At 42.7% G+C, this 60,948-nt stretch overlaps 2 protein-coding genes across 2 annotated transcripts in view; one reads left to right on the top strand and one right to left on the bottom strand.

The window, feature by feature from the left end:
- Positions 1-604: 604 nt before the first annotated feature.
- On the bottom strand, positions 605-43,151 carry pigk (phosphatidylinositol glycan anchor biosynthesis, class K). Its single transcript, XM_034105123.2, has 11 exons — positions 43,044-43,151; positions 42,803-42,856; positions 42,584-42,675; positions 41,462-41,597; positions 40,472-40,583; positions 38,256-38,352; positions 34,019-34,136; positions 31,434-31,544; positions 27,922-28,094; positions 17,206-17,281; positions 605-1,963 (listed from the first exon to the last, which is right to left on the bottom strand). Exons 1-11 carry the CDS (start codon positions 43,107-43,109, stop codon positions 1,847-1,849), a joined length of 1,152 nt encoding a protein of 383 aa, XP_033961014.1. The 5' UTR covers positions 43,110-43,151; the 3' UTR covers positions 605-1,846.
- Positions 43,152-45,880: 2,729 nt separating this feature from the next.
- Positions 45,881-60,948, top strand: part of ak5 (adenylate kinase 5) — a 76,177-nt gene continuing 61,109 nt past the window's right edge. The window contains exons 1-5 of the mRNA XM_034104883.2: positions 45,881-46,251; positions 47,471-47,657; positions 49,630-49,797; positions 53,089-53,261; positions 60,377-60,490. Of these exons, the coding sequence (XP_033960774.2) occupies positions 46,192-46,251; positions 47,471-47,657; positions 49,630-49,797; positions 53,089-53,261; positions 60,377-60,490 (702 nt within the window). The 5' untranslated portion in view covers positions 45,881-46,191. The remainder of the gene's footprint in view (positions 46,252-47,470; positions 47,658-49,629; positions 49,798-53,088; positions 53,262-60,376; positions 60,491-60,948) is intronic.

The following is a 60,948-nucleotide window of genomic DNA, read 5'->3' as shown; positions in this document are numbered from 1 at the left end:
CAGAGTGTAGCTAGTGTTTTCTATGGTTGCATTCAGTCATCAGTTTCTATAGACTATCTGGATTTAGTTATTGCGTAATAATTATTGTGTTCCCACGAATTACTAATGCGTGGGAACATAATAACTAATTCGTGGCCACGCATTATTAATACGTGGCCACGTATTAATATTTTTCTCACCAATGTCACCAGGGGGGCTCCGTAGACACCAGCTCGAGTGCGCTAGAATTTGAAAATACACAGCCGGAAAAAAATCTGCCACTTCCTTACTGAGCCCCTCCTCCAACACACACGAACGCGCACATGACCAATGAGGGCACGAGATAAGTTTGTGCACAGATGGGAGGCTGACAGGCAGGTAGGCCTTCCAGTTACTTTAGCCGGGCCGGCTCAGATGATTGGTCGTGCTTTTTACAGCGCCACGGCTTCCACAGATGAATTTTTTTTATGGATTTCTTGTCAAAGCACTTCAGATATTCATTGCTATCGGGATGTTAAGAGCATTCCATGGAATATAACAAAAAGTGTATCTCGAGCCGGTTTCTCAAAAGGGTAGTTATCTATAAAGATTAATAATGGAAGGAAAACAACAACAAAAGCATTCATTTAATTTAGTGTTTCATCTTTAATCAGGGTATGAAAATTATCTTGCTCTCTAGGAGAGGGGACCAGGCAGAATGAGATTACAGGAAATTATACGCGGAGAGGAAGAAGAAATAAGCATTGCATACATAATGCATAAGAAAGGTATTTGGTGGCTGATGCAGCAGCTGCCCTCCGATACATATGGTTTCATTTCCAATCCCATCTATTTTCTGCTTCAGCTGCAGAGCACAGTTGATCCTCGCACCGAGGAGCAAAGACAAACTACCGCAGGTTCGATCCGTATGCTTTGAGAATCAGTCACTCCCTCCAACAATGAGCCTAATGCAGAGGAGTTACACATGCAGGGGAAGCGAGAGGGGCAAAAGGAGGTAAACAGCACCGAGGAGATTCATTTAGGACGGACGGCAGCTTACTAGGTTATCACTCACTTATCGCTGCTGTAGCGCCGGGCGTGGAATGGCCGGCGAAATAGCCGTCCATCATCCAGAATACAATCAGCGGAGTACCCGGCTGGGGAGCTAATGGATGTTTCCACAGGGAGGGCAATTTGGTGAATGGGAAAGTGGACGGGTCCATCGGGCGAGATGGGATTACGTGCGATTGTTATCCTTCACGAGCGTGATATGACAGTCAAGGGGTGTAATGTATATAGACAAGAGAGACATTAAATAGTAATCTCTTCACAGCCCACTCACAGCCAATCAGCCGCCCTCATCACACACTTTCCTTCTCCTGACCGAGCAGACACTGGAGTAGCACTTAACCAATAAAGCTTGCCGCCGCTACTGAAATATGTAGAGCAGCACGCTTTCAGAAATACATTAAATTATCTGGAGACTAAATTCAGTGCATCTTTGTACCGACTAACAATGGAATGGCTCAAAACAGACACTTTCCACACCAAAATAAATAAATACAAAATCCAAGAAAAACACCGACAACATGTCAAATGTCCGGGGTATTGAGGCACTGCAAATCCAATGCATGACTTTGAAGTGTTTGTCCCTTGTCACATTTGGAAAAATACACACATGCTTACATTTCATCAACGGAAGGAAATCACCCAAAAGAAAACTAAAAAAGGGCACCAGCTGGAAAAGCATTTGTGGTGCTAAACATGCCTTTCCACTTTACAGGGAAAATAAGCCTGTCACACCCCACACCTTTTCCTCCAATATCCCTTCAGCTCCATATCTGCAGCTTTGTGTCCTCTGATATCCAGCGGTGTGAATGCTGAGGCCTCAGAAGATGTGCTTGAGGTGCTTCATGCCGTACGTCTTGAAAAACACCAGGAGGATTAGAGTCCACAGGCCCAGGATGAAGCCATCAGGGGGGTGCCAGTCTCTCTGCTTTGGTTTCTGAAGGGAGACAAAGGGGGGAGGGGGTGAGGTAAGGTGTGGATGATGAGGGAGGAAAGTGGAGAGGAGATTGCAGGTTAGCTGTGGTGTGTATATTTGTCCTGTTAAGGCCACCGCTGATTGTTCTGTCATTCACACAGGCTGACACACACACACACACACACACACACACACACACACGCTCGCTTTATCTCTTCACAGACTTTATGTACACTATCTTCCGTCTCACACACACAATGGTTCACACAAAGAGCGGGTGGTAATTCTCATCAGCACACACCCCCCGTCTTGTGTTTGTCCCGTTCACTGCCACATCATCGCTTTGTGTTTGATTATACTTTTAAATCTCCTCCGTATTAAACATGCATCTCACAAGGAGCACATTTATATGCTAATGCGTTTGCAATATTCTGCGGAGAGATGAGATTTAACCTCTAAAAAGTCTTCCTAACTCCTCCACTGGCGACAAAGCTAGCGACAGGCTGCAAAGACGCACTTAAGAGATTTATGTTATCCCTCGCTATACACGCTGCCTTTATCCAGGGAGGCAGGGAAGCAGCAGTCAGAAAAGGCATAACCCAAAGCACCAAGAGTAGCCACTCTCATAACATACAGTCCAGCTGCGACATCAATACGTAGGAGATGGGATTCCTCTCTATCTGGATGGGCGCGAGGGTCCATTCAGCCTCTCTTAAGTCCACCCAACAGTGTGAGGAAGCTATGGAGCCACGCCATTAAAGCTTAGTATAGGGGCATTATTACTAGCCATTGTAAAACAAGATGGTGACAATAAGAAAAGAGATGTTTATAATATGGGGAATTGTCACGATACTTACATCGATCCCATTCTACAGGCTTCAAGATTCTTTTTTTTTAAGCTCACTGATAGAGAGGCGAAGTCCCGCCATCTACTAGGGACCTTATGTCGGAAAAATTATGTATTGAAGTCAATGGGGAGAGAAAGATTATCTTTCGATCCCGTTTGAATTGTGCCATGAATTACACATATGATGTTTGTCAATCTTAAAAAATAATTTCCACGTCAAAAAAGTCACAGTTTGTCGTAAAACTGTTGAAATATAAGACTATGAAAAATACGCAACTAGAAAGACTACAAATCCCAGAATCCCGGTCCTGCATGCTGGCTCTTACGGAACCGACTAACTCCCCTTGTGTGTATGCACAGCTCTCAACACGCCCAGACTTGGAGTGATTTTCACCTCTTTTAATACTTTCCGCCTCATTCCGACAGAAAGAAGTTAAATGTTTCAAATTGACGGCCGTCTTGGTGTGTGGTGCGAGACGGGAGATGTAGTTCATTGAGCGGTTTCACACAAAAAATAATTGTTACTTCACAGTTTTACAACACATTTATATTTTTTTGACTTGCAAAATTATCTTTTAAATTGACAAACATCATATGTGTAATTCGTGGCACAATTCAAACGGGATCGAAAGATAATCTTTCTCTCTCCATTGACTTCAATGCATAATTCTTCCGAAATAAGGTCCCATGGAGCTCCCCCGGAAAGGGAGGGACTTCGCCTCTCTATTTGGTTTGACAGCATATGAATGGTTTAGCGTCACAGCGCTCCTATAGGCAGCATTCAGCAGTCTGGGCTACTTTTCTGAAGAGTCGGGAAGCAAACCATCACAGAGCTAAAAGGGTAGTGAATATTGTTCTGATCGATGTTTCAGTATAACAGAGTATAACACACGTTCAAATGACCTCTGCCATTACAGTCTGGTGTTATGTGTCCTCTACTCATTCTCTTAAGAGCATTTTAAATCAGAATTGAGGCGATCTTTGGCCGATGTTATTTGTGGGAAAGGTTGTGTAGCTACTTCAGTTCAGACAACATTTAAAGAAAGTTGAAAAGCCTGTGGTTAAATGAAAAAATAGCTTTTGGGAAAATGATGTAATAATTATTTGTCTAAAAAGTAATAATGATAATATATATTTTTTTGTGACAAACAAATAAAAAAATAAAATAATCAAATGAAATTCCCAGGATAACAAGCCAGAGAATCACAAAATGAGAACCAGAAATACGACTTATACAAATAATGTTAACCTAAAAAATCTGAAATTGCGTCTGAATGGCACTGCATACCGTGTAGCGACTCATTGCAGTGCAGACAGAATCGTTTTTATCTAATTTGTGATGACTGATGGCCTTTGGGTGTTGAAACCGTCTAATTGCCCTGCAGCGTAGAGGTGAATTGACCTTTACAACTCAAGTAGACATTTCTGCTGACTTACACTTTCTATGAGCGGTTGAAAACTGCTGAATTGGCATATGTGCAGTGGACAGCACTGGTGCACAAAAGAGACTGGCATACACTGAAGTGTTAAATATGTGCACCACCCACTGAGCACCAAAAGCCAGTCGAATGTGTTTCTGGCGCCTGAAACGCTCCCAGAACTGGCTGAGCCCGTAACATCGAACACCTCAGTTATATTCAGCTTCCTGTTCATCTCCTTTCTGAGAGACAGCCCGTCAGTTTGAAACCAAAACAACGGCTTTTTAATGACCGACTGTAACGCTCCTGCTACACAAAGAACATGTCTCTCGTTAGCTAATGGAGAGAGTGATGATGAACTTGACCCGACGCTTAAAACGACGAGTCTTAAATAACACACCGCACCTGATTTTATTCATGAAATATCATTTATAGCAGGCATCATTATGTTTAGAATAATGAGTATGAACTACTCGGGCTGGGGGAAATTATTGTAATTTCTCATTACTTTTACGGCTCCTGGTATGTGTGGCGGAGAGTGAGTTTCATTGAGTGTAGTCCTGCCTCTGGGTGCCTTTAAAGCTGCTCTTTTCACTACAAACTACTTGAGGACGCAACAGCGCTGCCAATTCCAGACGTGGACGGACTGGGACAGGAGTCAAATTGGATTACGGCAGACTTGACATTTATTTAACAGCTCAATCAAGAAAGAAATCAATAACGCTCCACTGCCATCCAGAATGCTATAGCGCAAACAGTGAGTGGTCCGAGCTGCATTCAGGGTGAAGACTTTCTGCTTCCATTCATGTTTTACTGGCAAACCACGGCCAGCAATAATCATATTTCAAACAAAATCAGAGTTTAAAAACAGGACTGATGTTATATTGTGATTTTGAGAGGAGCTGTGGGATATTCGATTCGATGTTCTTTTCTTTACGACACAACATTGGGACATGTTCTTGTTACAACACTTGTAGAAACGGCATTGAGTCCAATCAAGGTCCCTCCTTGATTGGACTCCCTAGTTCCCTAGTTGGAGACGAAAGCCTTTGCAGACCGTTTGCAGACCGTTTGCAGACCGTTTAAATGCTCAAGAGACGACGTATAAAACACATTACAAGAAAGGGGAAACCCCAAAAAGCATAAGAGAGGCTCTTTAACTCAGGGGGGTCAAACTCAATTTCATCGCGGGCCACATAAGCATTATGGTTGCACTCAAAGGGCCGGTTGTAACTTTAAGACTATATAAAAATACATATATAAATATTTAATATATTTAAAATAATGTATTATATTACTTTATTGCCTCTGCATTGGATTAGGGTAAAAGCGTCATAGATAACTACGTCTGAAAGAAGAAGTCTAGGGCAAATAAGTGCAAGTCTCTTCAGTGAGCATGTCACAAAATTATTTTAAAAGAAAATCCAAATTCTGAAAAAAAAGTTAGTTAAATAAAAAAATAAAAAATCTAATGTAAGATGCATTGTGGGACATGTAGTTTATGGACATCGTGCATCTGTAAATCGGCCTGTAACCGTATAATAAACATATTACATTCTTTCAGAGCTCTTGCGGGCCACATGAAATGAAGTCGCGGGCCGGATTTGGCCCCCGGGCCTTGAGTTTGACACCCCTGCTTTAACTGAAAGCCATGCTGAAGAAATGTCTGCTGTTAAATTTGGCTACATTTTGAATGGCCATTTTACAGCTTTGGTATTTAGCTATGCATATGTTATTGATACAAAATGTACTTCAATAAATAAATGATGGTGTAATATTATGGTTTAATTTGAAGTAATGTCCAGTTGTCTTTTATTCAAAAGGTCCCATGTCATGCTTTTCCGGTTATCACCCGTCCCCTTGTGTGTCATGAAGGTTGTTATGCATGTAAACGGCATGTAAAGTACGCCCTGTGGCGAGTAAAACTAACACAGAAAAGACCTCCCCAAATCGGGCACAGAACCTGGAAGTATTCATTGTTGTTTGTGTATTTATGATGTTTAAAACAAACAAGGAATCTCCCACGACTGTTTAAATGGGTAAACGTTTTTGGGGCTGCTAAGTGGGGATGGCGGAGAAATGCTCTCCGCAGACCCATGCTCACAGCGTTCGAAACCTTTTTCTTACTCAATGTTACACACTTATTGTTTTTACTTCGGCTGTGAGTGTGTGTGTGTGTGTGTGTGTGTGTGTGTGTGTGTGTGTGTGTGTGTGTGTGTGTGTGTGTGTGTGTGTGTGTGTGTGTGTGTGTGTGTGTGTGTGTGTGTGTGTGCTCAGGATGAGTTCCGCTTGTTCTCGCTGTATCGCCGAGCCTGTCTGCTTCTGCAGCAGCAGTGTGTGTGTGTGTGTGTGTGTGTGTGTGTGTGTGTGTGTGTGTGTGTGTGTGTGTGTGTGTGTGTGTGTGCGAGCAGCAACGAGCCTGTCAGCTTCTCGACCAATCAGAACACACTGGGCTCACAGGGAGGGGGGGCAGGAGCTCGAACAAGCCGTTTAGGACAGAGAGTGAATACACAGACTATTCGGAGATGCTGTGAGAAACCAATGTGAGTTACACCATTCATTCACTATATAAACTTTATCTAGCGGATAGTGTCTGACAAATACTGAGCTGAAGGTTATTTGGTGGACAAAACGTTTCGACCACATTTCAGTGAGTAGCAGCAACAATGAAGCTCTGACTATCAAAGGGATATGTTCAGCGTCTGATTCTGCGCTTTGTAAGAGAGACTACAGAAACAAATCTCAGACATTTTGGTTTCATTTGTCTGACGTCAAAGTAAGAGCCGGGAACAGAAATAGCCCTTTGTTAGAAAAAGGAACTGAATTCCTATTTTCACACTTCTAACTATATATGAATGGTGAAAACAGTCATTTCTGCCAAAGCTAGAACAGTTTTAGTCTTTTCACATGATATTTCAAATCTGATCCATTCATTCGCCACCTACGGAGCGCCAGAGAGGAAGATAGAAGAGTGTTAATTCTTAATAAAGAAATGGACATGAACCATGATATTTGAAGTACACTCATGTTTAGGGGTCTTTTCTTCATGTTTACTTGATGCACATTTAGTAATGGATACCTAAAGATGCTCCAGTCAATATATGTATAGGAAAAATAATCAAAAGACAATTTGAGAGGGTTCACTCGTAGTGATGAAACCACAGAAAATATCGACTGATTTTTAAGTTCCCCTCGGTCTTATGATGAGTTATTATTATATCATTCTGTCCGAGTGCGTCTCTCTTTGCGTCACCTTTCAGCAGCAGCAGTGAAACAGCTCTTTAAAAAGTAATGTACACAATCTTCATATTACAAGCCCTGATGACCTTATATAACATTTAAGGATGAAGGTCATTATTTAGTGTCTAGATCATGGTTATATTCACTGTGAAAAGCAGCCGTGGTTGCAGGTCGGATTTGAAGCATCTCGTGTTCCTCGCACTACGTTGAACGCTCGTCGGTTTTGACCCGTCTGTTTAGCTGGAACTCCCCAAATCCCAATTCAATTTGACAGCATGCTCGAGTGTTCGTCCTCCATGTTTTACAGTCTGAGAGACGCAGCGCGATGACAGCAGTGATCTGTCCCACTGAGACTGACAGGTCAGGCTCCACTCATTTTAAACAAATGTGGTCCAGAATACATTTTCAACGTCTTTTCTCACCACACTACATGCATCAGATCTGTGTTACAAATAAAAAGTGAGTTGAGACACTCTCAGCTACAGCCTTGGAGACAAAGGGTCCGGCGGGAAGACATGAAGAGCAGCTGAGGGTTAAACATCTGGAGGACGTTTGAAAATCTTAGGTCACAGGCTTCTGCACTGTTGGAGAAGCCTGTGGCCTGAGATGTTCATCGCCATAACTACTTTGTAGCTATGGTTGTATGACTAATAAAGAACCTTGGACCGTGGACAAAGCAGACGATGTTGAGTCGACTGGGAGTAGGCGGCCTTTGGGGGCAGTTGACCTCCGTGACAATGCAAGGAAGGTGTGTGTGTGTGTGTGTGTGTGTGTGTGTGTGTGTGTGTGTGTGTGTGTGTGTGTGTGTGTGTGTGTGTGTGTGTGTGTGTGTGTGTGTGTGTGTGTGTGTGTGTGTGTGTGTGTGTGTGTGTGTGTGTGTGTGTGTGTGTGTGTGTGTGTGTGTGTGTGTGTGTGTGTGCGCGAGTATGTATGGGTATGTAAGTGCAAGCCTCTCGGGTAAGGAAGAGCAAAAGGAGATGGATGAATTGTGACAGGAAGCCAAGTCAGCACCGCCGGCAGAGAGAGGAGCATATGTCAAGAGCAAAGAGAGAAAGTCAGTGGACAATAGGGCTGTGCATCTTCACTGGTCTCACGATTCGATTACGATTATCCTGTCAACGATTCGATTCGGTTCGATATCCCGGTGCATCACGATTCATACCAATGCGTTGCATCCTCAATTTTCTATATTACTGCACATGGCTTATTTTTCATCAATGCATACATGTAGTAAATACATATGAACTCTCTTTTTATTATTTACAAAGTGCTTCAGAAATCAATAACATAAATGTCTTGACATTAATTTATAAACCTAAATAAATGAGTTGTATAGGTCTAGCCTCCCTACATCTGTGTGTGAAGTTGTTCCATCCTCAAAAACAAAAAGCTAATGCTTCTGCAGTCGAGCTGCAGCTTCTAGCCACGGTCTTCTGTAAAGAAAGGACACTGAATGTCTTGAATGAGGCATCACACACAGGACTTGAGTCTGAACACAGCAGACAACAGGAGTATTTACAACAGCATATACAAACTAAAATACTGCATGTGGGTGCACACTTACATTCTCTGTTTTACTGTTACATAAATCCCATGAATGTATGAGATAAAATTATCTTCATTATATCTCAGTGATTAAGTGAATAACAAAGTTTCTATCGGGTCACTATCAGCCTGTCACTCATTATTTTCAGGGAGGGGGCGGGGCTTAGAGGCACGGAGAGGAGACGGTGATCGCGGAAGCTTTTTTCCTCCTGCCTTCAGAAACGTATATATCGTCTGAAAATTGCTAGAGGGCATTCATACTCTGCAATCCAAGACTTAATTAAATCCAACAAAAACCTGATATGATTGTAACGCGATTATTTTTGAAAAACATAAATCCCTGTGTCTCTGAGCCGAAGCAACACGGAGTGATTCAGAGCGGGTCCTTCTGCTGTTGGTTCTGGACTGGTGTTCTTGTGTTGGTGGATAAAGCAGACTGCTCCGTGTTCGGTGTTGCTGTGCCGCTGTCACGTCTGTTCCCTGATCTCTACGTCACCGACCGATTTGATATTAAAGTGACAGAAAAAACGTTATAGTAAAGCCGCGGCCGGAAAATCAGGAAGCAACGCTACTCTATAACCGATTATCTTCCGTCACTGCATCGAGACCGAATCGTCCACGTCCGCATCGCATCGTAGAAACGATCATTTTCAACACCCCTAGTGGACAAGAGTGATAACTACACATTTCCAACTAGTACAAATACATTTATCATTTGTTTAGTACATGCAATGTAGCCAGCCCAATGTATTTATTTAGTAAATAAATATGTATTTGGTTATTAAAGATTAGGCTTTTTTGCGGGTTTTCCCTTTCCTGTATTGTTTGATATAAGTTCCCTACAGAGGGAGTTTCTGAGGATAATATGTGATCAATATATGCAGACAAAATTCACCAATACACTTAAGTAATTAATATGCCATTTTCGTCACGATGTTTGGTCACTTTTTGTTCTGCCTCCGAACACTCATTAAAAAAATTACAGATCTACCCATACTGTTCTACCCGTATAACTGTAACACGATGTATTGGTCAGGCTCTGATGTCATATGTGAAAGAAAGGCTTTTATAACTGCAGCCAGAAACCCACACGGTTATTTTAACATGAAATACTTATATATTTATTACAGAGAAGCAGGAAACAGATTTGCGAAGCTGGAACCAGCAATGTTAGGAGCTTCTGCTTGATAAATGACTTCAACGTATAATCTGTTATTAAAATTGCTCAATATCTGTCAGCAAACTAATTGCTTAAATGACTAAATGCTACAGCCCTAAATTCAATAACTTATTCAAAACCTACTTTGAATATTAAATGTGGATAGCCACGACCACGGAATGAAAAAACAAGCCTACTCTGTATGAGATTTCTCTCACTACCACACATTCAAAAGATTGCAGCTTCTTAAGAAAAAGACGGGAGGCTGAAGAAAAAAAAATATTAAGCACAGAAATTCGAGAACAAACCTGACCTTCACCGAGGGAACCATTCACATCTCAATGCCAAGGACTTCGAGCAGCACGCCTCCATTACACACGCTTTGTGTTGCGTATTCAATTCACAAGTAAAATCAATTAACAGCTACCCATCTGATTGATTGGAGCTAATTAACACGGCCATGCAGGATGCTAATGGCCGTTGAGGGAGGTCTGAGACGCCCTGCCAAACAGTCAAGGTCAAAACTGCAGCAAATGTATGTTGATGAGGAGCCTTTCTTCTCCGCCAGGACACTCCACTGTATTACCCGGACAGACAAAGCAGTGGGTGTATTATTCTCTCATAAAGCATGTTTTGCTTTTCAAGAGGATATAATGTTTTCATTCACAGGAAAAGCTTGTCGGAGTGGGTTTGGCGTGTGATCCACACAATCCCTACATGCACTTTTAGAGAGTGTTGATTTGGCGGAGGATTGAAGGGAGGCAAAGTATTAATTGTCAGTGTTTCCACTTTCAATTCTCTGCAGCCATATGGTGTGGCGTCAAGCTGGCAAAAGAACAAATAACGATTTGACGCCAGAGACCAGAAGTCACAGCAGCGAGGCATGAAAAAGAAAAGCAGAATACATACATACATACATACATAAGAGAGTGACAAAAGGAGCTCCTACTCGTTATTTCCAGCGCTGAACATATTGTGATCAGGTGACGAGATGTGTGCGGTGAAAAGGGAAGGTGGCGGGAAGAGGGGATTCACCCCGTCACCAAGAGCGAGCTGACAACATTGACAGGGCATTAATCACACCCACACACACACACACACACACACGGAAAGTTTGTACAGACGCCATACAGCACAGGCCTATATTCCCGCTGTCAGTCACTGTGATGACTTTTCTATGTACGAGCCGTCGCCTGGTCTACTGGCAAACATTGAAATGGAAAAACGGTTTTCTTTGAAGATAAACACAGAGAGAAGATTCGTTTTTGTTGTTGGAGGCACGGCTGAAATCGCACCACTTGGGAATACTTTAGACATCAAATCTTATGAGATTCAATCACATCGGGCCCTTCAGATGAGTGCATCTGATCGGCGACAACAACAGACGCTGCCACGGTGGCACGAAAACAAAGATATCTCGGGGAGTGGCGCGCACAATATGACAGCTAATCTAAAGGGGAGAGCCGTCAAAAGGCTCTCTGGACATTGGTCATTCTGCAGCGGTGCAGATGGATTATGTTGAAGGGGGGAGAGGTGACTCAGCCTGTCGGGGCTCCCAGCCTCCACCCAGCAGGAGAGCTAGCCGATAATCAAAATCTCTGACAGGCGTCGCCGGGTCGATGGGTTTGTTTCTGCGTTGTTCGTGCGGGTGCATTTGAAAGACGAGTGGGGGTAGACAAAAAGAAATGTATGGAGACAAAAAAAAAATGAAGCCGGCGGAGAATAAATGGCTTTAATGACCTTTAATAGTGTGATGGCTTCTGTGTTGAGAACATTATTGACGAGGTTGTTTCTTATGTGAGCAGCGGGAAGCCGATCTGAGGCCAGAATGTATTTTCCAGGAAATTCTCAGAGATCAATTTCCTGTCGGGCGCAGAGACCCCTCCTGCTTCCCGTCTCGATACTCAATAAGCGCCCGACAGCGCTCCTGCCAGTGCAGCTTCATTTCTCTGGGCCAAATGACTGTGACTCCTTTCAAAAACTAACGGCAGCAGAACCGACTTCTTCTACGAGTTTTTTTAAAACTTAGCTGGTCAGCTGGACCTGACCTTTCGTATAAAAAAGTCATTGTAGAGGAGAAGAACATCAGAGTTCATTCAAATGTCAGCAACTCCTCCTCGACTGTAGTCCCTGAAACAGAACCAAGAGCATTCCCACAGATCTATCCCTTTTCTGTTTTGCAGATTTATAATTAGATGCCTCAGTATCTGCATACTAATTAAAAACAGCCACGGTATCATGTTATGTCTTTTTGGAGAAGTGGTAATTGTGTTCTTATGAAACCAACCAGAAAGCAGCTGTGGCTTTAAAAATCACAAGGCCAGGTTTGACGATTGGCATTAGTTTCTAAAAAAGACTTTTAAGCATTAATGTGGGAAACACAATAGCTGAAGTGTTCCGTTTATCCTCAGCAAAAACATCCTTTGAAAAATCTGGATTTGTTTTTAATTTGAAGTCATTACTCATTATCCCTATGTAAGATTGCAATATGACATCCCATGGGGTTTTAGACAGAATGCTTATAGCTCAAACTTACTGCATGGAAGTTGTAAATATCAATTCATGTTCTGTGGATTGTCTTTTACTTAATACTACTACACTGAACAAAAATATAAACGCAACACTTGTTTTTGCTCCCATTTTTCATGAGATGAACTCAAAGATCTGAAACATTTTCTATATTCACAAAATAACCATTTCTCTCAAATATTGTTCACAAATCTGTGATAGTGAGCACTTCTCCTTTGCCGAGATAATCCATCCCACCTCACAGGCGTGGCATATCAAGATGCTGATTAGACAGCATGATTATTGCACAGGTGTGCCTTAGGCTGGCCACAATAAAAGGCCACTCTGAAACGTGCATCTTTGCTTTATTGGGGGGGTCTGGGGGGGTCCGAAAACCAGTCAGTATCTGGTGTGAGGGGTAGGGTTAGGGGTAGGGTTAGGGTAATGTTGTGAATCGAGTGGCCCATGGTGGTGGTGGGGTTATGGTATGGGCAGGCGTATGTTATGGACGACGAACACAGGCCACTCGATTCACAACATTACCCTAACCCTACCCCTCACACCAGATACTGACTGGTTTTCGGACCCCCCCCAGACCCCCCCAATAAAGCAAAAATGCACGTTTCAGAGTGGCCTTTTATTGTGGCCAGCCTAAGGCACACCTGTGCAATGATCATGCTGTCTAATCAGCATCTTGATATGCCACACCTGTGAGGTGGGATGGATTATCTCTGCAAAGGAGAAGTGCTCACTATCACAGACTTTTTCAGATTTGTGAACAATATTTGAGAGAAATGGTTATTTTGTGTATATAGAAAATGTTTAGATCTTTCATCTCATGAAAAATGGGAGCAAAAACAAAAGTATTGCGTTTATATTTTTGTTCAGTGTATTACTTAGTCTTATACCCCGTTTATCTAGGCCCTTTTTGTATCTTGTTCTATGTATACATGTCACACTGTGGGACTGCGAGAAACGGTATTTCAAGATTTCTGTATGTATAACACACGTAGAAATGTTGACAATAAAGCTGACTTTGAAATATTAAAATAAAAAAGATAGCTTTGTTGAAATGACAAGGTGCTCCAACTAGCTGAAGGGTAGGTAGTAGGTACGCAATTAGCTTGAATACAGACAGAAGCCTCGATGGAGCTCTTTGGTAAAATAAAAAATAAAAAATGGTCCTTTTAATTTAAAATCATTTGTATGAACCTTGAAGCACTTTAGTTGGTGGGTTTCGAGGCACTCCAGATACCCAAAAACACCTTTTTAAAATAAAAATATTGATTACAGAAGCTAATGAGGATAGTGAATACAAGAGGGATGCGATTTATCCATTAAGTTGATTATATTTTGATTTGGTTAAAGCCCATGTGTCCATAAGCAGGGCGGGCAACCCATTAAGAAAGCTCTGAAATAACTCCTGCCGAGGTGTAGCTTTCACTGTCACTTACTGAAGCCGTCAAGGTGAAATCAAATACTGCTACAGAATTGGTATAACATGTATCCATCTCTGTTAGGATATAGCATTGGATAATACGGTGAGGATGGTCGTGTTAATGTTTTTAAATATGGGTTTTCAGAGGCAGCTGAACCCCAAATGTAAGCTCCACGTAAATGTCTGCTCTTGCCGGTGGCAAAGATGAATGCTACTTTTCTGCAGCACGAGTTGAAGGGGAAGTATAGAAATAGTATCTTTTAAAGGCTCTTAATGGAAGATCTTACAAGAGGGATACAGCCGAGCACAGACGGTGTGTTTTGAATGCCGAGCACACGTTCAAAAGGTGGAATGAGGAGGAATAGGTGTTCATTTGTGAAGGTCGGCTCCACTGAACGGCACAATCCATTTGGGAATGAGCTGAATGCACAATTTCTCGCCACAATCCTACCTATCCATTCTGCTGGATTTCACGGTGGCCCCTTCACACCGACACTAGGAGGCACTTGCATTTCACACTTAAGAGCCGTCGCCATGGAAACGACACAAAGACATCTGTTGCTGGATGTGGCCGATAACTTTCTGTTCCGTGTCCAAATTGAGGACGAATGTGTGGACACGCTACGATATACAAAAACAGCCACAGGTGTAAAAAACACGTGAACCCACAAAAGACATTTGACGATTCACCACAAATAAAATGGGTGTTAAAAAAAAATGTCGAGATCAGAACATCTTGAAGGTAGTTTGCTGAATAACATGAGGTATGCCAATATTATTAAATGTTTGTGTTTAGGGGAGATACTGTAAATATCTGGCTACCAGTGATGTTACTCAAGTGCTGTATATAGGAACAATGTTGAGTTACTTATAATGTATTTAAGTATTTCCATTCAATGCTACTTTATACTTCTACATCTCATAGGTAACTTCACTATTCTTATCTTACAGCTTTTAGAGACTATTCAAAGATGAAGATTTAGCATTAAAAACGTCTGATGAACTTTCAACAAAATGCATCGCGAAAGATTAAACCAGAAAAAGTAATCGCTTGAGGAACAAACGGGTTAAAATGTCAAATTTTCGACAAAAGAAATGAACAAAGTAAAAAAATAATTTGTCTATCAGATGCACAGACTGTATAAATAAAGTAAAATACTACTCAATGCAACCATTTTAACAATTAAATGTCATGTATTAATAATATATCACATATTGAGGCACTTTTTCTGCAGATTGACTCTTACTTTTAATATTTGAAGCACATTTTTATGATAATACTTCAGTACTTTTACATAAGTGAGATTTTAATTGTAGTATTTTGACATGTATCGGTACTTTTACTCAGGTATCTAAATACTTCTTCCACCGATGCCGGAAACTCTGAGAAGTGTTTGGGAGAAAGATTTGCGTGTTCCATTTGACGAAGATGAATGTGCTCACAGGTAATTAAAGGATTCAGAGACAAGGTGTTGTGGTGGTTGTGCCCAAACATCCAAAACATCCGGAGGAACAGCTAACTTATAAATGTCGACATTTCGAATTCTGTCCAAATCTTTTTTTCCTGAGAGGTAATTGGAGGTTTGGGTTAGCACTTTCTCGATGTATAGAGAAACGGACCCAGACAGCAGTAATGATAGGGTGGCAAAATGTTCTCAAGAAATACTTGCTATTCAGGGTCGAGGGAACGGAAATGGAAAAGGTTGCTGAATTTGAAAAGATGTCATATAAGAACTGTGGAAGAACAGAAAGAAAGTGGGGAAGGTTATACACCAGAGCACAGATAAGGGCGAATCGAAGAACGATGTATAGTCGGCTAGATGTTTTTATGTTCTTAAAAGGGTTCATGTGTAATGAGGATCTTTGTATATTTCTATTTATACAAATCCACGGTATGCAACCCATTTGAGTCATTTTGTCTCTTGCACCATTTATACTTATTTTACTGTTGTGTTAAAGAGGCCCTATCATGCTGTTTGGGGGGGGGGTACCTCTCCCGTAGTGTTTGTTACATCGTTTCATTTTTCAGAAGGTTCGGTTTGCGTTCACACGGGCAAAACTCAAACGGACTAGAAACTTTAAACACAAGTCAGGTGCTCGGAAATGCTGTTCAACCATTGGTCAGACATTAAGGGGGTACAAACGCAAATCCCGGCCATTTCTACCGGAGCCTCCGCCACGGAGCATCGGCAGGTTATTCTCATGCTGCTGTTAATCTGAAGAGCATATCAACAGACGATGGTGAACGGCACATATGATTATATAAACAGACAACGTGCGAAACAAAACATTACACACATAATGAGACGTTCTGCACGTAAGGAGGGGGTTTCACCGACGGCAGGTGGCTCGGACTTTTATGTATAGTTTTTAGTTTGATAGTTGTTTACTTTACACGACACTGTTCAACACTTCATTCTGATTCACTCTTTCGCTAACGATTTTGAAGACATCCGCGATCTTGTGACACGTAAATACTACGCTTCCTATGTTTTGGTGCGGACTGCGTTCACACCAGCGATGAACCGCTCCAGAGGTCACGAGCAAGACCACCTCTTTTAGGCGGGCCAGAGTCCGGTTGTTTAGTTCACTTCAGAGGTCTCGGACTGCGTTCACACCGACCCAACCGAACCAAGTGGCTAAATATATATATATACACGATTCTGAAATGTGCCATTACACAAATACTTTTACACGTGGAACTTCAAGTTTATTTTAGGGCAATACTTTTGTACTTCAAGATAAGGTTTTGAATGCAGGTCTTTTACTTGTGACAGAGTACTTTTACAATTAAGTACGGATACTTTTACTTAAAATCGGAGTACTTCCTCCGCCACTGGTTAATGTTTCTATTGTGCATATGACAAACAAAGCCTTTGAACTTTGACTGATTGTGTACCCCTCTTCTTCTTGGGGGTGAGGAAAGAGCAATGGGGGAGAATATCATATGCATTTGTGTGTTTGGCTATTATAATGAAAAATAGAAATTGCAAGTAATAAGAAATATTTCGGGATCATATCATCGAGGACCTTTTCTTGTTGTTTTGAGTGTCCCACCCCTAATGACCCTGAAGAGTGTGCATGCGTGCGTGTGTGTGCGTCTCTTACCTGATGGATGATCTCAGACACCGGCAGCTGGTCTGCGTAGGAGTACTTCTCTACCTGAAGCTCTTCATAGACAGGACTGCAAGACAAAACACACACCAAACGGACTCCGTTAGCATTTACCTGAAGTTAATTGCACTTTGGAAAAATTAAGCTTTCGTTAAATAGATGCCATTATTCAGAAATAAATCAAAGCTGTCGGGAAGAGGAACGAACCTGAGCGTTTCTGTTGGCAGTGTGTGTCTAGAGGAGGTGTGTGTGATTAACACCATTTAAGAGCCGAGGCAATGACATGCAGTGCAAATGAATGCAAGTCAATCCGTGTTCCAAGTCTCCTCGTAGAGAGAGCAAACCATCTTATTAAGTTCATCCCATGTACATCACCACAGAAGACACATGGTAAAAATACTACAGGAAATCATTTTGTATGTGATACTATACGTAAAGCCTGTTTTCCAAGCAACACACACCTTTTTAATGTCAAATGTTAGAGGCGTTGGTTGAGCTCCAAACGAACAAGCTCCCAAGGTGCACTCTGGTTAGCTTTTAACTCCGAGTCAACATCAATGACGAAATCAATGTTGAGCCGCTAAACCAAATGGTGTTGGTGGCTTGTTGTTGATGCTCCACAGCAAACATCAGATCTCTTATCGATTAGATTTCACAAACCTCCAGCAGCACTCTAGTGGTAGCTCTTATCCAGTTTAAGGAAATACAAAGGAACATTCTGCCTTAGCTTTTAGGCCTTTCGTGGGGCATGATCAGTACGGCCTTAAAGGTGGGGTAGGTACGTTTGAGAAACCGGCTCGAGATACACTTTGTTATATTCCATGGAATGCTCTTAACATCCCGATAGCAATGAATATCTGAAGTGCTTTGATGAAAAATCCATAAAAAAAATGCATCTGTGGAAGCCGTGGCGCTGTAAAAAGCACGACCAATCATCTGAGCCAGCCCGGCTAAAGTAACTGGATGGCCTACCTGCCTGTCAGCCTCCCATCTGTGCACAAACTTATCTCGTGCCCTCATTGGTCAAGTGCTCGTTCGTGTGTGTTGGAGGAGGGGCGCTGTGAGGAAGGGGCAGATTTATTCTGGCTGTGTATTTTCAAATTCTAGCGCACTCAGGCTGCTTTCTCCTAAATTACCTACCCCACCTTTAACTAAAAGACCTCCAGCAAGACTGAATGCCTTTTATCTGCATGGTTTCAAATAAAGAAGTACCGTATCCAAGGCCAGCACACAAAGACCATATCAGGATAAAAAGGCAAAGCTACTCAAAGTAAAACGAGAGACTCCTCAGCGCCTATTAATCCTTCCTGACCGTAAAGCATCCGTGCATTGAGAGTTGGGAATAAAACCAGTTCTATTTAGAGCCATGCATTCCTATATTTTATTCATAGAGGTTAATATAAATGGAGTAAGTTAAGGGTCTTGCTCAAGGACATTCATTAGTTACTATTAAAGATACATTACACCTGCGACCTTTGCGACTCCGCGCTGGTTATCCGGCCACAGAGCGCTCCGCGTCCATCTCGCTGTGAAAGCTATTAAAAAAGCATTAATGAGCCACACTGGCTTCCATGTTGCATCACCACAGGTGCAGCCGTTTACTTTGTGTCAACCCCACATTAAGCATCCTACTGATGTGAGGACTCAGCGGAGCAACAGAACCCATGAGTGAGGAAAGTTACCTCAAACAAAAACACAACTTACTCTCGTTTCACTTTGCTCGACAACACTCAGTTGAATTGGGCTCGATTAATCTGCCTTTGTGCAGCGTGATATTTGTGACGGGGGTTTGTCGACAGTAATGAAGAAACACAGGCCAGCCGAACCCATTAAAGCTATATTGCGGTTTTCTTTTTCAGTTTCGATATTAAAGGGTCCCTTGTATCTCATTTCAGGTTAATTAGTTGTATTGTGCACACTGGTAATTAAACTCTTATGGGGGTTTACTTTGTTTGAATTTATGAGAAACAGAAACATCCAACTGTGTCGCACTGATATAGTTAATTAAAACATATTGCAAAGATCATCAAAGGCAAAGAAAGTCACATTACACCTACAGGTTGGTACACTTCAATGATCTGGAAGCACCAATACAACACAATAGAACGGAGCTAGTTTTGACATATGTATGTGCCGCCACTCATCTCTCGTCCGTCTGTTTCTCTGCATCACAGTCGTGAGTCAGAACGCAGACTCTAAAGGTCACAGTCGACTGGAGGTTTGACAGAGTGGCCTTTTTTTGTCCAATCAAAGAAAGTTCAGGTCAGACAGCTGCTGACAAAGTGGGCAAAGTCCCCCAGAGAGCCACCGCTCGCTGTGTGAAGCAACCGGTTCTGCTTTTTCTTTACTTTCTCACCCCCCGAGTTATTCAAATTATTTCTGACTTTTTGGCTCATGCCATTCCTCCTTTGTTCCGGTCTTCATCCGTTTCATCTCTACCCATTTCTCTGCACGTCTCTCTTCTCCCCAGGTCTGTGCAGCGGGGCAGGAGAAGCTTTGATAGACAGGAACAGAGACCGAAGGAAACTGGTCAGAGACGACCCCCCGCTGAGCCCCCTGTGAGCTGCCAGCTCTCTCTCTACTGGAAATGTGTCTCTGAAATGTGTCACCGAGGACTCACCGCTGTTTCACCCTGTTTCAGTGAGCACAAGAAATACTCATTCAATTCAGACCACTTCCATGGAGAGAGAGATGTTTCTGGAGATGATGTTCCAATGCACTTAGCTGATTCTATCCGATGTGACCGGCCCTTTCATCTTTAGGTCCAATGTCCTTTACAAGGTGTGCCATATAGGTGTTTGTGCATGTAAATCATGCGTGTCAAACTCAAGGCCAAAGTCAGGCCCTTAGTGGATTTCATTTCGGCCCGCAGGATCATTTCTAATTACTATTAGATCTGGCCCTCCGGTTTATTGCACGCACACCTTCACTCCATCCTGAGGGTCTCCTCCGCTCAGAGCCTGACCCCAAACATTGATGACCGGCTTGCACCCAAGATGAGATGCTAAGTATCTGCTTGAACTAGCATCAGAGCAGCACACTGAGTTCAATGAATGTTTCCTTCTGCACTTTGTCTCTTGAGACAACAGGTTTGGTTTGTTCTTTGAGGGAAATAGTTTTGTTGAAGCTGCTGTTGGCCTGTGGGGAAAATGTACTCATAAGAAATGACTCGGGAAAAGCTGCGGATAGAGCCATAAGAAATCAATGAAACTGATTATTTAATGTTTCATGTTGTTTTATAGGCAATAATTTAAGCTTTGTTAGTTCCAGGTTTAATATGTGCAATAAGTTCATTTCAATAAGTTCTGCAATAAACATTGAACCAGTCCGGCCCTCGACGAGTACCGAGTTTTTTATTTTGGCCCACTGTGTATTTGAGTTTGACAACCCTGGTGTAAATGCTCTGCAATAGTTACAATCCCAATGCTCCATCCAGGGGGAGTTTCTCTCCTTTGCCTCCATTGGACTCCTTTGTTTACTTCTGTAACATAGTGACATCGCTGTAACACTTGTGCTTCTATTGGATAGGGCTCCAACACATTGTACGTGATAGGCTAAGGGGCGGGACATCTATAAGCAATTGACCAATCACAACAGAGCCGGCCAGCTAACCAAACAGAGCAGACTGAGCTCTGGTTTCAGACAGAGGGTGTTTCTCAATGTCGAGGAAGGCTGCTCCAGAGCCACTATTTCAAGGATACGATGTCATCGAGTCCCGCCGAAGGACTGTTCCAATGTCCAGGATGCTTGGAATTCTACCGAGGCCGGCGTACTTCGTTGTGGGACATTTCGAGGCTGCACATGTGTAGACTCCGCGGTCTTAAAGGTCCCATGTCATGGCCATTTCCACTGATCATAATTCCATGTTGAGGTCTACGAGAATAGATTTATATTGTGCCATTTTCCAAACTCACATTGGTTTCTCAAACAGCATCTCTGTAAACTACGTGTATTCACTGAATTTCACTCTCTGCCTTTAACGCAGCGGTTCTCAAACTTTTTCTGTCAGGCCCCCCCTTTGGAGAGAAAAAAAAGTCGGGCCCCCCCCTACACAAATAGTCAGGCTCAGTGGCGGCGCCAGAGATTTATTGTGGGGGTGCTGTGGGGTAGCTTGACGTTTCATAGAGGGTGCTCAAACATTTAGGGTTTCCCATTAATGTACCGGGCGCTACAGTGGAACTTTCTACTGCAACAATCCCCTCTCATATACACAGTGTGACTGTTACAATGAAGGCTCGATATCAGCTCACGGCGTATAGGTGTAAGCAGGGGTCAAGTGCTATTTTTATAGGTAGTGTGTGGACCTCACATAGGGGGGTCCGGGGGCAAGCTCCCCCAGGAAGATTTATTTTCAAATATTGAAGTTAAAAGCATCAATCTGGTGCACTTTGAGAGCAACATGAAGAGATCTATGGATACATCTCTCAACACCCATTTGAAACTGAACTGTAAACAGATTTACTTTTTCTTTATGGATATTTTACAAATCACCCTTTTTAAACTTTATTCTTTTTTTAGAAAAAGCAAAAAGGTTGATAAACGCTGTGAGAATGGGTCTGCAGAGAGAATTTCGCCGCGATCCCAACTGTCTGTTATCAGCCTGCAGCCAGGGAGGGGAAATCAGCAGAGCTGCCTGCACTGAGTGTGTGAGGAAGTCCGTGGATTGGTCAATTTGGACCAATCAGCGGGGACTTAACTTAACGGCTCCGCGGAGGTAAAGTAACGGCTCCACGGATTGGTCCATTTGGTTCCGGGTAACGCATGACCGTATCGCGTCATAGCTCTGGGGGCGGCTACTGGCCATTCGTCACAATACCCAGGAAGTAAACAACGGACGTATCTTCAACGAGGCGTTTTGGAGAGGTCTTTTCGGTGTTAGAGTTTTACTCGCTACAGGGTGTACTTTGAGGGTTTTGACTCTGCACACTGTTTACATGCATAAAAAGGGGACGGGTAATAACCGGAAAAGCATGACATGGGACCTTTAGTTCTGATCTTTAAAATCCCCACAATGCACAGACCAATTTCCAAAATCTTTGGCGGAAAACGCGCTCCATTTAAGGCGGGGCCTCGCATATGACGCACACCTGCACACCTGTTCCACCATTCTTCGTTTTCCGAGGCTAGGAAGGATTCTTGCCTCGCTTCTGAAGCAACTGACTCTGAGGTACATGTGCTAACAAGGAAGCCTCCTCGACATTGAGAAACACCCAGAGGGGGAAAAGAGGTGGTGCAGTCTCACAAATGACATTAAATGCACTTTATTACTCAAAAGGGGGAAATTAATTTGGCTTTAATATGATAATCTTTGGAGCTTTGTGACCCCACAAGATGACATGTGTTGGTCAATAAGCACCTATGGCTGAGTAACTACATTACACTGTTACGCTCATGTATAATAGCCGCGTTCACAACGATATACTTGCGTTCACACCAAAAAGCCCCAGGAACTAAAATTAGTTTATGAGAACCTTTTCACCCCCTGTCCCGTCCCCGCTAGAGAGCAGAGACTTTCGTGGGAGAAAAAGGTTCCTATGTCTGATTGGCTGGGCGGATTGCAAACCACGCCCCGTAAAACTCCCAAAAAGTTTTGTGAAGCCGCCATTTTATTATCCTCGCATTAGCATTATTAGCATTAGCATTAGCCCAGCGCACAAACGCAGAGAGACTAACTTATGGCAACACAAAATAAAACATGGGAGCGGTGGAGATGAGGGGGTGTCGGCGTTCTACTGAGGCTCCATGAGCCAGTCCCCAATTCCGGAGACTTTCGGCCGGGGACTCCGGGGGGCAGTATACGTGGTGAAGTGGTTTGCGGCCTGCCAGCAAACCCAAAGCAGAAGAAGAAGTGACGTCAGCGGCTTCATTTGCCTAATCCTCCCCCAGGAACTCATTGCGGTGTGAACCTCAACGCGATCTGCTTTAGTTCATCAGAACTAAAAGAGTTCTCATGAACTGAGTTCTCATGAACTATTGTGGGAAAAGTACTTGGTGTGAACGCGCCTAATGAAAGAATCATGGGGTCCATTCAAATGTCCTCTGCATCAAGAGCAATTCACTTCATGGAAGAGCTTGTTCGGAGGCAGAAGCGGCCGTTTAGAAAATGGGTGGGAGGAAAAGAGAGGATAAGGGAGGGATGAGTGAGCAACAGAAAAGAAAAAGACTTACACACTTGGACACACATGTACCCATCTTCTCTAAATATCCTGCTGCACCCGTCGGAGAGGCTGCACTATATTTAATAACAGCTTTTCACATCTGTGATATTTTCTCACAGCTCACTACAATCCATGTTCAGGTCTTTCGGAAACGCTATCATGTCATTTAACCTGTGGTGCCGGACACAGAGGTCTCATAATGATCCATTTCCGTGATCGCTTTTTTGACACGATCCAGATAGTGAAAAAAAATAGTTGAACCAAGCCCAGTCTGGATTTAGAAACACATTTATAAGAGGTTTTTATTTTAGGGGGAGGTTGGATGATGTCTGTAAGTAGAGCTGCGACAAATCCTTATTTATGCTACTGTAAATCTGTTATTTCGCCTAATTAACCGATAAGAAAGTGCAAATAAATGTTGATTTAAACCCTGAGGAGATACATTTGAATGTGCCTGTAACAAGATATCCAGTTCTATATAATTAAGAAAAGCAGCAAGTCTCTGTTTGAGAAGCTGGATTCTGTATTAATGGTTCATTTATTTCGACTTGATCCAATCAATACGATGATTGATTACATTACATTACATTTAGCTGACGCTTTTATCCAAAGCGACTTACAATAAGTGCGTTCGACCAACAAAATACAAACTTGAATGATAAAGTACATCAGGTTTCAAAGAGCCAAAACATTTCAAGTGCTACTCAACTGGCTTTCGATAAGCCAGCCCTTTATTAGTATATAAGTGCTTTGTTAATAGTTCTATCGCTCGAAGGGGAGTCGAAAGAGATGAGTTTTCAGTCTGCGCCGGAAGGTGTGTGAGCTATCTGTCGATTGATGATTCAACTTATTGTCATTACGTCGTACAGGTACTATGTAATTAAACGGTTTCTCTGCATTTGACCCATCCTAGTGTTAGGAGCAGTGTGCTGCCATTATGCCCGGGGAGCCGTGTAGGGAACGGTGCCTTGCTCAGGGACACCTCGGTAGCACTTGGTTTTTCCGGGACTTGAACTGGTGACCTTCCAGTTGCCAATCCAAGTCCCTATCGACTTCGCCACCACCGCCCAATACTCCATTAATAGTCCCAGTACCAATTTCCTACTGTGAATCTGGTCTTTCCCATCATTTAAGCGTCTAGAGAGAGACACTTGTTTTTCTGTGCATCAAGCTGGATTTTCTGTAACCAAGAAGAAATAAGGGGGAAAACATATATGTTACATGCAAGACCCTGCAAGAATCCTAAAGAGCTACTGTATTTCTATTTTGTACGTGATCGTGCCGTGAATAACATGCCTTTGTTTAGCCTTCTGTTATTTTGTGTGGCGAGCTGCACATGTTTACACTGGCAATACAGTCACCTTGAAACTATCCCATTTCTATTACAATACATGACACCATTTGATAATCATACTGGTGATTCAAATCATGTTTTTATTCTCTGTAAAACATCCTTGTATACCTAACCTCCTTTAACAATTTGCCAGAGAATATTCCATCACCCAACTCACAATGGAATATTAATCTCACCAACATGTTAGAGGGGACCTATTGTGCTTTTTTAAGCATGCCTGAATCCATTGGACTCCTTGTATAACAAAGACATCACTATGTAACACTCACACTTCTATTGGTTAGCACTCCAACACATTGTAGGTTAAGGGGCGGGACATCTCTAATGGCGCTTTTCCACTGCAGGACCAAGCACGGCTAACCCCCTGATCCCACCGGAAGCGTCTGGGCTGCGCCGCGCGACCACCTCCTGCGTCATAACCCACCAGCCGCGTTTCAAAACGTTGCGGAAGCGGAGCGTCGTGTGTGCAGCCTCGCAGTTGTTGTTGATTTAAACACAAGTTTATTTGGGGGATGGGCCTGGGCCGGATGAACGTTCCACTTCCTGGCTGCGCTGCGTCAAAAATAGGATTCATCCTATATTTTAGAAATTCCTTGCGGCGAGGAGCTTCTGGGACGCTTCAAGCTGCGGCGCGGCGGGTCTGGTGGAATAGCACCCATTGACTAGAGTGGCCACGATCGCTAAAAACGCCGCAGCTGCAGCGCAGACGCTCCTGGTGGGATTAGGGGGTTAGTCTAAACTCACTTTATGCTGCATTTCCATTACAGTTTAGTAGCTGGAGCAGTAACTATAGTAACGCAGTGTAGGCGGAGCGACCCTGCGTAAAACTGCCGTGACGTCATCTTCAATCCAAAACATCAGCCGTTAGCTGTTAGCCCTCAGAGCTCACAGCTCCTCATATCTGTTCAGAAACTAGACAAAAGTGAAACAAGTACAAACCACAGACTGCCTGTGTCCTGGCGAATACAGTCGCTGGTTTATTTACGTCTGTATAGGCCGTTGTTGTGAGTGTGGACGCATATATAACGTTAGCGATCCGATCTCCATTCTGAAAACACGCATTTTAAAAGGTTTTTCGCCTGCCGTCCGCCTGCAGACTTGTATCAGTATGTTGTTACTTCGGCATCATTTTGAAACGTGTATTACAATTAAATCACGGTAAAATATGTTAATTTTGTTGTAGTTGTCGCCCCCTTGCCAGCGATTCTCTCTGGCCATTCAGCAGTCGAGAGTGTTTACGTGACTTGTTTAGCATATTCAGCCCGGATGTTAGCCCGGTAAGAACCTCGATTTCGCAGGGCCAGAAAAAAGGTGAAAAAGTAGCCCTGAGCCGGAACTACCTCTAGTGGAAAAGCAACAAAAAATGGGCCTGGTTTGGCACGGCACGCTTGAACCGTGCTACGTGCCGCAGTGAAAAAGCGCCATAAGCGGTTGACCAATCACAACAGAGCCAACCAGCAAACCAATCGGAGCAGACTGATTTTGATGGTGAAAAGAGGAGCTGCAGCACAGGCAGTATGGCATTAAAGCATCAAAACATGTCACGGTACAGGCATGACAATTAGCATACAAGTGTCCCCTTTAACAAAAAACGTGTTAAATTAAACTTTTTACGATAGTGTTTTCTACCATTCCTAAAAGTAGAAAGACGCCGCTAGTGCTTTGCTGCATCAGTAAACGGAGCTCCGTTAAACATCAAATGAATGGGGATTGCTGGTTCTTACATCAGAATGGTAGATGCAACGTCTCTCCAGGACTGAATGAGGGCAACAGGCAGCTCGATACACCGCTGCTGTGTTTCTTTGTTGTATGAGATCAGCAGACAGTCTCTAATCAATAATAAACTAATAGGGGAAGTTGTGTGCAATGACTAACTAGCCTCGAGCCAAAACAGCTGATGACTCAAATCAGTTTGGCAATTACCTCTTAATGACTAATTAGCAGCCAACCACACGAGGTCCTTTCACTCTAACACCTCCCAGTGGTTCAATAAAATCCCATTTTAATGGAATTAATAGAATAATAGTGTAATAAAGTTTTAATTTCCATCACATCTGTTTGTAGAGCACAATAATCTATTCCTTACCTTCAGCCTAATGAGCCAAAATAAGGAGTGATTGTATTTTGGTGCATTAGCCGAGCGTTTCCAAAAACTCCAGTGTCTGGGAACTAATATGAGAAAGTTAACAATATCTCACACAGAGGATGTTTAAGAGTTTGACAGCTCTCTACAGACACCTAGTGGCTGAATATATTTCTCACATCATGTCTCGACTTGATGCAATGAGAGAATGAACTGAATTCAATTTGGATGCATTTGGTCAAATTCATCACGGGGTGGCGCCACATTCAACCAATCAGAAGCACCGCTGCTCACTCAGTGCCACTGATGAAGAGTTACTGATTTATAGACTACACAGGCTGTCCAATTATGATCCTCACTTTATTGCGAAAGTGCAGGAACTGATTATAAGTACCATCTGATTGAGCTGCATTAACCTCACGCAGCCATGTCATTGGTCAACCGTAGCAGGTCTTAAATCACCTACAGGGTAGTCATAGCAACTCAGACGTAAAACGAATGTTGCCCGCAGCACTTCAATTAAAGTAAAGAGACCTCAATTCACGTTTTTATACATGCAGGTTGTCCCCGATCCACCTTGAATATCACTTCCCTTTAGAGGTACTGTTGGGGAACACAAGGGTTCATACGGATTAGTTTCTATTATATATTCTATTGCTGAATATGTTTTATCTTTAAAATATTATTTGTTTGGTCTTGTTAGTTGATTTGGGTCGACTTACACAACGTAAATACACTAAAGATTAAAACAAAATAAATAATGATTTCATTATCTTTGAACCACTTGTAAAACAGAGCAAACTTATACCACCGATAATGGAACACAGAACATTATCAGGCAGTGAGAAATTTCGTTGAGAATTTGTCAAAGAGAGTTATAATAAAAAGAAAATAGGTTTAGACGTATTGATCAAGCCTTGGGAGTGGCAGATTGCTTCAGATGGCGTCCAATAAAAAAGTTGATATACCTTAAGTTAACGTTTTAAAGACCCAGCGAATAAAGTCATTGTCATTATGTATTTTTCTATCTCCCTTGCCATACATATTATAATCATTGCCATATTGAAAAAAAAGTTTAGATCAAACACTTCACAGATGAATATAACTCTGCTTACCTCAGCTCCACCTGTTGGATGGGGTCGGTCAAGTTGATGGTTTCCATGGTGATCTCGATTTTGCGCACGCTGCCAAAGAAATCAGTGATGAGGACACTTCCTGGGTCCCTCAGGAAGAGGTCAGTACGGTGGCCCGGAGTGGACACACACTGACTCTTGGGACACACTTTGAACTGGGGAAAAAACACAAGCAGAAATATTAAAGTTCTCTTCAAGTTCGTGTCTTCCTGGTCGAACGCACTTATCGTAAGTCGCTTTGGATAAAAGCGTCAGCTAAATGCAATGTAATGGTGTGTCACTGCTTGTGGGTTAATCCTCTCAAGTGTGTGATTCCTCAGTGTTTCGTCTGACTGGTCTCTTCATTTGAAATGAAATGAGAAAACAAAATCATTAAACCGAGGTTAGCGTTTTCTCCATCAGACAAACGAGAATTGGAAAACACATAATTGGAGGAGGATTTTTGATGAGAAGGTGGAGGCAATTTCTGATTCATCAAAGGGCAAGCCTCTGCAGACTGGATTAAAAACAACAACAGAGGGCTCTTCCGGGAAATCCATAATATCGATCCTTAAATCCACAGAATAGCTGGAGAACAAAGAGTGCATCTCCAGAAAAAGGAGATTGGAGAGAATAATACGTGTTAGTCAGAGAGCATTGATTTAGCTGGCACTGAGTGCAGGAGAGGATTTCAGGGGAGTTGATTGTAACTCCTGGTGAGGAGGCAGTGGATCTCTGCAGGACTGTGGAAGATACAACGGGAGGCCATGGCCTGAAGCAGCGTGTTCTCCCATCACCTCCGTCATGTGTGAAAGGCCAAAAACCCTAAACACAGTATCAGACATTCTGCTTCAAGTGCTGTGTGACTTTCATCTCCTTCAGGACCACAAACCGCAGGCAGAGGAGGAAGAGGAGGGGAACTGGCTCAACTGCATTTACCTGCCACAGGCACACAAAGTGGATCCTGCATGAATATCTGTTAAATCTGCCACAATTATATTCTAAATATTAACTTATTTCAGTTAACGAATACATCCTTAACAACAAAAGGAACACTCCATTTTCCCAGGACTTAAATTGGGGTCTTCAAATCGCTTATGAGGTTTAAAATCCAATTATAATCGAATTAGTGCCGAGTAGGTACTTGCAGTGCTATACAACATAAAGGAATTACATACACACAATAGAGAAGCAGAATGTTTGGCATTGTTCCCTATAAAGCTGAGTGATACAATTCAGTATTGTCTGGTGCGTGAATTATGTTCAATTAACTTAGGCCCCGTCCACCCGGACACGAAACGGGTTGTATCGGAACCGTGGAAACGGAGCCCTCAAACGGCAACGGGTCCCAAGGTGGGTAGATCTGCGGACGAAACGCTCTGGGGGGCCTAACGGCTCCGTGTGTACGTCATATACGATCATTGCCTGATAACGATGAAGCCATAGCCCCGCCTCCCCCCTCCTCTGCGGCTCACTGCTGTAGCATGGTCAGTAGCTACTGTCAGTACCAAGCGGCAAACTCTGGGGAACAGCCGGGACTCCAATACGGAAGTGCCACACACTGCAGTTCATACATGGGCCGCTAGGGACTGGCTGCAGAAAGGAGCAATTTCCATAGACCCCCATGTTAAAATGCCCAACTTTACAGCAGAAAAAAACATGTTTCTACCCATGGATGCAATACATATTATTATCGATATAGTTAGATTCCACCTTCATGATTATGAATCTGTGAGTGAATTGTTTTCTAACACGACCCTTTTATTTATATTAGGTCTTAACGTTTTTGCATAAATTAGGGCGTGGTCACGTTGATGGACACGTACATGCCTCACTGTCAGCTAACAGCAACTTGTGCACTCTGCTAGGCTACAACCATAGAGGCTACAACGTTAGTTAGTTATAGTACTGTACTTGACTCTTTAGCTTTAGCCGTGTTCGTGGTGATTGTGCCTTTTAGGGAATATTGTTACAAATACCAGACAATTAAAATGAACAGAACTTCCAAGAAGTCTAAAATGATAATATTATACATGTTAACCCCGTTCGCAGGTGTTTGTGTGCTTGGTAGCTTAGCTTGTTACTTATTAGCCAGTTAAGGACGTAACACTTTATGCATACATATACATTTTAGTTTATGATTCAGCCTTGGGTAAGACTTTTATAGTCTATGGCTATGACGCCCTTAGTGCTAAACGGGAGCAAATGTTAATAAGGGACCCAATTATCCCAGTGGTGGCCGCCGGAGCTAACGGAGCTGCAGGGGGCTAGCTCCAGCCGGCGTCCCGGAGCTAGCCCCCTGCGGCTCCGTTAGGTCCGGGCGGTGGAGTCCGTCGTTATAACTGGAGATCAAGGAATGCAGCGAAACGCAGACTTGGTTCGCCTGCTGTAGTATTAGCTAAATAAATTATGTAGAATAAGGCTTATTAAGCTGAACATCGCCACAATTGTTCTGCTATGTATCGGTACTGCTTTTCTCAACGTGTGAATGACAAGCATTAAGAATAACAGAATATAGCTAATTCTCTTGCAGATTGTCTCATTTGATTATGAATGTAACGTTTATATCGGGGAACTACACTGTTAGCAGTAACTTGGTATGCATGTATTTCATGTTAGCTTAGCTTCTTAGCCTGAGCTAGCTCTGTTTACTTCCAGTTCGGAGGCAGCAGGTCCCGCCTCGGCTCCGCCTCTTTGCCCTTATTTGGATCAGGCGGGAGTTGAACTCTGACGTCGCTGTCAAGCCGTTAGTGGCCGACTCCGCCTACTAAGGGCTTCTCGGCAACTCTGCAGAATCCTATGGGTGACGTCACGGACACTACGTCCATTTATATATACAGTCTATGGTCAGTACTGATACTGACCATGCTACAGATGTTAGTGCAAAATCTACAGCTTCTCTACCACAACCATCAGCAACAAGTGGACATGGAGAACTACATGAACTACATGTTGCTAAATCCACCGCGGAGAATAAACAGAAGGGCAACCAGGCAACCATGGCAACCATGCTCGGGGGTCTTCTTCGCTGCTTTTGGTGTATTTTGTGGCGGAAGTACAGCGCCACTTACAGGCCCGGCATATGTACTACAGCGTCTCCAGCGGGTCGAGCGGTCTTGTGTGGACAGACACGTTTCTTGAGCCGATACCGTGTGGACGGAAGACTTTTTTGATATCGAATTTGGTTATTTTGCGTTTCCGTGTAGATGCAGCCTTAGTTTACCAATTAGACTGATTGTTTAATCAGTGTGTCTACACCTGGAGCAAATGCTGATCTGATATCTTCATAAGTATGCATGGTTCACAAGTGGTGAATTGCTTAGTCGATTAGTAAATATCCCTTATATGAGGCAACAATGTGTACATAAACTTGATCAAATTGAATACTTTTGGTTTTCGACTGTAAGTTTACAAAACACTTGAAAATATTGAATGAATATAAAATGTGAAATCAACCGAAATGTCTGCTCTACGGTACATGTGTTCTCTCTGACATTAGTTAAAGTCACACTCACCAGGTCGTTCATGTTGGATTTGCTTGCAGGGTGGATGTCTTCCAGGAACTCCAGCAGGTAGAAGGTGTAGCGGTCCATCAGATGGACTCCGATGGCCAAATCTGGCTGATGCTGTGGGAGGACAAAAAGAAAAAACATTTGTATATTCATTGTCTCACAACACTTTAGGTGATTGGATGGGTTTTTTTACTTTTGGCTCAGAAATCCTTCTTTGCCCAAAACTGGGAACAAGATTATATTTCCTTTGGATGAGCAAATAAATCCCAGTCATGTCTCATCCCCCACAAATAACTCTTTACCCTCAGGATACATCAGGACTAAAACATGCCACTTTGTTTTAATGTGCGAAAAAAGTGTTATGGTTTGACGTCGTGTGTACCGTACTGTTCGGACTATAAGCCGCGACTTTTTTCCCCATTTTGTTTGTACGGCTAACGGCCACTAGGGAACCTCCTACATCTATGGATTTTACAGGTAAAATTAACCACCTTTAACTCTATGGGCTCTATGACCGGTCCGCGCCCGCCACCTTTAAGGGCGGCTCCAGCAGGAAAAGCTGGAGGCCGGAAAAGAGTGAGACAGGTAGCGCGCCAAAGTAAAAGTGGAACCGAGAGACAGAACGAGAGCAAGACAGACGGACAATTTAGCTGCTGCGGCTTATATGCAGGTGCGCTTTATAGTCTGAAAAGTACGGTAAGTACTCCTCACAACTGCACTTCTTTTTAATGTATGGTATGAATTAAATAACTCGCGAGTGCTGGCAGTCTTCGCTATTGACTGACTTCCAACACCTTCAACTACACGGCAGGGTTTCCGCTAGGATTTTTTCTCGCCGGTCAAATGTCCTGGCAGAATTTATTTTACCGGACACATTTGAAACTTACCGGTCATATTTCAATAATAATAAGAGTTGTGTAGGAGAGTTTCCGTTAGCAGGTAATTACCGGACTATGAGCAGATATGCTTCAGTTTAAAGCTCAGCTCACGGGGCTCATTTTTATATTGCTTCAGTTTATAATCGTAACAGATCGAAAAATTCAGATTCATTTTTCAATAAATGATTCCACAAACAACATAATTATTGCATTCAAACAAACTACTTGTAGTAGATAACGTACATTATTCAAAAGTTTACATTACATTTGAATAATAACACGGGAGAAACGGATCCTCTCTTTTCCCCTCTCCCTCCCTCTCTCTCCCTCTCCCTCCCTCTCTCTCCTGACAGCACGTCAGTTTATCATGCAGCTTCTGCAGCGCGCTAAACAGAGGGCGGGGCTTCAGGTGATTATGCAGAGCTGCGTGTCTCGGTCAGACTCAGCAGCTGATCTGATCTCTCTCTCTCGCTCCGGTTACACTTCACTCGCGTTTATGTCCATATCGATCAGATCCAGCTCTCCTGATCGGCCTTTATAGAGAGCACCGATCAAACTATTAAGAGTGAATATCGGCCGATAATGACCGGCGGCCGATCGATCAGAGCCTCCCTAATTATTACCAGACATTTTGACCGTCAGGTTTTGAATTTACCGGTTTTTAATAAATTTGACCAGCTAAAAACCGGTAATTACCGGCTAACGGAAACCCTGCTACACGGTGGTATTGCAGATATGGGTGTCAAATATTTGATATTCAAAATGAAATAACCTTAATTCATTCATTCATTGTCAACAACATTTTTTTAATGCACTTTCACATTTAATTAAACATAATTTGCTTCACTTCCATGTTGTGCTACATTCCTGATTATGTACAGATCTTTGCATTTATTTTATTTTTTTAGCTGACGCATCAAAATAAGAAGTTTGTTATTCACTTGAAATCAGTGCATTTTTTATTTTGCCTTTCTCATCTACGCTGTAAATTACTCTTCTACACTGAACTGCATACAAAACATTCACGAAGGTTTTCCAAAACCACGCTTTTTGGTTAGATAATCATGTTGGTTGAATTGTAAGAAAGCCAACATTGTAATGGTTGATATGTGTCTGATTGGGCAGCAGAGGGCAGCAGAGGGCAGCAGAGGGGTGCAGAGGGGTGCAGAGGGCAGCAGAGGGCAGCAGAGGGGTGCAGAGGGGTGCAGAGGGCAGCAGAGGGGTGCAGAGGGCAGCAGAGGGCAGCAGAGGGCAGCAGAGGGGTGCAGAGGGGTGCAGAGGGGTGCAGAGGGCAGCAGAGGGGTGCAGAGGGCAGCAGAGGGCAGCAGAGGGGTGCAGAGGGCAGCAGAGGGCAGCAGAGGGCAGCAGAGGGCAGCAGAGGAGTGCAGAGGGCAGCAGAGGGCAGCAGAGGGCAGCAGAGGGCAGCACATACAGACTTCTCAACACACACTTAACGGGTCATAACAAATTATTCAGAGGGATTAATTTTTGTTTATAAAGTATTTTTGGAAAGATATGACTAATCGTGCCTTTAGCAAAGCAATTCTTTACACTTGAGATTGTATTAAGGGGAGGGTGTGTATGAGCACGTTGCTCTGTCCTAGTCTTGAGTTGCAATGTGTTATGAAACCACGCTGCTTATTAGAAAACCTGACAAACTGATGGATGATTTCTAATGTAATGTTAATCGCGTGAGGGCAGGTAACTCACCGACAGAGAGTCCTCTCCGACCTGACTGCTGGCCAGAGCCATGAGGTTTGGGGAGTAAAACCGCTCGTACATGGAGGCGCCCTGACAGGTGTCAATGATGAAGAGCAGCTCGTTATACCTGGAGACACACACACACACACACACACACACAGAGGATCATTTACATTCTCAAACAGGACTGATGAGAAATAACACAGTTGGCATATCTCTCATCCATTTGCTCCAATAAAAAAAACCTGGCACTACACAAACCTCCAAACCATCTTACATAATGCAGTTGCCATGGTAACCAAGAAAAACCAACCCACACCATGTATACATCACTTCAGGGGACGGGACGGGACATCACACGCACACGCACAAACACACACACACACACACACACACACTCCGATAAAAGCAGAGACACCCTCTCCTTCATAAGAGCTTATGTAATCATTTGTATTATGGTTATTCGCTTGCTGTTCAGGTGAAGCTTTCATTCGTCTAAAAGGTTGGGCTTCTCGGGGGGAGAATATACAGACGGCGGATCTAGATTACAAACAAACTAAAAAATACAACAATAAGCGGATTATTGTAACTATCTATTGTCGGGATTTTTGTAAATATCATCGCATTAGTGACGCAAATAGAGAAGAGAGAAGTCGAGCCTGATTACAAAAAATACAGGAAATAAAAACTCAGTTATCCTTCAAGCATGCTTAATGATTTATGATTCAGTGATGGCAGGTGAGATGAAACTCATTTGAATTTCTCCACCTAAGGAATGCACTCATTCATCAGGAAGTTAATTGCAAACTAAATATATCGAACGCAGTGGCGAACCGCCAGGGCCTTCAAGGTATTCACATCTGGAACACTCAGATAAAACAAACAAAAAATCGATTTAATTGTATAAATAAAATGAATAAATGAGAATCGTCTGTGTTGTTGATCTGTAATATCACAGTGTCACGTTGATTTGTTTGTCCTCTCGGACCATGCACTACGCATGTCAGTGGTTTTGTGTTAGAAAAGAAAGCAACCAATCAGATCTTGTTCTGGGTCTCTGGGTAGAATATCCTTCACCAAGGTATTCTACATCCTTGATAGGATGCCCTGGCCGTTGCACTGAATGAGAGCGTACGTTTTGACTGACAGTTTGATCAACCAATCATATTGATTTGTAGCCAATGGGCGTATTCTTTCAGAGTTCCCCTCGGTTCCAGGGTGTTCTAGAAGGCCCGCTAGTTAACTGGCTCGAGACAGAGGATCTAGATCAGGCCTATTCAAATGGCGGCCCAGAACCAACTCCCGAGTGGCCCAGCCTCCTGTAGCCAAAGTCCTACACTAGTACAGACCATGAACGCAACACTCCGCGTTGCATAGAAACCACTAAACCACAACGCAGCACGTTTTTTGAAAGTGCATCTCGTGGTGCTAGTAACGGGGAACTATGATAGCAACTCTAACACATGTCTCTCTCAACTGTGAAGCGTACACAGAGACAAACCGGTCATTGATCTTGTGGAGCAGACGCGCGCATTCCAAGTCAAGCTGGACCTTTTCGCGACCGACTTGAGTACGGGTCGGATGCTGCATTTTCCGACGCTCCACAAACACATCACATCCCCGGCACAAATCACGGATGTGATGACAGATTTCATTGCGAGGTTGAAAGAGAACTTTGCCGGTCGATTGGATGGACTTGCTCTGCCCACAGAGGCCAGAGACCCCTTCACTGTTGCAATAGAGGGGGGCGTATCCACCAGCGCAAAGGAAGTGGTCCCCTGCATCGACGAGGGGAAATGTACACTGGAACTTATGGACATACATTCATCCGTAACCATGGCACAAGAGCAGCGCACTGACGGGCCAGCGAAGTTTTGGAGTCGAAAAACAGCAGTTCCCTTCATTCAGAAAGTAGCGATCTGTGTGCTCAGTGTGTTTGGATCAACATGTGAGTCAAGCTGTTCACACATGAACTCAATAAAAAGTAGCACTCACTGCTCCCTGACTGACAGCACTCTTCCCCAATGTTTTAGGATTGCTTTGACATCCGATGAGCCAAAAATCACTGCTCTTGTTCAAAACAAAAATGGTCACTTCTCCCATTGAGAAAGTCAGCGATGACAAATCACAAATGAGGTGATAGTAAGCACCTAGTTTACTATAGTAGACGTGTAGTGTTCATTCATATGTTACCCGTATCCCTTGTTATGGGTTTGTGCACTGAAGGGTTTGACAGTTCTTTCTGTATTTAAATGCACTTTGTAATGTGTCATGTGACCAAAACGTATGATTGTTTTGTTATTACTTGAAAAGTGAAAAAGTAGTATTGCTACAGTACTACCTCTTTATGTTACTCTTTAACTGTGTGTTAATGCACTTTTTGATGTGCATGTGTCCTATGTATCCAATTTTATTTTGTATGTGAGGACATTTATTAAGACTGCTATTATTGTATTCAGTTAAATGCACTTTGTGATGTGCCTGGTTAAAAAAAGAAAACCTGAATATTTGACTTCTAAAGCAAACAAATGTAATGCTACAACTGTGCACTTCTTTTTCAGATTCTGTTAAATTAATGCTAATTTGTGTTTTTATGCACTTTTTGACGTACCTTTGTTAGATGAACAATGAATACAAATGGCATGTTTTTCATCGCAGTAATATGTGTTTATATGCTTTTTACAGGCCGCTGAATGTCTGGCCCAGCTGAATGTGGAATTGAATAGCCCTGATCTAGATGAATGCGACGAAGCAATTCATGCCGTTTTATTGTTTTTAACGTTGAAATGACAAGTGCAACAGGTGAAGATGAAGTTGTTGCGAGTACCCTTTTCAAGACGACAATTCAGTGAAAAGACGGACATTATAACGACGACGACGACGGGGGGGGGGTCTACAGAAGGTCCAGTTGTGATAGACACGGTTCGCCACTGATCGAACGTAATTAGGGATGTCCCGATCACCTTTTTTTGCTCCCGATCCGATCATTTGATTTTGACAATCTGCCGATACCGATTTTTCCCGATCCGATCTTTATGCAATGCATTAAGAGAAAAAAAAGGTAACAGATAACGGCTGGTCATCCGGCTGGTCATCTTGGCAGTTATTGTGTTGGCCTTTTCACTGTTCTGGGGCAGTTTCTCTTTCCTTTTCAAAGTCTCTGAAAGTGTCGGTTGTTTCCGTGCCGTTACCTGAGTGGCCGCTGTGTACTCGTCGTGTTGTTGTTGGTGTTTGTTTCTCAGGTAGCGTATTAGATTGGTCGTGTTGAACGTAGCTCTGTTCTTTCCACCACGCGGAACCTCTGCCTTGCAAACATTGCATCTGGCTGTTACACTGCCTTCACTTTCAATTTTATAATACTTCCAAACTCCTGACATTTTCTCTGTCCCGACTCCCGAGTCACCAGCTGAACGTAGCCTCTCGTTAGCTTCCTGCTACTATTAGACACTGCGCCCACTCTGTTGCCAGATTTGAGAGAATAAGCAACCAGGTCTGAAAACAAGCCCAAAGAAAGCAACACATACATGATGTTGTGTGATTTTAAACCAAAACTAAGTCCTCAGGATGACTTTAAGACGTGAACATGGTCATTTTTGTTTTGTAACATTAAATTAAAAAAAAAATCCCGATCCCCGATTTTTTTCTCCCGATCCCCGATTCTTTGAAAATCACGTGATCGGCTCCGATCCCCGATCACGTGATCAGATCGGGACATCTCAAAACGTAATGATAAGTAAACATCTTGAAAAGTTCTGCTTCACAATATTAATGTGGGGCCTGTTGCAGTGACATGGAGCGGCACGTATTCCACCAATACGTTTCCGAATGAAGTCTACTGGAGGTATTTAAATTTTAAAAACAATATTTTTGAGCTCGAGTTAAATTACTCCTGAAAATCTACACCGTCTAGCACCAAAACATCGACAAACACAATGCATTTAAACACTGATTAATAATCACGGTAGTGTTTGAGCAAAGTCTGTGACACTGTCAAATGTGTATTTTGTATAGAGCCCTGCATTCTAAGAAAACATTACAGCAATAAAGCAGCCAATCTCTTCTGAGTCGCTCCTGAAGACGAGATATATATAACATGTCATTAAATGAGTGTTGACTTGCTTCCTAGATAATTGGCCCTCAGGGGGATTAAGGAAAAGGGAAGAGGACTTACAACAGAGGGAACACAGTGTCAGATGTTTCCGCACGAGGCCCATCACACCTGTATGTGATGTCCCGCTTTATTTACCTTCTCTTCTGCCACATCTGCTCAAAGGCGTCGGCCAGCTCCACGTTGCTGATCTCCTCAGAGTCCTGGAACTTCAGAAAGCCGTTTCCACCGTGGCCTGTGAGACAAACACACATTATTCATTCCTCTCTGATTTGTATTGCTAAAAATAGAAGAAGATAAAGAATAGAAAATAACAAGCTGAAAATAAAACCGGCTGGCAGCTGTGGGGGGGGAACAACTGAAACTCTCCTGCAGGCAGCCACAGATTAATAATGTAAAGAAATAAAAACAGACTCTTTCAAACATATATCTTTAAAACCAAATCTCAAGAGTTTAGAAACACGACTCACATGATGCGCCTTTTAAGGGGATAATTCTCAGTGTTGCGAATATTGAATTTTCAGCTCCCCTATTGTAAGAACCTTTCCGTCAAACAACTTAATAGTGTCAACTTCTTACGGTACGTCCACACAGCAGCTTTAGACGAATCTTCCACCGCTTCTCTGCCCATTGACTTTGAATGGGGATGACGTCACTGTGCCTCGCTTTTCGCCGAACTGCATTGTGGGGGAGCGAAGCGAAGATGTCCAGGATCTCCAGGATTCAAAAGTAGAGCAATGTTCAACTTTTGAAGCTGAGCTGGAAGCGTCAGCCAATCAAACACGTTTATGCAAATCTGACAGTAGAAGCGCTAGCCAATCAAACCGCGTGTAAGCAGGGAGAACCAGACCGCAGTTCATTTCCTCATATTCCAAACGAGAAATTACGGTAGCAAATCACCCGGTTCTTTACGAACTATTAACGGGATACAAACCGGAGGAACCAGGCATGGAGGGAGGTGGCAGAGACAGTGGGTGAAACTGGTAGGTTTTCGCCTGTTTGGGGAGTTTATATATAAAACTCATAAAATAAAATCCCTGGGGTTTTTTGCTTTGTATGTCGGGGGCGGGAGATTCATGTGATTGGTTGTTGGTCGCATTGCTCGCAAAAAATCCCCAAGCTGTCAGACACGCCCAGCTCCAAGATTTTTGAAAAGCTGCTGTGTGGACGTACCGTTAATGATTTTACCTTCTGGGCCAACTTAATTGCTTTGTGGATCTTTGTACTGATACTTTTACTTTAAAGGTGGGGTAGGTAATTTTGGAGAAACCAGCTCGAGTGCGCTAGAATTTGAAAATACACAACCGAAAAAAATCTGCCCCTTCCTCACAGAGCCCCTCCTCCAACACACACGAACGCGCACATGACCAATGAGGGCACGAGATAAGTTTGTGCCCAGATGGAAGGCTGACAGGCAGGTAGGCCATCCAGTTACTTTAGCCGGGCGGCTCAGATGATTGGTCGTGCTTTTTACAGCGCCACAGCTTCCACAGATGACATTTTTTAATGTATTTATTGTCAAAGCACTTCAGATATTCATTGCTATCGGGATGTTAAGAGCACTCCATGGCAGCAAACACGATGTGAACCAACACTGTTCTGTAGAAACACTATTTGAAGCTTTACTGAAATGTAAATTAGAGGAGGTGCTATACCTCACCTGAAAAACAAATCTTTAATATAATCATAACACTGAATTAACTGATATTAACCACGAGAAACAATTAGGGTTAGAAAAACGAAAACATATGCTATATATTTAATGAGTGTTGCTGCTATGAGTCTGTCATCTACTAAAGGTCTACATTAATTAAAGACAAACTACATGAAGATCTGGAAAGTCTGGTTACATGATATACTGATCGATACCTGGCTATAATATAATGCTCTGCGCCGGCATGTACTGTTGGGGGTCTTTCTCCGTTTTTATATTTAATTGTACTGCTAAGACTGTTACTACCACTTTTCTCACATCTGTGAATCTGATGAGCGACGATTCTTTATATATCTTAAGTTGAAATCTTCCCTGAGGACACACTTCTTCTCTCTGAAAAGAAACTTGATTGAAGTTGTTATTTTATTGTATGTCTGCATCGCATGTGTATGTTCAGGACCCTCGACAAGAGGCCCACTCGCATGCTTCTTCTTCCAAGCTGCAAACTACCTACATGTACTTCACTGACTCCATAAGGACTTCTTTCTCTGAAACATTGGAGTTTCTCTTTAGCTAAAGCAGGGTTGTCGACACTGTGAAAGGAATATTTACACTTCCATAACAGCTGATTGAGCATTACTTCATAATTAAATACAGAGTGTCAGTGGAGTTTGTGGGGGTGGATCTGCCCTTCAGTTACCCGTCAGATATATGAGGATGTTGCTGCGGTCGTCAGAGAGGAGGCGTTTGGAGCGAGGCGTGCTGGGCGGCAGCCGGCCCGTCAAAACACGCAGGAAGTTCTCCACGGTCACCTGAGGAGGACACAGATACAATATGCGTGAGTCAGAGGTGATATATTATGTAATGTGCGTCTTCTAATTCAACACACGTCCACTGAGGCTTTGAATAACAGCGAGCAGCGACACACACACGTTTAAAGACTGGACATCAGTGGGGTCAGTATGAGGCAACGGCTCTATCTTTTAATTAAACTGTGAAAATCAATCACTCTGTGTTATTTTCTTCTTTGTTCCCCCTCTTGATATTTTATCTGCTTCTCTTGCCTGTAATTACCGTCTGACAGCAAACATTGATCGGTAGTGCGGTATTTGTTCATATTTAAAGGACACGAAGCAGGGTAAATAAGCAAAAACAAACGGTGATAAAGAGTCGATGCGCCACAGGGAACGACTCTATTTGAGAACGCAATTATATAAAATAATTTCCGGCCCGACCGAAGGAGCAAACACTGGACTCACGGCGTTGACATTAACACCCTCCAGTTCCTGACTGCACCTGGTTAACATTTACCTACCAGTGATATTATATACATCAGTATTTAGTTACTATGAAGCTTGTGAAACACGACATGGATACATCCACCTTGCATTCGGCAACATTTGGAAGTCAAACATTTCAGATTTTAAACTTTTTATGAATGTCTTAAAATAGAAAACATATGCAAACATGTAATAACTGTGCCTGATGTTTAAAAGAAAATATGCCGGTTAAAACTCTCGCCAAAGGAAGAAGAATATATTTCAAACAAATGTATGAATTTTGAGATGTGGAGTAATCTGGTTTTTAGCCTTCACGATACAGACATGTGCCGTTAGACTTCGGAACAGATTGTAAAAAGGGAAACTGGCTTGCTTGTGTGAATAACCTTCTGACTGCAAGGCACACAGACCTCATATCCTCTGTAGTCCACCTCCACGTCGTCCCCGTACACGTTCAGCTCCATGTTCTTGTGGCTGAACACGGTGGCCGGCTTGGGGTTTCTGTGGTTACAAGCCATGTCATCAGCCAGCATGAGAACTATGTGGCTGGAGAACGAGAAAACAACAGAGCATTAAACATGACGACATTAGAAAACAAGGTAATGCTGCATTTGTCCTAAACACAGGTTCAGTGTGTCGTTAAATACCATTTGTGTACTGATCAATTTAATCAGGTTTGGTTTTCAGATGCTTTTTATAAAAAGAGACTTTTTCACATACACACAAAGGATGATATATTGAATGCCTGTCTGTCCCTAAAGAATATAATTTATTTAATGTCTACTTGGGTGGAAGTTGAAATAATAAATCAGGCAAGCAGTTAGTTAAGTAAACACAAAGGCAAGGTCATATTATGCCTCACAACGGTTCATATCATGAATTAATTCATATCTGTGGCTCGGATCTTCTGAGACATTATGCAGTTAAGAATACTGATGGCACTTGTGATGAAGTATGTCTTAAATACATGTGCAGTTGGCAGAAGCTCAAGATTTTAAATGGATGAGAGGCTTTTGCCAGGACACTTGTCACTTTCTTCCTCGTCCTTTTTTTTTTTTTAAAGTATGATTGAATGTCTTTTAGTGCTTGCCAACTTTTTAGCTTGCCATGTATACAATCATAGAAAGTGTATTCCTAGAGTTTAGGTGACCATGCCAGGCAGGAAGAGGAACGTGAAACATTCGTAATAGTAGTATTTACACTGATTAAAAAAATGTCTTGACTTACAGCGAGATAAAATGGTTGTGAGGATTTCTTATAAACATACAGTGTCATTTCAGAGAGGCTCAAATGGGAGACCAGAACTGTACCTATGTATTTACATTGTTGCACATTTTCAAAATGTTGGCCATAGTGTTGTGATCGATTATCATTTTTATACTTCATTAATCTGGTGATTGTTTTGATGAGTGTTTAGATTAATAGACTAATCATCTAAATCTGTCTCTGTTCTAGATAACCACAAGATCACGGTTACGTATCCAAAGATATGATATTAGACATTTTCAATACAGAAATGTTATTAAAGTTACCTGTCAGGAATGCCCAGCCTCTTAACACTCCTGTAGACGGATAAAGTGTTTGCCACATGACGGTAGTTGAACCAGAATCTGGATGTACACACCTGAGCATCAAACAAACAAGAAAAGCAGCTTTCACAAACATGTTTCCGCTGCTGCCATCATTAATGCAGAAAGTCAATTAGCATGAAATTAGCTAAAAATGAAATGTTTAAATCAATCAATACTCACCAGAACAGCCCAGTTGTTTGTATGACCACTGCTAAAGAACTGCCCTACGTTTTCCTAAGAAATGTAGCGGAAATTAATAAATAATTGTATTAGTGTCGTCTCATACGAGCAACAGACTCATCACCACAACAGCATGACAGCCAGAGAGAGCTAACATGGGAACGGCGTTTCAGGTGAAATTCAACCTAAAACAAACTAATTTGCGGATAATAATAGCTGCATGTGAAAGAAACAGACTCACCTCGATGTTGATGCTGTTTCCTGATGAATAGGTGACAAATAAGCAGAATAAAGTGAGTATTTTCATTGTGCAGCTCTGTTAGCTGTGGGCATCAAGGAAGTGAAAACCGGCGACTCAGCCCAGTAAGTGCTTCCGGTAGAACTCCTTTCAAAATAAAAGCGCAGGCATGGAGCATGTGGAAGGAGAAAGAAATATGCATTATTTTACTGAAAGAATAAAGTTAACGTCTAAGCTCTTTTTCATGGTTAATTGTTAAGAGATGTTATGTTGACAGTTAGCTGGTACATCATCTCTAGTCAGACACTTTAGTTTAGACACTTTGTGATTAACCATTTAGCTTTTGATAAACTTAAAATACAATGGAGTATGTGCCAGGAAAATATTGATGTTTTCTTTTGTTCTACTATACAGGACGTGCTCATTGAAATAATGTGTCCCCTAAATACAAAAAAAGTTATAGCTTTTTCCAACCTTTTTCCGCATTGAAATACAAACACACATCAGATATACAAAATCACAAACAGATGACATGCTAGTTGTAAATGAATTCATGAAAAAAGGAGACTTTTTATGTTATTTCACTTCGGTATTGTAATGATTTGTTTGGTTTTGTGGTTTCTTGGAGTTGTTTTTCATGTGTCAATTCATTTTTAAGTAAGACACTTAAGGGGTTAGCATTAGACACAGATGACTGCATGTCCAATTCAGCTAATCATAATTCAGTATGTGGCAGATGGAAAAAAGAAGATTAGAAGTCAAGTAATGTTGACAGCTTCGTATTCAAATGCCTATCCAGATAATTGCTGAGGGAATTCATAATGAGAAGTGACATGTACTGTACTGTATATCACCTGCAGCAGAAGCCAGAAGGCGCGTCACGTCTCTGCTGAAGAAGCCTCAGTCTGGCAGCCCTGCAGTACAAGATAAAGCTATGAAAAAAACATATCCTTCATGCAATTTTAATGTAACATTACAATGCAGCAAGTGCAAGGTCTTCTTGAAAAGCAGCATCAAAATCAGTTTGAGAAACCGTGGAAAGCCGTTACGGGTCTGATAACCACTTCAAGCGGACGTCTCTTGCTTCTGCTGCTTTTTCACCTGCAGCATCAGCCTTTGCCTGCATCGATATCATCATGCCCTCCTTCAAATACATCACAGTAGAAAATGAAAAGGCAAGGATAGTGCGCCAACAAAACAGATTGTGGTTGCATACATCGAATCACTATGCCATATTCAACCCATAATTAGCATTTATTGTCCGAGTGACATATTCTCACTCATGCTTCCAATGTCATTCAGATTCAACACACTGAGGCTGCTCAACTGATCTAAAGTTGTTCTCTGACACAACAAGGTGACTTAAAGTCAGCTGTCCAGAGGATTAGTGGCCTCCAAGCATCACATCCTATGGAGCAAACCAGTGGCCTATTCGTGTTGCCTAAAGAAGACTTGATCCAGTGGAATTTGACTTTTGAACCCTTGTTTATATGCTTAACCTAAACTAGACATAAACATTGGTATGCAGGTTAAGTGGTGATCGACCTGGAGCTAAACACTTGCATGCTGCTGCACTGGAGGCTCGTCTTGGTCAAATATTTATATATACTCAAGAGGACACGGTCTCTGTTTAATCCAATGACGCTTGGTGGTGAAGCGATGCATTAATGTACCATGTTTCCCTGATGTCAAATGTTTTAAGGCCCGACATATTTCTGTCCAGATAATTCATTACATTACATTAAGCTGATGCTTTTATCCAAAGAGACTCACAATAAGAACAATCAACCAGGGTGGCAAACCTGAAACAGCTAAAATCCTACAAGTGCAATAGCTTTCAATAAGCCAAACTATTTAACCATGTTTTTTATTGTTTTTTATTTCTCGTGTTGCAAATTAAAAAATACACGTAAGGAATTGTACTATTACTATCTTAAATATGTTGGGTTGCAATGCTTTTGCCATTACATTTGGCAAAGATCAGGTACAAAGCAATGGTCTCACACAAGGACAAAAGAGTTATTGTACAATATACTTATCCCATCTCTGATAACGGGATTTAAGAGTCATTAGCTTTATTATATGACAAAACCTTCTAAAATAGAGCCAGTGCATTGAGCTTGAAGACTACTCTGGATTGGTAAGTAGCTTGACAAAAGACAAAAGGGTTACAATATATGGCCAGGAATTAGATTTAATTAAAAGCTTGTGAAGTGGACCTTGTGGTTGTGTTATAAACAGGTTAAGGTGAAACTCTGTCCTTCTTGCTATCTGAGCACATAAAACAACAACAACATGTTGTCTATACCCAAAACTAAATTAAAAGCACCTACTGGGACCATTAACTCCCGTATCTGTTACAATTTGACTCTTCTGTTAATACCAATAAATATTAAGAAATAAAATAAAAATGTTTACCCTAAAATGTTGTGCCTCTCTCATTGAATGGCTTTACCCTGGGATGGATTATGTTCATTAATCAGATACACCCACAAATCAACAACATGTTAATTTTGAAAAACTTATCAAGTGTCTATTCTTTGGATATATTCATTGCAGTAATTCATGCAAACCAGTAATCTGAGACATTGTTTACAATTTGGTGATGATTCAGGTTTTTTTGTGTTAATTAAAGAGCAGTTAAAACCAGACTGATTTGACCGGGAAAACCAAAGTACAAGGGGCGCGAAACGAACACGGCAGGAGGGTTAAAGGCACCTCCGACTGGACTATTACCGCCATATATGTAATCATTGGTGTATTTTCTTTCTGTTCATTACTGTATCTTTCTCTCCAACAAGTTTGGGGGCTGACTGTAGCCGGTGTGAAAAACGCCACGTCGAGGCTGTGCGTGCGCTATTTGGCACAGCGCGCGACCTCTGTGCCAACGTCGCACACATGGTGCGCGCTGAGGCAGGAGCTGTAGGAGGGGAGACGCATCGCATCACCGAGGAGGGTGGCGCGGTGGCATCGCCTGCAGGAATCCAGTTGTAAAGTCCACACACGAGGCTAAAATGCGCTGAAGGGAAACTGCCTGGAGGTCCGCTGTTAACAGAGATCAACCCTAACGGAACCGAGACACCGGGAGAAGAAAACATAAACAAAGAACCGCTCCGGACAAGTTGTGATTTCAGAGGAAATCCGACTGGAGATGAATACTAACGATGCCAAGGAGTATCTCGCGCGGCGGGAGATACCTCAACTATTTGAGGTGAGATATTCTGAAACATGAGATGATATGTGAAGATGGTGCTGTATGATTCTTACACAAAGACTCATCGCTGCATGAGAGAGGGATGGCAAACACCTCAATACATGTTGTTATGGCTGATGGATTGGCGATGACTGTCCTTACTTATTGATTATAAATAATGGTTTGAAGAAGGGGAACGCTGTGCTTTAGGGTGAAATGTATGATAATTACACAAATTGTAACCGAACCAAACAGATTTATTTTTCTTTGACTGACTTAAGAATCTAGATGAAGAATGATTTCGGTAATAGTCTATTTTCAGAGGCAGACTGAATTCCATTTGAATGACAAATTAATGGTAAAATAGCATTAAAAATACATGTATTGCAATTATTGCAGAAAATAGTATCATGATCTGACTTATTATAATATTAGCCATATTGTATACAGAACGAAAATACCATTAAGTAATTATCCAATTTAATATGAAAGAAGTCTCTACAGGATTATTATACCGTTAGAGGTCAAATCAATCAAGAACAATAAAGACAGCATTACTCTGAGGAAAAATATAATAATGAGGTATTTATTTTCAACTGTAAATTGGCTCATCCACTTAATTAGACTCAATCTCATGTGCAGTGCAGCTAATGCAAGCAATCACTGCATGTTTATTTACAGCCAGTCCAAATTACACTGAGGAGTGAAGTGACACATCATCAAAACTGCACTGTAATGTTACTGATCTTCATAAGCTATCAGATATGAGCACAGATGGCTTTCAGTGGGGAGAAGCTGTATGTGTTCATGAGCGAGTTGTTAGAGAGGAGGGTGGGGATGAGGAAGGAAGTCCCAGAGGAAAGTATTGTTTTAAAACATTCATGGACGGGGGAGCAAATGTCACGCAAACATTCACTTGTGTTTTGGAGCGCGGTTCATGTTCTCACATTCATCACTGTGGCTTCTCGACAATAACAGCCTGACACATCAACACAGAGTCCCGATGACCTGAGCTCAATTTCATGGGCTTCTGACAAAATGAGATGTTTTGTTTCCCCTGTTGGAGACCAGCCAGTGCAGCCATGATCTGCGCTTCAGAACTTCTCCTCATTAAAAAAGGCAGCCGCTATACGCTGTCACGGAGCAACACAAGATCACAAAGGTGTCTTGATGCCTGAACAAACATCTCATTCTCCCTCAACAAGTCCTCCTCCTCCTCCTTCATTATTTTCTCCAGAGCCTGCTGACAGGTCTGATGTACTACCGACCCGATGACCCCATCGACTACTTGGAGGGCTGTCTGAAGAAAGCCAAGGAGCTCGGAGGACCAGAAAAAGTGCGGTGGGATACCTTCGTGGGCCAGGACAAGAAGTCCCTCCCCCCCCTGAATGGCGGCCAATCCCGCAGGTCCCTCTTCAGAAATGGTGAGCAGGAAATGCTGATTGTACAGAAGCACTTTAGAGCTCAAACACGAATCAGCCAATCGATTATTTGATTAACAGAAAATTCTTATGCGACCATTTTTGATAAGCGATTAATTGTTCAAGGTATGTTCACGGGGAAAGAAGACACAGCAATGCTGGTTTCCGCCTTTGAAATAAGATCACGTTTTTTAAAGTAGACAGTGTAGGTTTCAGGTCTTTAAGAGGATGCACCACAGTGTTGAAAATATCCAGTGTTGAAAACGAAAAGCTAAAAAGGCACAAATCTTAAGGAGAAAGTTGGCAACATTTAATTTAGCCAATTCATTCTGTCAATTAAATCCTGCTAACGTTTAGATCTGGTGGCCATCTTTATAGCTTGTACTTTCTTTCGGTTAAAGACTGTTGTTGCGGATGAAAAATATCACTAGAATCTGACTATATTATCTTTGAGTAAGCAAAATAGTTCTTCTGATTTATCAATACATCGCAAGTTACACACCAGAATCAAATCACACACATTGGAGCTTCTTCAATTGTTGATTAAATGCTACTATAAGAGCCAACATGTCATATATTTGACTTCTCTCCAACGTATCTGGCAGCAAAACAGCTTCCGCTCCCACACAATAAAAACTGGCCCACTGTTTGCGCAGGAACGGGCCCTTTTGTAGATGACTTGTTAAAACACTTGGAGTCTTCTTTCCAGGCATGTGAAGCATCAATCATTCCTGATAGATTTGGTGGGCCAAAGTCGATAGAAGTGTCTCTCTGAGGCATCGAAGCGCCCGCAAACAAAATACAAAGGTTAGAAGAAACCACCGCTGCTGCTTCCAAACATGAATCCTGTATGCAGATCACAGCTCTCGTCATGTCTTTGATGCATTCACTGACCTGTGGCAGGGAAAGACAGATGAGTGTCTGCAGTGAGTCATTACTGTAATACAGCTTTCCTGGCAGGAAGGTGCAAAGCTTGTTTTGAATTTGAATGATATGCAAATCTTTATTTTTTATTCCAACAATCACTTCTTTGTTTTTGACGGTGCGTGTCAAGCATGGCAGCAATGTACAAAGGCCATGAGAATCAAGAAAAGTTGTTGGTGAGTAAAACGTGCTTTTGCATATTTTGGCTGACATCTCCTTCACAAAAGAACTTGAGAGTCGAGATGTGTCGAGGACGGACGGCTTGAATAAAGTTAGTTGTCCCTTTCATGTATCTGAAAAAGATGCCAGCTGCAGCGTTTATCTGCTGGGAAATGAAGCCTGATCAGAGACGTGTCCTGCGGTTAGGCAGAAAGCCGAAGCCGTGCCATGTTTCAAACGTTTGCTGGAAGAAAGATCTGGTCTCGCTTCCTGAATTATTCCGTACTCTGCCCCATCGACTGCCCCATCTGTTAGAAACGTGCAAAAAGAGCCTAAAGTTTAGACTCCGGCAAGTGGGGCAGCTTCAGTTCTTCTCAACCTTTTTTGTTCCCTGAAGATTCTATCTCTGGCACATGTTCCGTCATCAGTCAAATGTTCAATACCATCCTCATTGTTATAATACAGTGTACAAAGATAACATTGGTTCTGCATGTACATATATAGCAGCTCTCGGAAAGCAAGCAACATGGATTCTATTTCTGGTACATATGTTATTATCTATGCCTTATTCACAAGAGACAGCTGTGCCAAACGGATCGAAGATCAGCTCCATCCGTTGGTAAAGCTGATGGTTTTTTATATTTTGTTCTGAATAGGGCTTTGCATCGTTTTAAACAATGTGAATAAGCACGAAACTATAATAATTAAGAGAACGGTGAGCGTGGAAAACATTTTCTTATCAATACTTCAGATGAAAAGCAAAGGCATTGGGTCTCATCAACACCTTCCCTTTGTGTGTGTGTGTGTGTGTGTGTGTGTGTGTGTGTGTGTGTGTGTGTGTGTGTGTGTGTGTGTGTGTGTGTGTGTGTGTGTGTGTGTGTGTGTGTGACAGTGTTGCCCGACAGTCCCAATTTCCCCTACAGAAGGTATGACCGCCTCCCTCCCATCAGCCAGTTTTCCATCGAGAGCGACTCGGACCTGTCGGAGACGGCGGAGCTCATAGAGGAGTACGAGGTGTTCGATCCATCCAGACCGCGACCCAAAGTCATCCTCGTCATCGGTACAGCACCAGCACACACACACAATATCAAATCAAATCAAATCAAGTTTTATTTATATAGCACATTTATAAGCGATTTTTGGTGGAGCCAAAGTGCTGTACATATAATAAAAATAGCCTACAGTAGAGACACTTTACAGCAAATACAACAGCACAGATTGTTCAGAATATCAGTATGAGAAAAACGACACCCTCTATCCTTAGATCCTCTGTCCTTAGACCCTCTGTCCTTAGACCCTCTGTCCTTAGACCCTCTGTCCTTAGACCCTCTGTCCTTAGACCCTCTGTCCTTAGACCCTCTATCATTAGACCCTCTGTTCTTAGACCCTCACATCGTACAAGGAAAGACTTCCATAGAAAACCCACAGTTTAAGGGAACATGGGAGAAACCTCAGGGAGAGCAACAGAGGACGGACAGACGTGCAATAGATGCCGTGTGTAAATCCAAGAGATAATACATTTGACAGCATATAGACCGAATGTTAGGAAATGCATGCGTCTGTAATGAGAAGATGAATCCACGAGGATGTCAGCTACAATCCTGTGGAAGCCATCAGGGAAGCAGCATGACGAGACCTAGGCAGGACCGCAGAGACAGGTTCAGCCACGACCCGAAGTCCACGACTTAATCCAGAACTCAGGATAGAGGATCCAAGACACAGGACTAGAGCAAGAGGATCAGCCTCGACTCCGGATCCCGGCGTAGATATAGATACAAAACAAAGATTTGGCTGGGTTAATCGGAACAAGAGAATACACAGACACAGACAGAGAGGGAAAAGGTCATTGGATCAAAGTTATTCTTGATGACCCTCTAGAAAGATCTCATGAACTTCCCCACTCAATCTATCAAGACCCGAGCAGTTCTATTAGATATAGGACATGAAACAGCGATATGGAGCACAACAACCTATCTCTTCGTCAGATGCACTCCCCCGCTTATCATTAAACATTAAATCCATACATACATGTGAACTCTACACTAGTAGGAACACTTGGAGGTAAACATGTCTCCCCATCCGGGATGTTAGAATATGAAGCTGCTGACTCATGTGTTCCATTAGATAACAGCAGGCAGCAGATATCTTGTACGTGTAAACAGAGAAAACACGTTGACCAGTGTCTCGTTAATGGATCTGAAGGGAGCTTTATGCTTTTATGAAAAAGCTCAACACAAATATAAAGTCTATATAAACCACACTAATGATTGTGGCTTGGCCCCGCCTCTCTGTGTTGCTATCAGCGGGTCAGGTAGCATGTCACTACCTGTGTTCGACGCCCACTCTCACGCTCTCCTAATCTGATTTCCTTCTTGGACCTGCATTAACCTCTCAAACTCTTTCATTCATCTTATGAATTAAGCGTGGCAGCTGCACAATGAGAGTCATGACACTGGATGAGCTGCACCGAAAAAAAAGCTGCTATTTATAAACCCTCTTAAAAAGAAGTATATTTAGGTTTTTAAATAAGCAAGAAAGGGACTTGGTGTCTGTTGGAAGCTTTTCAAAACCTCCCGACAGCCTGTCAATGTTTTGATTTTTCGTTTGGACCTGGCTGTTCAGTTTCCCTGAAGTGTGGATGATTGTTATTTGTCCTCGCAGCACAAAAGCCAGTTCCTATCTCGTCTTTGTGAGCACATTGTGCCCTATATTTTTAAAGGAAATGAGGATGGCAGCAGCTGTCATCTCTTTGGACGGTCGTGCCAATAGTGTGTCAGGTTTGCAGAGAGAGAGAGACGGAAACTCTCAGATGTGAGATAAAAGTGCACTTTCTTTTGGATACGCACTTTTTATTTTTAGATTACCTCTCTAACGCTTTCAAACTTTCACTTTTTCTTCTTTATTATGTGTGACATTCATATTTTACTAAATCCATGGGCCTTTTATATTAAAAATCAAACAGGTAGTGCACTTTGATGACACTTCAAGGGACAATTCATCCCCAAATCAAAACCACAGGTTTCCCCCCTTATTTCTTTGGTGTGAGCCGTAATGTCTGCCTTCTCACGAATATAATGGAATGAAAATAGATAGCACTGGGCTTAAAATAATAATTAACAATAATCCACAGCTCCTCTCTCTGCTCCAGAGGATTTAAAAAAAATATATCCCAATGCCACCTCCCCCGCTCAGGCAGCACCCCCCAAAGCCGTAAACCTAGGGGAAACACCGCATCACAATAATGAAATCAGGTCGTCTATACTGTATTAACAGAATCATTTATGAGCAATCACTGATTTGTAATGATGTTCTGCACACTCTTCTCCTCTTCACTATACAAAGCATTTCTGGCAGTGACACCATGATGGGATAAATGGCCTAGCGGCTTTGTTCTCCACATAATTTCACTTTTGATCAGCCCTGGCTTTATACGAGCAGCCATTTTGGAGCGGTTGACATTTCTGTGGAAACAGGAGCCTCTCTAAAATCCTGGAATGACAGGCAGTAAAAGCAGCTTTCCATTTGTTAGATGGCTTTCATAGACATGTAGAGAAGGCTTTCACTTTCTGACAGCGTGTATGCGCATGTCTTGCACCATTAAGACGTTATTTCTGATGAATGGATTTCCCATACCGCAATTGAATTCCAAAATATCAACTAAATATGCTTTTGTCTTGCCGTTTATACTTTTGAATGACTTCTGATTATTTTATGTAATATTGTGTTGCGTTGAGTCCTGTTTTACATCCATACACGTACTTCTACTTACTATTTTGATAGTTGTATGTCTTATATGTATTTATGTTGCATTGTTGGAGGAGCCTGTAGCTACTGTGCATATGACAATAAAACCTTTAAACCTTTTCATCTTGAGATGTTAAAACAAACACTATCACGACAAATATTGATAAGGATGTCTTCTAAACTATCCGTAGAGCTGGCAGCTGTCTTCTCCTGCTGTCGTTACTTTGCACATCCTTCTTCCAATTAAAATTTAAAGATAAAAAAGAGGATTTGGTAGCAACTGTAGGAGGTTCACACATACCTGTTTGCTATCATCCACCCCCCCACATGCCCTTCTCCCCCGCAAAAACACACAGTCACGCGGTGAGACACACTCTGTCACAAATGATCCAACACAAGCAGAGTCATGCGCACACGCACACACACACACACACACACACACACACACACACACACACACCGCAATCTAACTCTCACATAGTCTGGGCTTCTCTCACTAATACAGCCTCCGCTAACACACCCACACACACAATGTTTCACACTCACACGGACACATTTCACACACAAAATCTCTCCCAAAACATCAACACTCTCCCTCTGTGTCTAGGTGGCCCTGGCAGTGGCAAAGGAACACAGAGTCTGAAGATCGCCGAGCGCTACGGCTTCCAGTACGTGTCTGTGGGCGAGCTGCTGAGGAAGAAGATGATCCACAACGCCACCAGCAACAGAAAGTGGAGTCTGATCGCTAAAATCATCACCAACGGAGAGCTGGCACCACAGGTAGCACACAAACAGAGAGTGGTGTGTGTGTGTGTGTGTGTGTGTGTGTGTGTGTGTGTGTGTGTGTGTGTGTGTGTGTGTGTGTGTGTGTGTGTGTGTGTGTGTGTGTGTGTGTGTGTGTGTGTGTGTGTGTGTGTGTGTGTGTGTGTGTGTGTGTGTGTGTGTGTGTGTGTGTGTGTGTTCCTAATGGAGATTATGAGAGGAAGTGTGTCCAGTCACGCGCAGGTCATTATCACAGCGAGCATGAGCGAAGGGCCTCATTAGAGGGATTCTTATCTGTCTTGTTAGCATCCTTGTTTGCAGAGGTAATTACTCAAGATGGGAAAATACATGGGCACAGACCCCCCGTGGATGTTTGCGCATTAATTCAAACACTGTACGAAACACTTAAACAGATAAATATATAAACAGAAAGATCGTTTTTAAAGTGTATTTTCTAAGACTCTGTTCCAGCCATTGAAACACGGCCATTTAGCTGCAGATGGAGATACAAGGGACTGGATTTCCAAGACCTTTTCATTGCCTTTAGCCCTTTGTCCAAAGAAAGATGATTGGTGCGGTTATATGCATAGTGGTGTGACTGCCTCTCAAGGCCTGGTCACTGAGTGGAGCTTTTAAGAATATTCTTTGGCATTGGATGAGCATAGCATTTCCAAACGTTATCTCAGATCACACTTTATCAATTATATTTACTGAAAATGCTCTGATTCCAACAACAAGCTCTTGAAATAGCCAGTAAATTAACCTCAAGTTTATAGTGAGTTATAGTGAGTGTCCATGCTTTAATGTTCAAAAGCTCTTTATTTGTCTCGTACTGCCTATGCTGCAGCACCTCTTTTCACCCTCTGTCTGAAACCAGAGCCCAGTCTGCTCTGATTGGTTAGCTGGCCGACTCTGTTGTGATTGGTCAACCACTTGTAGATGTCCCACCCCTTAGCCTTTCACGTACAATGTGTTGGAGCGCTAGCCAATAGGAACGCAAGTGTTGCATAGTAATGTAATTATGCTCCAGAAGTGTATGAGAGAGAAACTGGGATTTTTGCAGACCATCTACACCAGGTGTCTCAGACTCCAGCGGGCCAGACGCGGCCCGCGAGACAGTTTCTCATGGCCCCGTTGTTGATATCATGTAATAGTGTTAATCTGGCCCGCGCGTTTACGTTTGCGCTTTCAAATTTTAATTACATTTTTGGATTGATCCCGTTGCTGGCAGGGAACTGCTGCGCGCAGTTCCCTCGCCCCTCCCCCCTCCGAGGGAACTCCGCCACGTCAATCAAATGCGTGCAGCGAGTGATCCAAAAGTGACAGAGTGGAAGGAAAATATATCGCCCAGTCATGTCTACATCAAAACTTTCAGGGAAAAGAAAAGTCGATGATGACCACAGAAGATTTCATTTTCAAGTGGCAGACTGAATATTTTTTTGTCGAGTACAGGGGAAATGCAACGTGCCTTATATGCACAGAGAAAATCGCTGTATACAAGGAGTATAACGTAAATGTCACTACTCAACTAAACATGCAGAGTATGCAGAATACCTGGGAGACGAGAGAGAGAAAAGAGTCAAAGAGCAAACAAAAATTCTATGGAAGCAACAAAATCTCTGCAAGAAAGGAAGCAATGAGGCTGATTTAGCAGTCGAAGCTAGCTATGTGGTGAGTGAGATGAAAGCCGTTTACGGAAGGCGAGTTTATAAAAAAGTGCATGTTGCAGGCTGCAAGTATAGTCTGTCCGGAAAAGAAGGGTCAGTTTAACAACATCAGCCTGTCAGCTAACACAGTGGCAGAGCGCATTTCTGACTTATCAAGTGACATATATGATCAGCTGTGCATACTCTGTGGCTCTTGATGAGAGCACGGACATCACTGACACCGCTCAGCTCGCAATGTATGTCCGTGGTGTTGATGACAAGTTTGAAGTGACCGAGGAGTTGCTCACAGTGAAACCAATGCATGGCCAGACCACCGCTCCGGAGATATTCCAGCAGCAACTGTGTGATGCCATTGCGGATATTGGTCTGCCATGGAAGAGGTTTGTTGGAATTACGACCGACGGAGCGCCATCAATGGCAGGGAGGAAAAATGGGCTGGTGGCACTTGTTCAAAGAAAACTGGAGGAGGAGGGTGTGGAGGAGGCTATTGCTCTGCACTGCATTATCCATCAGCAGGCCCTTTGCAGCAAATGCTTGAAGTTTGACAATGTGATGTCTGTCGTTGTGAAATGCATCAACCATATCAGATCCAGGGGCTTAAAGCACAGCCAGAAATTGAGTCAGAATATGAGGATGTGCTCTACTTCACAGAGGTGCATTGGCTCAGCAGGGGACACGTCCTGAAGAGGTTTTTTGAGTTGAGAACAGAACTGAAAGTATTCATGCTGGAGAAGGTTGGGATGGCTGTTCCTGAGCCGAGTGATCCCAAATGGCTCATGGACCTAGCTTTTCTTGTTGACATCACGCAGGAGCTGAATGCACTGACTAAGAAGTTGCAGGGCCAGGGCCAGCTTGTCAGTGCAGCATATGACAATGTCAAAGCATTCTCTACAAAACTGGTGTTATGGAAAGCCCAGCTCCCTCAGAAAAACCTCTGCCATTTCCCAGCATGCAAGGCTCTCATGGACAGGGGCACAGCATTCAGTGGTGAGAAGTATGTTGATGCCATTGTGAAGCTACAGGAGGAATTTGATCAGCGGTTTGCAGACTTCAAGACACACAGAGCCACGTTCCAAATGTTTGCAGACCCCTTCTCCTTTGATGTGGAAAATGCCCCTGGTGTGCTTCAAATGGAGCTCTTTGACCTGCAGTGCAATTCTGAGCTCAAAGCCAAGTTCAGGGAAGTGAATGGGAACGCAGACAAGCTTGGACAGTTCATGAGAGAATTGCCCCCCCTCCTTCCCTGAGCTTTCCAGGATGTTCAAGCGGACCATGTGCCTTTTTGGGAGCACATATATGTGTGAACAGCTCTTCTCCACCATGAACTTCAATAAGTCAAAGTACAGGTCCAGACTTACTGATGAACATCTTCAAGCCATACTAAGGGTTTCAACTGCTTCCTCCCTCAAACCAAATGTGGCTCAGCGGTGTGAGAGGAAGCGCTGCCAGGTCTCTACCAGCAAGGAGTAGGCAAGAGCAACTGTAAATAGTTATGTTGTGAAGACCCGTTCATGTTAAGAAGATGTTGAAGAACTGTCAATGTTGTTTTTAATACATTTTTTGTGGAATACTTGAAGCGGCCCAGACGTGCCCAGACTCTACGTCCAGCGGCCCCCAGGTAAATGGAGTCTGAGACCCCTGAAATCACATGTGTCAAACTCAAGGCCCGGGGGCCAAATCAGGCCCTTGGTGGATTTAATTTCGGCCCGCAGGATCATTTCTAATTACTATTAGATCTGGCCCGCCGGTATATTGCACGCACACCTTCACTCCATCCTGAGGGTCTCCTCCGCTCAGAGCCTGACCCCAAACATTGATGACCGGCTTGCACCCGAGATGAGATGCCAAGTATCTGACAGAGCAGCACACTGAGTTTCAATGGATGTTTCCTTCTGCACTTTGTCTCTCACGACAACAGGTTTGGTTTGTTCTTTGAGGGAAATAGTTTTGTTGAAGCTGCTGTTGGCCTGTGGGGAAATGTAATCATAAGAAATGACTCTGGAAAAGCTGCAGATAGAGCCATAAGAAATGAATGCAACTGATTATTTAATGTTGTTTTTATAGGCAATAATTTAAGCTTTGTTAGTTCCAGGTTTAAGATGTGCAATAAGTTCATATCAATAAGTTCTGCAATAAACATTGAACCAGTCCGCCCTCGACTAGCACCCGTTTTTTAATGTTGGCCCAGTGTGTATTTGAGTTTGACCCACATGCACCAAAACCTATATAACACACTACAGGAAAAGGCCTCTTCAAAGTACACCGCTGTGGTAGCGAATAACATTTCAACAGGAAGTTGTGGGTTAAAAGCATCTATCACGGATAAAAAGGTGTTAAACAACCTAAGTGATTCTGGTTGTCTGGGCACATTTTAAATTAGCATTATTAAAACACTTGAGAGGGGTCTTTACTGTCAACATGGGCCCTGTGATGCATTGGCGCTGCAGCTAGGAACAAGGCTGTATCGTCCCCCGCCTGATTTGTGACTGGCAGTTCTGAGCTCGCGTCCCCTCGTGAATTATCTTCAATAGCTGCCCACCTCATCATTCATCTTCTGTGCGGCGTCTGGCACACATCTCATCTTCCATCTGGCCGATCCCCAGATCTCAGCCCAGGAAAGATGGAGATAAACAGCAAAGTAGGCTAAGCTGCAGACTTGTTCGTTATGATCCTGTTAGGTTTTTCTTTTTTCCTGCCATGATTAGTCCAGCGGAGCAGAGGAAATTGGGTTTCTTGATTATTGTTTCGTGTACTGATGAGAAACTCTTGGGTATGGTTGTGACACTAACAGGAGCCTTGATGATAGTGGTGCTTGTTTTGTGATGTGTTGATTGGTGTATTACTGATTCACAGCTTCACCAAGGGGGCCGTCAGTTTGTCTTTTAGTCAGTAAGCATGATCAAAAATAAACCACTAGCTTGATTTTCATAAAATAACGAGAAAAGGTGAAATAACCCATTAGAGCAGGGGTTCTCAACGTTTTGATGAGTGAGGGCCAATTTAGGTACCCAATATTGGATTGAGGGCCGCCCAAGAAAAAACGGAACACAAAATAATTCCAAAACAAATCCTTTCTTTATTGTACTAACCAATTACAGCAACTCGCGAGATGCCTAGTTGCCATGCAACCAGTAGTCTAGCAAACTTTCCACAAGCTGTCATTCATAATTTAGGCATGACAACCCAGGGGGCGCAGTTTTACCATTCTTAAATTCCATTCTAATTCTTACTAGATACAACCATGGAGGATTAAAATATAACGCATGCATTTCAGCCTGTCACATTAACTATCGCGGGCCGCCAGAAACATTTCCGAGGGCCGCCATTGGCCCGCGGACCGCACTTTGAGAACCCCTGCATTAGAGGTATGAAGGGTATTCAAATTACGACATGGATACACTCAGCTTTTTCCCCCTTAACATTACTATTGAGAGGTCTTTGTGCTACGTGCATTTAGTGTTGGAATACAAATAAATGCCCTCGTAATACAAAAAGTCAGTGAAAATATTGGCAGAGATTTTCATGGCTCACTCTAGAGAAGGTTGAAAAAAATAGGCCTTCACAAATCTTCTTTACAGCGTCCCTGCTCGGTCAATCGGACCATCTAAGGAACATGTAAATGCCCCGAAAAGTTACAGTGAAACTCCTTGATTTCTGCAAATGCTTCAAAGAACATCACAGACTCTCAGCCCTTCCTGCTGTTTCTCTGTGAGTCGCTGCAAGGTCACATGACTCAGCATTTATCTGAACTTCCGTTCCCTCAGAAATCAAACAGATGTCCACGTAATAACAATCTTGGATGTTTGACAGTCTGGGCTACGATTACAGACTTTAAAAATGTTCATGTTAAGATAGTTTAGCAGGATGCACTGCCACTGGATTTACTGATCAAATCAGATAAAGACCAATCTTTAATGTATGTATGGGTTGAGATGTTGTAATGTACTTACTATTGTTCTTTTGCTTCTTTAAGGGAAAGCACAATGTAAAAAAAGCTGTTCATCAATTTCAGCTACTAAAAGCAAATTATAGTGTAGTTTGCTTTTTTCCAACTGCCACAGTCGTGGTTCATTTTCATTACCATTTTGTAATGACAGGTAAATGATACAGCAAGAGACTACAATCAAACTGCAATTTTAGAAAATAAACCTTTTTGCTAGATACTGTCGATCAATATATATATATATTTCTTTAACAATCTAAACTTAGCCATAAAGTGGATCAAAGGGCTTTTCGTAATCTTCTACACGTATACCTTTATATGTTTGGTGGGATCCACGTAGATTATGTTTAATCTCTGTGAAGTCTGTCGGGTCGCAACCTTTATTCGGTGCATGGAGGGAAATTGAACGTCTGTGTTACTCAGCGATGGCCACGGATGTTATTTTTAGATCGGAGGGTTGCTCGTGTATCTCTGCCATATCGTATGATGCATTCAGCTCGGGGAAATACATTCGAACATGTTGACCTCCTCCAGCCAAGAGGAAGTAATTGATGCTGAAAGAGGCTGGCACTCTCTCGCTTCAGCTGCAATCACAACAGTGCTGCAGTCAGATATATTAAAAATATAATTGGATATAATCATGACCGAAAGAACGAGATCGCGGATACAAGCGGTCGAGATGGGTTTTCTCCGCAGGGTGGCTGGTGTCTCCCTTATGGGGATAAGGTGAGAAGTTCGGTCATCAGGGAGGGACTCAGAGTTTAACCGCTCCTCCTTCGCGTCGAAAGGAGCCAGTTGAGGTGGTTCGGGCACCTAGTTAGGATGCCACCTGGGCGCCTCCCTAGGGAGGTGTTCCAGGCACGTCCAGCTGGGAAGAGACCAAGGGGTAGACCTAGGACCAGGTGGAGGGATTATATCTCTTCGCTGGCCTGGGAGCGCCTTGGGACCCCCCAGTCAGAGCTGGTTGATCTCGCCAGGGAAAAGAAAGTTTGGGGCTCTCTGCTGGAACTGCTACCCCCGCGACCCAACCACGGACAAGCGGGAGAAGATGGATGGATGGATAATTGGATAACCGATGTATTATACTGTTGAATCCTCCAGTGTCTTTGCAGTTTTCTATTAACCTTCTTTATGACTCTAGATGAGCCTCTCGTTCATTTTCCAGGGGTTTTAACTACTATACAGCCTTGATGAATCTGGGGATTGAAGCAACATTAACTAAACTAATCTCCCCCTTCATGCTGAGACTGGAAAAGCAAATTACAACTGTGAAGCTTCATGATTAACAATTTGCAGCTGAAATCTCCCAGTGGCTCTCTCAGAACAGCCCACATTGTTAAGCATTCAAATGTAATAAAGTAATAAAGTGAAGCGTAAACTGGGAAGGCCGTAAACTCAAGCAACATGTTAATTATAGAGTCATTTGTATTGATCAAAAATCCAATAAAGCTCCTGTTGATATGGTTATTGTCTTTCGACGATTATACAAAATGAAAAAGCCTGTTCCTTTCTCTGTCATCCAGGAGACAACCATAACTGAAATAAAGCAGAAGATCATGAAGATACCAGACGCAAGCGGTATCGTCATAGATGGATTCCCTCGAGATGTTGGACAGGCTTTGTCCTTTGAAGACCAGGTGAGTTTCCATACACTTTATTTAAATGCATATTTCTATACTTCGTCCAGATGTTTCATAGTTGACAAATACAATTATTATTTGGACTCAAGTATTTTGAAAAAGTGTAATTATCACACATCCCTTCCACTTTGCATCTCCCTAATGACGGCACCACGGATATTTCCACCTGTGACGATCTAAGACAAATTACGTCTTTCTTTTGGCATCCAGACAAGTTTCAGAGTCCAACAGACAATGAGCTATTCAAGTGGCATCAGCTCGAGCCAACATATGTAAACAAGTTTGTCGCACACCACACACTGGTGCTGTTATCTCTCAGGTGTTATCTCTCAGTGTGAGATCTGAGGATAGCAGCGTTCGTTGCTCACTGCTTTAACTCACGCTGCTTCAGTTTGACGTATTAACATCAGATACTACGCAAAGTCTCCGTTTAACTCAACACTCGTCGGGGTATT

The sequence above is a fragment of the Pseudochaenichthys georgianus genome, chromosome 17 (genome assembly GCF_902827115.2).
Source record: "Pseudochaenichthys georgianus chromosome 17, fPseGeo1.2, whole genome shotgun sequence".
NCBI lineage: Eukaryota > Metazoa > Chordata > Actinopteri > Perciformes > Channichthyidae > Pseudochaenichthys > Pseudochaenichthys georgianus.
The sequence above is the reverse complement of the archived record's forward strand: the minus strand, read 5'-3'. Positions and strand labels throughout refer to the sequence as shown.

Excerpts from the sequence above, each read along its gene's own strand:
- pigk (XM_034105123.2), bottom strand. The coding sequence starts at position 43,109 with ATGAAAATACTCACTTTATTCTGCTTATTTGTCACCTATTCATCAGGA. Across the intron at positions 41,598-42,583 it reads AGGCTGGGCATTCCTGACAG|CCACATAGTTCTCATGCTGG; the intron begins GTAACTTTAATA and ends CTCGTTCTCCAG. Across the intron at positions 1,964-17,205 it reads TGTCTGAGATCATCCATCAG|AAACCAAAGCAGAGAGACTG; the intron begins GTAAGAGACGCA and ends GTCTCCCTTCAG.